Below are 72,089 nucleotides of genomic sequence, written 5' to 3' on the forward strand. Positions count from 1 at the left end.
GGCTCCTTATGAGTAAAAGTTTCCAGGCACTAGGGTGTAGCATTAAAAAGAGCCAAACTGAATTAGGAACTGACCGACCACTCTATTAGCCTCCCCACACACCCTGGGATGCAGAGATGGTCAAGTCTAATGCTCTGCCATTTCACAACTTCCTTCAGCGCTCTTTCTGTACTCTGAAGCCGTAACTCATTGTGCAACTGTATGAGATTGAAGACTGGAGCTGGACAGAAGGGACTGTCAGCTGCCCGCAGAGGCACGGGGGAGTTAGAATTCTCACCACTTCTGTCTGGTGGGGCAAAGGGCAGACATACTTGCAAAATGCATTCTGTTGTTATTTTGCATTACAGTAATGTGTTTGCAGTATTGTTGGGCCCTAGACTACGTAGTTAAAAATAAGACACTAATCCACAATACACAAACTAGATGTAAAATACACTATATTAAAAAAGGATTTATTTTTATGCATATGGTTGTTTTGCCTGCATGGCTGTGTACTACTTGAATGCAACATTCAGTGCCTTTGAAAAGCAGAAGAGGGGGGTCCACATCCTGGAACTGGAGCTAAAGACAGTTGTGAGCTGCCATGTTAGAGCTGGAAATTGAACCTGGGTCTCTGGAAGAAAGAGCAGCCAGAGCTCTTAATCATGGAGCCTTCTCTCTAGTCTAAATACATTTTATTTCTTAGTTGTACAGGAATATTAACTCTCTCACCCAATAAAACAAACAGATCTTACAGCCATCATTTAACTGAATCTATCTACTTTCTAGCCTCTATTATTGAAGATGCATTCAGTGCCTCCCAAATGATCAGTTTTTAACTGACATTAAATTTGTTTGTAATTATGGAGTATCAACTCATGTTTTGAATCATGTACACATTGTATAATGTTCAGATTGGGTGAGCATATCTGATTCCTTAAGCATTTAACATTTTTGAAGTTAAACTGTTTAAAACCCCCTCTTTGCACTCGTTGGAATATATAGTCTATTATCTTTGCCTGTTGCGACTGTGTGGGGCAGCAGCACCCCAGGGCTCATTTCTCCTTTCCAACTAATGCTCAGTACCGGTTCACCAGCCCTTTCTCACTTTCTGCTGAAACCCTCAAGACAAAGGTGAATATTGCCTCACCGAGAATTATAGAGTCAGTAAAACTGGTGCTGGACACAATATTATCTTTATTTATTGGAGTCCTAGCTAATAGGTGGGATGAAAAAAAAAGGTTACAGTTTAAAGTCTTTTTCAGCAGTTTAGGTCGGATGGAGGTCTGTGGAAAGACTGGTTTGCAAACATATTCACTGGCCCTGAGAACACTGTGTGCCAGTGGTGAGGCCCTGAGAGCCAATGGAAGAACAGGTGTGTTCTCAGCAGGCCAGGGACTGCAGATGAGCTTTTGGCCCTTGGTGGTATTGCAGGGAGACGCAGAGGCCATGTATTCAAGTGCAGACAAGCTTTGCAGCTGGGAAGAATGTGTAGAAGAAGGTTCAACATACGTTATCTCGCAATTGTTGAATCTAACTGGAATCTTCACTTCTGTTCCTTCTCCTGTTTTGGAGACAGGGTCCCACGGTGTAGCCCAGACTGATTCTGAATCCGTGTTCCTCGTGCCTCAGCCTCCCAAGGGCGGCTGGGATTGTGGATGACATGCTCCACCACACCTAGCCTTCTGTTGCTCTTGAATGAGGTAAGCTAACATAAATTGAATTAGTATTGTGAAAATGTGTCTGAACATGGATCTCTAGTCTTGCTAAGACTTTGAGTGTGTGTATGTCTTTGTCTGGGTTTGTGCGAATAAGTGCAGGTGCCTGTGGTGATCAGAAAAGGGTCTCTCAGAGCTGGAATTAGAGGTAGTTTTGAGGTGCTTGCTATGGGTGCTGGGAACCTAACTCAGGTCCTCTGCAAGAGCAGTACAGGTTTACTGAACCATCTCTTTTGTCCCTGGACCTTTAGTTTCTTTCTCAGTGCCCAGCTGCCTATAGAGTTGAGGCCAGACATTGAAAAGGTGGGAATAATGATGATATGGAACCAGCTTAACGTCCACCAACAGAGGAATGGATGAAGATAGCATAGCACATATACACAATATATACACTGAGTGTCATGGCAGCCACAGGACTGGGGAGAACAGATGGGTATATGGGAACAGGTGAGGGGAGAGAGGGTATATGGGGACTCTTTCCAAATGGAACCTTGATAAGTAGTGTCTTGACCTTCTTCCACTGTCTTGTAGTCCTTTCCAGGGGCTCCCAACTAGTCTTCGCCAGTACTTTTTGCCGACTGCTAAATTCCTTAGTGTGCTTACTATATCATCTTGCAGGCAGATGTCTCAAAACCTGAAAATACAAGTCCACACCATTCTAAAATCCAAGTCCCTCCCCCTTGGTTCCTTTTCTGGTTTCAGATCCACCCCCCCCCCCCACACACACACTGCTCAGTACCTCTCTACTCTCATGCTCTCCTTCCTCAGCACTCAGCTCTCAGCCTGCTGTGCTGCTGCCGTTTCACATTGAGAAATCTGGATAGCTGGGAGTCTATTAACATTCCCTAGTTCATTTTCCCTGAACTCCCTACAATGTAAACAGTACCTTCCAAAAAGATCTATTCTACAATAGCCCTAAATTCATACAAACACTGCAGAAATACATATAAGCATATACACTGTTCTTGTGTACCTGACATCAACCCTCCTTGCTCCCGTTTCCACACCTGAATCTTCCAATTTGTAAATAAGTTACAGACATCATGTCTCATATCAATATACACGTAGGTATTTACTTCCCAAGTATGGGGCACTTTTTGACATTACAATGGTAAAACGAGATTAGGCTTCACTACTACATGCTCCAAGTTATGTTGTTTTGATGATACCCTCCATTAGAGCGGGAACCAAATCCAAACCATGGACATGAGTCACATTTAGCTAGTGTCCACAAGCAGAAACAGCTTGACAGCTGTGGTGGTTTAAAAGAAAATGGCCCCCAAAAGGAGTTGCACTATTAGGAGGTGTGGCTTTGCTAGAGGAAGTGTGTCACTGTGGGGGTGGGCTTTGAGGTCTCCTTCCTTCAAGCTTTGTTCGGTGTGATACTCAGTCCACTTCCTGTTGCCTTTATATCAACATGCAGCAGCTCCTTCTCCAGCACCATGTCTGCCTGCACGCTGCCATGCTCCCCACCACAATGACGAACTAAACCTCTGAAACTGTAAGTCGCCACCTCAATTACATGTTTTCCTTTATAAGAGTTGCCATGGTCACAGTATCTCTTCACAGCGATTGAAACCCTAAGACAACAGCCTTCCTCTGTCTTTCACAGGGATGATGGGATTCCTAAAAATCCCCAAACCACTTGTTTTATAGACTGTCTCTGGTTTGGGTTCTCTGGGTGTTTCTTCATGATGGACACCTTTATGCCAGGAAGATGCCACATTATTGACACTACTTTCTCCTGGTGCAAACTAGGAAATACAACTGCTGTGTTCCTGTATCTTACTAGTCACAACATTCTGTCTTAGGCCAGTTTCAACTCTAAGTAAATTGATAAACACACTATATTCACCAAATAATAAATAATTTTCAGGGTGATTCTTTAAATAAGACTATGTAATTGCTCCTATTTATCACCAAACTAACTTTAATATCTGTTGACTGCTAAATTACTCTAGCAATTAAATGGGTGATTTTTCTGACTTCATCATTTCATTGGTTGGTTGGCATACTGTAGAACTGAATGTCCCCTCCTGTTTATTTTTCATTTATGGTGACTCTTGAACTATTATTTTACTCAGAGGATTGCAGATGATTACTACAGTCATTTAATATTCAAATTTTCTTGGACCTGGGACTCCTTTCAGCTAGCCCTGTGTCCTTCTGATATGCTCCTATCATTTTCTAAGCATTTTCTAGTGCAACCCAAATGTCCAGTTTTCCCTGTTATTCTTTTCCGTATTCATTTCTGCTGCCCCATTTTGCCCTTTGCTCCAACTTCAATCACCACCTCTGAAATCTGTACTGATGTGGCTTCTAACCTGAGCTCAAATGTTTAAGACACAAGTAATTTCTATCTCAGATTTAATGTGCTGGTAGTAACTGACATCTTTTGAATCAGGGTCCTGCCATGCAGCCCATGTTGACCTCAAATTCATAAATCCTCCTGCCTCAGCCTAAGACAGTAGGTAAGATAGTAATTCCTTTTAAAAAAGTCTTTCATTTCTTTCTACACACTTTAAGTCTTTTACACCCTTAAATGTGTTCATGGCACTTATGGTGGTTTAAAAATAGATCCATAACTATAAGCTGCCATAATAATTATCCTGGCAAGATATAGCCACTGGTGCAATAGTGGCCCAAATGCTATAGGAATAACCAACTACTGTCTGATTGGATTTAAGTCCCAATCCATCAAACAGAACCCATACCTGCCATTATTAATGGGGTCAAGAACCTACGGCTAGACATATCACTGCCCCTAGAGGAAGAATCTACCATTATTCTGCTAAATGGATGTAGCATTATATAAAGACTCCTAATGACTTAGTGCTATAGCCAAAATCTGTGCATCTTCCCACCCTCATCAGAGAATCTACTTCTTGCAGCAGATGGCAATAAACAGGAGACCCACAGCTCCTGTGCTGTGAACAAGAGGATAGGGACTACTCATTCCTAAATGGCATACCTATATCACGCCGTTCCCCACAAGGCTCAAGGATCTTCATGGAAGAGGGGGTAGAAAGATGTTAATAGTCATAATGGTGAATAGCTAAGAGGAAATGGCACTTTCCAGATACAACTGGGCAGATGAACATACGAACTATCACAGTGATTGTGACAGTATGCATTAGACCTACAAAAGCTCAAGCCAGACAAATCCCAGCATGGTTGAGTGGAGGTGGGAATGAAGTCCTACCCCTAAAACTATTATCGTGTTATTGTAACTGATAGCTGCTGGGAGAGGGAGTCAGTTGGTAGGTTGACCATGCTCCAGGGTAGGCCCCATAACCAAGAGTATCTGGATAACACACACTGGAGTTGATGGCTTTATAAACCAAAAACAAGCACAAAATCTAAAGTTGAATAGGTAGGGAGGTGGGTGGATCTAGGAAGAGTTGGGGGCGGGGAGTGAATATAATCAAATACTATGAAATTCTCAATTAATAAATACTGTTTAAATAAATAGGTCCACATAGTCTTCGTGTATTTCTCCCCTCACAGAGCTGACATTCATGACTGTGGACTTAGTGACTTACTTCTAACCAGAACATGGCAGAAGTCAGTGCTTGACCTCTGAGACACCATCACTTCCTTGTCGCTCCTTTCTGAGGCTACTAATGCTGGCTGGGGTGTGCAGGTTGCTGTGCCATGAGGACATTTGGGCTGTGCTACACAGCAGTCCACACAAAAAGGGCCCATGGCCTACTGCGACAACAGAAGAACCATGGCCTTCTACCTACATATATGCTGTGAACCTTGGCTTGGAGGAAGTGGATGTCTCTAGTCAACAACATTGCAAGTACAGAAGAACCTTTGAGCTCGGGACGGAGTGCTGAGCTGCACCTGGACAGTCTTTGTCATTCAGGCACGTCACATTAGGTAACTAATACTCAGCACCACAGCATCCACAGCCAGAGTCCAGGGAGTAGAGACGGCTAAAGCAACAGTGTGCTTTCTTCCCTCTCTAATCACACTTTAATTTTCTCCAGTGCAGAACACCATCATTCTCCCAGCATTATGAATGCTTGTAGGTAAGCTGTACCCGATGGACAGTGCTGACTTGTTACCAATTTCAGATCCTACCTTACAATATTCAACTTTTTCCTAGTGCATTCTGTAGAATAATGCTGACAAAAAGCCTTTTTTGGACACATACCTGATCACATTTTTTCTGTTAAACTTCACTATAGGTTTCCAAGTTGTGTGGGATAGGATCCCAGTGTCTAAACTAGGATTTGCTCAGTCATCTCCGTGTTCACAGCCTGGGCTCTGGCCACCTTTCACCTTTTCATATTCTACACCTTCCTTCTCTAACTCCTACCCATTTAAAAAAAACAAAAATAACCAGCTGAAGTTTTATTTCAGAAACTCCTTCCTTAATTATCAAGACTTGGTTATGTGCTATGTCTTTTTTTCTTTTTCCTTTTTATAGTGGTAGGGGTGGAACTCAGGGTCTCAGGTATGCTAGGCAAGCTCTCTACCACTGAGCAATACACCCCCAGCTCAAGATAGCTTTCAAGATGACTTTTTATCAGGACTATCATCACACAAATTCCTCTACTAGAATGTACACCTACAAGGAAAAGAAAAATCTGATTTGAGACAGGGTCTCATGTAGCCATTGATATCTATTCATTCCTGAATACAACACGTATCTACTGGTATTATTATTTAATGGTAAACAAATATGCTTCTGCCCCGCCTCCCAGAACTTGTTGTCTACTGTCAAGTAAACAATATTGTGAGGTCTGAATGTGACAAGAGGACAATAGCGACCTAGTGACATTTCATGACACAATGCTGTAGTCAAATTCTTGAACTTGTTTTCTAAGACGTTTACATAAATTATACTTTCACACAAAAGAATATGTGAGCCAGGTTTAGGTTCATAATATCCTAATATCTCCTTTTCTTCCTATGCATCTAGACAGAACCTTTGGTCACAGGCATGCTAGGTGAGTACTCTAATATTGAGGTATCCCCCAAGAAAAAAAACAATAAAAACGTTGCTACAGTTATTATCAATATCACTACCTTGCTTACAAATTCTTTATGCTAGAAATCAAGAACAAAAGACAACATCAAATATGTGTTTGTTAAGTACAGAGGAAAACCAGCTCTATGTGATCAGAACTGTTCCCAGGTTTGATAATTAAAAAATAATCACTGTAGACAGAGGAGGCCAAGGCAGTCTTCAACATTCAGACTGCAGCAAACACTGTCTAGCTTTGGAAAGAGCTAATTCCAAAGGGATCTCCTACCCCACATTCCCAGGCTGAATGCCAAATGAGTCAAAACTAAAATATTTCTGAATATGTGCATAAGTGACAAAGTTTATGGAGGAAAGTTAAGTCTTTTAAAAGGAGAGTAGCAGGCTAAGGAAATGATATCTTAAAATCCATAGAGTAGCTGGACATGGCGGCGCACACCTTTAATCCCAGCACTCAGGAGGCAGGGGCAGGTGATTTCTGTGTTATAGGACAGCCAGAGCTATGTACAGACTCTGTCTCAAACAAAACAAAACAACGAAACAAAGAATCCATATAGTAATATGTACTAATAATTTAGGCAATCCTCCTCAGAAAAATCAATTCAAAACAAAACTTGATAGAAGATAAAAATTTCAGCTTAAAATACTTTAGAGGATTTGAGTCTTTCTTTTCATTAAGAGAATTTTATTTTATGGGCATGAATGTTTTATCAAAATGTATGTATGTATACCACATACATGAAATGCCCACAGAGGCCAGAATAGGTCATCTGATCCTGTGGAACTGGAGTTATAGATGGCTGTGGGCAGCCATGTGATTGGGAATCAAATCTGGTCCTCTGCAATAGCCCTTTCTCTAGACCCCGATTTTTGGGTATAATTTCCATGGAACACACACAGACAGACACATGCACACATTGCCCCAAAACAACATGAAAATTGCCTTTGGACTACAATTCTGAGATTGCAAACACATTTCTGATACCTTTAGTGTTTATTAAAAAATAGGTAACAAAAAGTGAACAGGTCTGTCCCCTCACATCCAAACTGGCCAACCCACTGCTGATGCTGCTTTCTGAATGAATCAGGATAAATGAGAAAAATAAATAAGAAAATCCTAGGCTTAATGGCACCTTAGCCATGCCTGATGGAATGCTCCAGCTTTGTTCCCGGAATGCCTGCATGCTCATGTTGTCTTGGCTTTCGGCAGTGGTTCACCACACTCAGATGGAATTGGTGCAAAGTTGTAGAGGCACTGTCACTAAAGCTGTCACACCACAGAATGCTAGTGTTTTATAAAACACATGTGTGGTTGCCTAGCAGGAAAATATTCATTTGCCACTTTTCAGAAACAGGGATCTTCCTTGTTTTCACTTCTGGTGTCCACAATGGAATTTCAACAGGTTTTCAAACACATCAATAGTAGTGTTGATACTGACAAAAATGGGCCATGAAGAACGCACACAGCTATTTCTACAGTGGCCACGTTTAACCGTTTGGGCCAGTCTCATTAGACTAGCAATACAATCAAATTACTAACATAACACATGACACTTTCTAAAACACTAAGTGGTTTTCCTATCTGTGATCTTTAGAAAAGAGTACTATAAAAATATTTGTCTTTCTCCACGCAGAAGTGAGGAGGGACACTAACTTCTGCTGGCACTGCCCTTCCCACAGTCAGTAGGTTTCCAAGGCACTTTGTAAGAACTCCAGGATAGCAAGGGGAAACACTCTTTTTGCTAGCTGCTTTTTAGGGCTCGTTTCCCCTCAAAGTTGAATGTTAAACACTGGTACAAGTGGTTTTTCTGAACTTCATTTTCCATGGTCCAGTCCTTAGGTTATTTTCCTTTTATTCTGAGCCACTCCTTCATTTTCATCTTGCTGAACAGGCAGGCAACTGCTTTTGGTTTCCATGGAAACTGGATTCCTGTGGCTACGGAGAGGCATTCTTGTCCCACCAACCTAAGAGATAAATCAAGAGCCAAACAACTTAATACATTCACAACATGCCTGCACACAAACAACCCTGCATCATTTACACAGAGACTCTCAATCTGGGAACTATCTTTTGTAAAGTTTTAAGTCCCAGCCACGTGGCTATTTAAGAATTGAATCTGACCCAGTTTTAAAAGCATTAAACTTCTGGCAACAATGAGGACAGAAGCTGGAGCAGGGCTCAGCTGAAAACTGCTGTTACATTTACAAGATGCTGAAAGGGGGAATTAGAAAGTGAGGAAGACCAGACCTTTTGAGACAGTGTGCAATTCCGTGGCGAGCAGGAAGGAAGGAGAAAAGCAAGGACAGGGAGAGGACACATAAAGGGAGGACGGAGAGTAAGATGGAACAAGGCAAGAAGATCAGATGGTGAAAGAGAAGAGAGAAGAAGTCTAGAAAGGAAGAAATAAAAAAAGTGAAAGCAAAGAGGGGGAAAAGCAGAGGAGAAAGAGGAAACGGGGAAAGGAAGAGGAGGAGATGGGCACAGTTGAGAGGAATGCCAGCTCCTCTCACGCCTGCTCCAACTTGCATCCAGCTCCCAGAATCTCAGAGCAAGGGGAAAGGACTGCTAATCAGAGCCCTGGCTGGAGAGACTTTGGAAATGCTGTCACCTTCCTGGCCACTAAAGGCCTCACACAAGACCAAAGTTGTACAGCCTGCAACCATTTCCAAAAAGTGGCCTGTATCTGCCTTCAGTTCCCCTAGCCACCTCACTAAGGCAGTGTTTCTGTACATCCCATGCAGTCAATCCTGAAGATGGGAGGTAAGGGGCAGTGGTGATTCAAACGCACTGTCTCAGTCCAGCCCAACAAATGAAGTGCCAGCACTGTGGTTCCCTAAGAATGTACCAGAATCTAGTGTCTTTACTTTCTCTTCTAGAGCTTTCAGGGTTGGTTTGTAAATTACATGGCTAGGATGTCGGCAAACCAGAGCTTTAGTCAGCCAGTCTGTCGGTCTCTGATGCTCATGTCTTAAATGACCTTACAGTAAGTGCTGATTCCCAGGCACCTGTCACTTCCCCACTCAGCTGGGGTTTTTCCTGAAGGTATCCACTTATTGGGTTTTGAGAAAGGAAAACATTTTGAAAACTGTGAAAGTGTCCAGTAAATGCCTATTATGGAACCTATAGTGGTGAAGGGTAGCAGATGTTTGGTACAGTAGGAGGTGAAGCAGGTCTACTGGAGTGTGCTGGAGTCAGGGTTCAGGGCTGCAGGCCCTGTCCAGGGATGAGCACTTGGTTCAAGAGCACTAGGGATGGAAGATCATACCAAGACAAGGCTACATCAGAGATGCAGACAGCTATTTCATACAGGTTCTGACTTCCCAGTTTTCAGAAAGCTCTGATCTTTCTGCATATCTGCTAAGCCTAGAACCTGACAGGTGCTGAGCTTGGTTGGAATTATTGAAGTCCTATTTCCATGGCCTAGCTAGGAAGGCAGGGAGGTGACATCAGGGTGGAGAACTGCACAGCATTCACAATCCTATCCAATGTGAACAACAACAAAAATCAACAATTACACCTTTAATCCCAGCACTCGGGAGGCAGAGCCAGGTGGATCTCTGTGAGTTCGAGGCCAGCCTGGGCTACAGAGTGAGTTCCAGGAAAGGCGCAAAGCTACACAGAGAAACCCTATCTCGAAAAACCAAAAAAAAAAAAAAAAAAAAAAAAAAAAATCAACAATTAAAAACTCCTCAGCATTTGCAGGAAAAGCTATTTCTTAAAAGGGCTTTGGGACATTTACTGACTTAATTGGGCATAACAGAAAAAGGAAAAAAGAACAGAGTATCCAGGGAACACACACATACACACACACACACACACACACACACACACACACACACACACACACACACATACATCTACGACAGACTAGCTGAGGCAGGAGGAGTTCTGCTGAGTTTCAAAACACACCAAGGCAACATTAGTTATCAAATGTCTATGACCCCAGTGCTGGGCTATGCAACAGGCTGCTTCCAGATAAACCCAGAGCATTTGTCCCTGCACCAGACACTGTCCAGTGATACCCATGACTGAACTGTTAGAATGTATATTTATGTGTTCAAGTCCTGAGTACACAGAATTTCTCCTTGTCCAAATGAATTTTCTTGTTATACTACAGCACATTTAGACCACTCTCCTGAAAAAGTTAAATCTTCCAAGTATTTCTAAGGCATAAGCATTCAATGTTTGGAGTTAGTCTGACCGACAAAATGTAACAGTGTCACTCAATTCTTTTAAAAACACCCTGCATACAAGGGTGGAGGAGCTTGGTCTTGCCTCAACTTGATATACCATGCTTTTTTTGACTCCCATGAGAGGCCTTATCCTTTCCAAGGAGTGGATGGGGGTAGGGGAATAGGAAGGAGGTGCGGGGGAACTGGAAGAGAGAAGGGAGGGGAAACTGTGGTTGGTATGTAAAATAAAAAAATGTATTAAAAAATCCTGCATAAATATGTTTTCTTCAACTTAAAGTTGTTCAGGGACAAGGTATTAAACCATTCATTTTCACCAAAAAGGAATGAGACACCCCCATACAGAATTATATGTTATAGTTGACAGACTATAATTAGTGTTTCTAAATTAAAACTGTCCTCTTAGAATACAGATTTTCAAAAATATTTTCAATTATTTTTAAGTTACTAAAGACATTTCCTTAGATTATAAAAATCACTACTTAAAGAGTATTTAGAAACTAAAAATAGTCACCAAAACTGGAGATCAATACAGTTACTAACTTTCTCCATTTTTTCATTTTCTCAACTAGTTTGTCACATTTACACTTTCTCATCGAAGTCTACTAGGAATAGGTAAGGTGTTTCAGAGTGGAATGCCCGCTTAGCATGCACAAGGCCTGGCTTCAATCCCCAGCACCAAAAGACTGACAAACAAATAGAACAGTTTTCTCAATGGTGATATCAGGGTGAAGAACTGAACAGCATTACAATCCTAGCCAACGGGAACAATAAATCAACATCAATAATTAAAGTAGGAAAAGCTACTTTCTGAAAAGGATTTGGGGACATTTACAGACTACTCGGGTGTGACAGAGAAGGAAGAAAAAAGAGAGTGCTCACAGGACACACAGGTGCGTCTATAGGAGCTCCCAGGGAGCCATACAGAGACCAAAGAACTCAGTGATTTGACTCAAAGGTGTTGGCCACAGGGCAGGAAAATACACTGGACATTCAGGTTCGTTTGCAGACAGCAGAAGTCCTTCTACAACTAAGCTCAAACTGAAGCCGAGGACACGATCTGAAGACCGGGTGGCAGGGCAGAGACAGCAGAGAGAGCACCTGCAGCTGTGGCTTCAAATTCCAGGTTAAAATGCTGCTCAGCCAGGTGTGGTGTGCACACCTTCAACCCCAGCACTCGGGAGACAGAGGCAGGTGGATCTCTGTGAGTTCGAGGCCAGCCTGGTGTACAAAGCAAGTTCCAGGACAGCTAGGGCTACACAGAGAAACATGTCTTTAGGAACAAAAAAAAAAAAAAAAGAAAAAGAAAGAAAGAAAAAATGCTTGTCAACTGACATTTCCAGAAGGGTTTTATAATAACATTAATAGTAACTCAAAAAACCCTAAGTTATAAAATACTCAGCATAATTCAACTTAGCTCTTGATATTTTACTGTATTTTTAATAAGCCACTTCACTCACTAATTACTAATACTTGCTTTTAAATATTTCATCATATTACTAACAATTTTTACTTATACAATAATTTTATTATATGGACTTTTTTGCAAATTGTCTCAATTGTTTAATGGAAGAGGATATGCATAAATAAGAACTAAGAAAATACAAGTGTGCACTGGGCAGAAACTAAGGCACTGTACTTCATGGATGCCTCATGCATGTACACTTACAGCAAGATAGCACAGATTTCTTTAGCTGACTTATAAAACTTATAAGCAAGGAGGTCCTACATACAATATGGGCACAGGTTTTAGATGGTGAATGGTTACCGGGCAAATGCAGATATCTGTTGAAGGGAGTCAGAGAAACAGATTAGTAATCAATAACCAAATAGGATATTAATTGTAAAAAAGATCTTACCTTTGGTTGTGCTGCAGGGCGCAGTGATTTAGGCGGAAAAGTACAAGGTATTCGTCCATGATGGATGTGATATGGTAACAGGTAGCTGGGATCTAATGGAACCCAAGGAACCGAGAGACTGGAAGGTACACCAGGAAGGTCACAATGCGCCTTATGCAAATTATATGCTGTTCTAGTAACTTTTCCATCTGAGGTCTTGTAGATCAGGAGCGAAGAGTCTTCTGCTGCGTGAGATAGCAAGTAGGACCCATCCTGCAAGCTGCATCCAACATGGAGACTCAACTCATGGGCTTATAGTACCAATTTCACCATGTTCTTCCAACCCCACAGAGCAAGACTGAGCTACCACAGGCAGAGAATGCCACATCTAAGGTATTTCAGGACCCATAAAAGTAAAGATTTCAGAAGCCTTAAACTACTTTATAGCTTTCAGACAACCAATCTTAGCATTTTTATTCCAAAATTCAGAAATATGTGACCATTTTCTTTTGCTGTTTTATCCATTTGTAAAGTCAGTCATTTAATGGAAAAACAATCCATCTAACTCTCTAATCCATGATATACTCCAACCATATATTTCATCCATTCAACACTGTACTTAGTTCCTAATAAAGAAGAGAATAGAGACACAAAAGTAAATGTGACATGTCCAGGACTCTTAAAGTGTCAGAAACAGGTGAGGGACCATGTAGAAAAGATGTAGAAACAGCAGCAGGCTTATGTGTTTATAGTTAACTGCTGTTCTGCCCCACTACCCACCTTCATACTAAATCGTTCACACATGGTTTCAAGCTTAACTCCAAACTGGGCATAAATAAACATGAGAGATACACTAGGCAATTTTCTGCAGTTCTGTGCACAGTAGGGCTTCAATCAGACCTGGCTTTTTGGTTGCACACAGGTCAGAGCATCAATCACAATCTTCTATTAACACAATAATTGATGACGGCCAATCTGCTACATTTTTCATTGTTTATTGGAAAGCTTCAAGGAATTCAATGTATCACCATAAAGAACAAAATTCACATAGGCAGTGGACTGTGTTTTCTTGGGAATACACAGCCTCTAGGCCAAAGAAGCAAAGAGAACAGTTCTTTTCCACATAATTAAAATGAAGATAATCAGCTTTAGTTATATAGATCTATCTACAAACATAATAAGCTACATTTAAAACTGAAAGTAACTGGTGTTGACAAAGGAGATCCAGAGAATTACTGGCTTCTAGGGAGGTTTTCCCCTCTCTTAATCATATAAGGAGGCAAATGACTATTTGGTAGAAAGAATAAATAACATTTCAAATATTGAGCTTCTAGTCAATGAAACTCATGTATCTTAGAAGATTGACAGTTTGAGGTTAGACTGGGTAATTACAGTAAGGCTGTGTGTGTGTGTGTGTGTGTGTGTGTGTGTGTGTGTGTGTAAAAGAGAGAGGGAGAGAGAGAGGGAAGAGAGAGAAAGGGAGAGAGAAGAACAAAAAATACATTTGCAATTTTATTACAGCTAGACACTATCATGTTATCTTTCACTCATATTTTTTGGAATTTTAACTCAGATAAAATGCTTGTACACTTCTAGCTTTTCCATCTATCTCTAATAGCATATTGATAAAGTTTCTAATTTCCTAACTTCCAGCAAAGCAAATAAAAACATCTATGCAAAATACCCCAAAGTACTTACCTACACAATTTCTTTAGAATGTGTTGGAGAATGTTAAATAAACTTGAAATCCTATTAAACAGAAGAAACTGATGTGAAATTAAACTGAAACAAACCTAGAAAGCAAAGCCTCACTAATAAACGTGTGGTCTACTGCTCACAGCCAAAGGCAGCAGCAGGCAAATAATGCAGAACAAGGGCCAGCAAGTAGACTATGTTGGGGAGAGAGACTTAAATTCCTTCTTTTCATGTTCATGAAGTATTTGGCTCTGTGTTAGAGCAGTTATAATAATATAATTAAAAAATGCTCCCACAGTATGAAACTACAGACCAGCTGTAATCAGCTGCTGAGAAACCTGACTTCATGCATGTGCAATGCAGAGAAGCACGGGGGTTGGGGGTGGGGGTGGGGGTGGGGGTGGGGTGGGCAGATTGCCAAAGGGGAAAGCACAAGTATTACTCTAGGTGCTTCCTTGGTGCCTCGTTTACATAGAAACCTATTCCCATTATTATGTCTCTCTAAAAAAAGACTTTCATGAGAGAAGTGAGCAAAGGGTTAGGTAGTAATGCCATGACTTTTCTATGCACACATATAAGGCGGTTCTACAGAGTGGACACTAGTGTAAGCACAGTTCAAGTCCGATTGTTCCCTCACAGAGCTGTGCCAAGTGGAGCTTTGCAGCTAACAGTGGTGACTTTAGCACATTAACTATCAAGGTTGTGCTCCCAGCTCAGCCTGTGAGCACTCTCAGTCCCAGCTTCTTTGTCTATGAAATGGCCATGATGCTACCACAAGCCTTTCATGCCAAGTTGTGTGATAAAATGAGAAACTCTGCACAAGCTATTTTCTCTCACAACGAGGCACTCAGGGTTCTGAGGACCCAGTCAGTCACATAATCCGGATGCCTGAAAGTCTGTGGCTGTCTCATCCTTGTCTCATCTACACAGGGCTAAAATGTTTGCTTCCCTGCACTTTAACACATCACTCTCTGACTCTAGCCTCCTTTGTCTGAAGAGGGAAGACGAGTATTAGCAGTACATTTCTTTGCAAATGGAGACAAATAATGTAAATTGGGTTGGGGGCCCCTCAATTGAAATTGAATTGATCTTGAAAATAATCAAACATCATCATTATTTGTAGGTAAAGGAAAATCCGAGATCACATTACAGGAGTGAAGTCTTTTCAGTGCCCACCACAAAGCACTTCCTTACTTGAGTGCTGCAAGTTTTTCTTTTAATTCTTCTGAGGTAATTTCTTCTAGCATGAAAAGCTTTGAAGTAAATGCATCAATATGCCCTAAAAGAAAACATTGAACTTAAAGAAACTCAAGTTACTGTGGTTATAAAATAAAAAAAACCAAAAAGTTAACTAGTCTCTCTATATAAAGATGATTTTTACACATTTTTAACAACTATAAAGGACTTTGTATTTAAAAGGAGAAATATATCTCACTAGCTATCAAGTAAACCTGAATTTACAATGATATAAAATACAAATTATGGTATGTATTCATTTTTAAATATTTGCTGAATATAGAATAGTTTACATATGTCCACACTCCCCAAATAGGATGATTGCCTCTAAATCTTAATTTAAGAGCAAAAACTGCTCAGCCATTAGTGCCCATGGTTCCCACTAGAGCTGCATCTCCATGATGCTGAAAAGGGAAGCATGTGCTCACCATGTAAATAAGCAGTTAAAATCAAATCTGTGGACTGGTCATGCTCGATAAATCTCAAAGACACATTACTGTAAAACTTAGATTATAAAAATATAGATTATTTTTAATTAAAGCAATCATAAATGTTTCAGTGAGTAAAGCAATCTATTAAAGTCTTATTTTCTTACATGCCTGATATAAATCTATAATTCACAAAATCTCAAACATTATATTCTTAAAATGACATTTCTATTGTAGAAAGTAATGTGTACGTTTTAAAACAAAATAGACTGAGACATGCACTGAGGTGCTGTGATGTACCGAGTGACGGAGGAGCTGCTGAGGCAAATCAATACACGCGGGTCAATAGGAAGGCCATGCTACTACTGCTGCATGAAGGTTAAGACATCACAGTGTAAGAAACAACCACCAGTGCTGAAAATAATGGCTTACATTTATTTATATTTTTAACTCCTAATATTTTATCGTCAAAACAAATTACTTAGAAAGTAGGAATCAGTCATTGGGACTACAAAAATTGCACATAGTTTAATATCTCATTTCTATATCTAGCCTACTTTAATATCATTTGCTTTATTCTCAAAGAAGTTAATTAGAAACATTTTTTATCAGATGTCATCCCTTGAAGACAACATATCCATCTGTCCCCACAGCCACTTGTTATTTCTTATGCCAACTTCAGTTTCACCTCTCCATTTCTAGTGCTCACTATATATGACATTTCTAATAATAAAGACATTTTAATGGTTTAATAGGTATAAAAAGAGGATATTAAATGCAATAATGTATTTCTTGATGTTTAATAAATAAGCCTTTGAGACTACTAACAGCACTTACTTACCTTTTCTTAAAAAGGTCAACAATAAAAGTATGTAGTATAGTACCCAGCAAATGCAGTCTATCGAAGAACTAACTAGAGTCCTGCCCTAAGCGCTCTGAAAGTCTGCTTCCTCCAGGAGGGAACTCTCAATGCTGGAGCTGTCTAACCTGAGGGCTCAAGTGAGTTCTTTCAGTGCCTCAGAGACTTGTCACCTCAGCCCTTGGGGCACTTGAGCCAGATTTGAGGTGAAAGCTCTCGCCATTGTCCTTCAGCCATAAGCTTTTTTAGATCTCTTTTTTAGATCATTTTTAAGATGAGGTACAGTTGGGAGGCACTGCTTTAGACAGCAGAAATTAAGCCTTTATGTTCATACATCATTTATACATAATCCAGACAGAGGTAGTCCTAGCTTTACATGCAGTACAAGTTTGTAAAAACAATCATACAGGCTGAAATCCTGTATTTTAATAATAAATGGAAAATTTACAATTATTTCACTATTTTCATATGTTTTATCAAAACAAATTCTCCATTAATATAAGTATTTAGAGAAATAAAATAGAAAAAAAAATGCATTTAGTATACTGCAATTCAAGCATCAAAACCAGCATGCTCCCACCTTTTCCAAAAAGTTTTCGCAAGAGTACTGTGAGCAGTGCTCCCTGCCTTCTTCAACAGCTCCGACAGAGAAGCACTTCCCACTGTGGCAACTGCCACACTCTATCTAAGGTAGGAGCAACTTCTATGGTCTATCCAAGAATTCCTTTAATTAAAACCTTAGGCTGGCGTTTCTTCATCCTGATGTCACCACTGTTCTCCTCTATGTCACTAGGTTAATAATCACCAAGGTTCTCTGGCAGCGAGAGTCTCCTGAGAAGTGGCTGGGTCAACATTCCCAGGCAGCTATTTCTTCTACAGCTCCATTACAATTTCACTTCCAGCATTACCTTTGGTGGGTTTTCTGTTTCTGGGTTGTTTTTTTCTTTCCTTTATCTTAATCTTTGCTGGCCAATTCCTTGTTTTCATTCTCAAATGGCTGACCATGACACACATTTAATTTCAGTACATGAACTGCTAAGAGGTACACAGTGACCAATCAATACAGACTGAAATAAGAGACAAAGGCAGTCACTGCTCATTTATGTCTGCAATCTACTTCATAACTGTGCACTGAGGAGCTGGCAGTGAAGCTTATATACAATCTCTACTCTTAACATGCTGCCATAACAGAGGTCATGCTAGTAAGAACTGTAAAGGGAGGGCTGACTGAACGCCAGCTCGATGATGGCTTTGATAAATATCGTGGTACTGGACAGTAGAGAGAGAAGCTGTGATGAGACTACAGGTTTTCTTCAAGGAGTAACTCTTAAGGGTTTAGTGGGCAAGAGACACTGTAATCTTGAGGAGGAGGTGAGCAGATTTATATATAGCAAAGCAAGCAAGCAAACAACAAAAAAATCCAAATATGCTTATTGCACCTCAAGACTGAGGTATGGTGCTGGCCATATTATCTGAGATTGTGTTAGAAACATAAAGACCTAGGTCCCATTCTGGACTACTCAATCAGACACTCTAGAACTAGCACTAGCAATTTTCTTTCTCTTTTTTTTTTTTTCAAAGATTTATTTATTTATTATATATACAGTGCTCTGCCTACATATATGCTTGCAGGTCAGAAAAGGGCATGAGATCTCATTACAGGTGGTTGTGAGCCACCATGTGGGTGCTGGGAATTGAACTCAGGACCTCTTGAAGAACAGTCAGTGCTCACAACCACTGAGCCATCTCTCCAGCCCCGCACTAGCAATTTTCAATTTAACCAGCTCTTCAAGTAACTTCACTGAGCATTCTTCTTAAGAGTACTACAACACTTTTAAACTCCTAATACTGATGGATACTTTTTTTTGTGTGTGTGTGTGTGGTTTTTTGAGACAGGGTTTCTCTGTGTGACAGCCTTGGCTCTCCTGAAACTCACTTTGTAGACCAATTTGGCCTTGAACTCAGAGACCAGCCTGCCTCTGCCTCCCCAGTGCTGGGATTAAATGCGTGCACCACCATGCTCTGCCTGATGAATACTTTTAACACAGCATTTGAAAACCTGTTCCTAGGTTATGGGTGCAGCGCAGAGGTACAGTGCTTACCTACCATTTACAGGTCCTGGGGTCTGTCCCCAGCACTAAGACAACAAGAAAGGGGTGTGCCTGCTCACTCATATCCATGTATATCTATATCAAAACAAAACCCAAGTCCACAACAACTCATTTCCTTCAACAAATAGTGTCACAGGAACCATATGCATTATCCTGTCACACGAAAATGAAAGGTGTATCAACGAGAAGGTCTTTAGGCTAGTTAGACTCAAGGCAATAACTACTTAGGACCTGTAAAAAGTCCTTAGGTGAAGTAGTCATACAACTGATGGCAATTTCATCTGTTAAACAGTACATTAGAAAATGAGTCTGCATCATCTGTTAGGACTTTAAAAAGTTTATTGATAACTTAAAGAAAAATCTTTTCTTCAAGTGGATGTAACTGGCAATTCCTTTTAAACGCTTTACAAGGAGGCTGTGGTGTTAAGGCTTTGTAGGAACGTTAGAATCCTGATTACTGATGGAAGCTACTAAAACAAACATCTGAGTATGTGTCTGACAATGGAGGAGAGCCCTAAAAACATTAGCCAGGTGTGGCAGCACAGGACCAATTCTGGCACTTGGAAGGCTGAGGCAGGATTGTGAATTTGAGGCCATCCAGATGCCATATAAAAATTAAACACCACCACCCCCTTCAATATTGATTAATCAAAATGGGAGAAAATTTTCCAATAAATAACCACTGTTTCTAAATCAGTCAAGAAAAATACAGAGCACTCACTATACACAGAGCATCATGCTTATGCTTGTACTAGGAATACACAAGGCTCTACCAGGCTCCGACTTTAAACTACCTACTGCCTAGCAGGAAAAAGGGATGGATGGCCTAAGAAAGAACAATAATGTAGGAAGTAACAAACAAGTAAAGACAACACATTTAGAGAGCCAAAGAAGGAAGAGACTGGGAGAGATGGGAGCTGGTAGGGCAGACAGATCAATACTGTATTGAACTGTATTGGTGTAGAGTCCAAGACAAGGGATGACAGAGATGTTCAGCATGTAGCATTCCCATGTGAAAGAACAGCATAAACAATAAGAGCAAGAAACTTGTCACGTGAAGCATGTTAACTATTCAAGAACCCTGGCAACGTCATTCAAAGCCCTGCTAATTCCCTCCTGTTCAAAACTTCAAAACCAAAATAAATCAAACACTGTTTCAAGATGAGATTTCTAAGATAATGTCATTATAATTCTAAGAAAATTACAAAATATGTGTAGATCAATTTAATAGCTAACCAATACTCCCTGTCACTATTTAACTACAGAGTCAGCATAATCAGAGAATGGAAAACAAAAAAGGACAAAATGGAAGTATGAGCATACAGCTGAATTTAAAGGTATATATTTAAAGGGAATTACAAAGGGGAAGAGGACTCCTAGAGACTCACCAACATAAAACGAGCAGTTGGAATGCAATAAACTTTCAGTCCAGAAGCGACAGAGCTCGCTTTCAGTCAGAGCTTCAACTCCATAACAACCTTGATATTCTACTTTTGGTAGCACGTAAACTGGAAATTGCTGTAATGCAAAATTGCATTTTGTCAAAGCTCCAGATCTAATCTCCACACATACTCCATGGTACACAAGTGCCCACAGACCACACATATATACAATAAATCAAAACCCAAACAAAAACAAAATTTACTACTCATAGAAAATATATTTGCCTATATATCCAGCAGTTTTCAAATGCTTGCAGGGAATTTCATTTCATTTATTTTGTATAGTGTAGGATTTGGACAGGAAGATATGAATACATTTGCCTCTAAGGGGTAGATTCAGAAAACGGAGGATGGATAAGGGATCCCTCACTACTACCCTCATCTCCAACACAGACAGACAAACTCCCCACATACTGTAACATGTTTCCTCTCTGCCAGGGAATGTGATTCACAAGCAGACTCCTTGGGACTCCAGCACATGCAATTGCTCCTAGGTCAAGAGTTAAATGCTAGAAGGCAGTGACTAACACACACTAATACTTTTTAGAAGAAAAGAAAAAAGTTTTCTTCCTAAGAATGAACATTAATACGTGCTAGAACAACTGTGGATGTTACTATCTTCACAACGCAGAGGCTTAATTCCAAGCACTTAGCATGTGACACTGTATCCATTTAGCACTTACTGGTCAGGATATCAAGCAGGTGGAGCAAAATGACTACCCATCCCCGTTACTAGTCTAAGGGTGGATGTGCAAGCAAGTACCTACTTGTGGAATACTGTAGCAACACGTTATCGTCTGCCAGTGAAAACTCAATTCTTTCTGGTGGTGCTGGACTTTAAACCCAGGGTCACGTGCATGTTACACAAGTGCTCTACCACTGAGCTCTGATACATCCCCAGCCTAAAAATTCTACTCTCAACAGGATTCTCCATTCCCTGCTACAGAAGATACAAGGTTTACAGAACCTACTCAAATAACACGGCTAATTAGCACTTTAAAATTAAAATAAGGCACTGTCTTTCACAGGTTTAAAAACATTTTATCATTGTTTTTCAGTTTCTGGCTTTTCTAAAGTGGTTTAGTGGCTTTGGTATACTAGTGGTGCTAAGAACAATTCAAACACAGTATTTCAGTCAACAGCACATGGAATGGTGTGGTTTGTATGACTATTTCTGATTTCTGTAAGATGTTGGTTAACTCCTAAAGGTAATATTGCCTATAATGTAATGCATATAATAATCTGGTGACCCTGCTAAAATATAGACTCAAGTGGTGCCTAAGATTCTGCATTTTTAAGAGGCTGTGGTTGTATGACCACAAAGTGGCTTCTAATTAAAAAATAAATAAATAAATAAAAATTGTGAATGGATTAAAATCATTGTACCATATAACAGTTTCTTAGCAAATGATAATATGATTTAGCCTCTGAACTTTAAAGCAAATAGAAGCTGGAGACAAAATTTAAAGGTCTAGAGTGTTGAGAAATTTGGGCCAGTGAGATGGCTCAGCAGATAGACTGTTTGCTACAAAACCTGACAACCTGAATACATATAAAATATAGGAGAGAACAGATTCTAGCATGTTGTCCTCTGATCTGCACCCATGTTTCATGGCACATAAGTGCTCATATACCATTTACATATGCACAATAAATCAAAACCCAAACAAAAACCTTAAGCCTCATGTCAGAGAGCTAAGAAATATGTTCAGTGACATAGTTTATGGCAGAAATGGAAAAGAACAGGTGATGCAAGAGAAGATGAACATCTTTCTATCTTAAATGGATTACAGTGTTATAGATGCATGGAAAGTATACTCAAGACACAGATAATTTTGTTTTTTTAAGGGGAGTGTGCTTTTCTTTGATATAAAACTAAGTATTGAATTTGACTTGATTTCTGTATGTATTCTACTGCCATCTCCAGGAAGCCACGGGAAGGGCTTCAATGTTTTCTCTTTCCTTCATATCAACAATTGAAGTGTAAATCACAATCAAGATTTGTGATCTGGCCGGGCGTTGGTGGCGCACGCCTTTAATCCCAGCACTCGGGAGGCAGAGGCAGGCGGATCTCTGTGAGTTCGAGGCCAGCCTGGGCTACCAAGTGAGCTCCAGGAAAGGCGCAAAGCTACACAGAGAAACCCTGTCTCAAAAAACCAAAAAAAAAAAAAATTGTGATCTGAAAGTTTCTCATTTCCCTGGAAGGGTGGCTGTAGTCTGTGCTGCCCAAGTGAAAGCTTTTCTTTTTTTCTGTTTGCATAAACCTCTCAAACCCTTATGTACTTTCATAAACAGATAATTCATAGCTAGAATCTTCTCTTTAGTACCACTGAGTAACTTCTATTCTTCCTAATATATTGCACCTTTAAGCAGTTTTGTTGTTGTTGTTGTTGTTGTTTTGGTTTTTTTTTAAACACCTATAATACAAACATAAAATTTGAGCAACTGGATGTAAAACTGTTAACCATTGTAAAATGCTGCACTTGGGACAGTCAAGAGCTAGTAGCCATCCCGTGGTTAGCTGGCCTGAATTTCATAGTTCTGTACAGAACTGGTAAGCTCTTCACTTCTGTTCTCTCAAACTGGCTGCTGGTTTAAGTTCTCTTCTAACAGGCAGCTTTGTTGAATTTTTTTTTTTGGGGGGGGGATGGTAGTGGTGGTAGTAAGGGAGGTTTAGCCTTTTTGAGACAGGGCTTACTCTGTAACTCAGGCGGGCCTGGAACTTACTATGTAGAGCAGCTGGCCTCAACTTCTGACAATCCTCCTGTCACAGCCTCCCAAGTGCTGGATTATTAAGCTGAGTTTTGTTGAAGAAGTAAGATATTAATAACAACATAAAACTGAAGAGTTAAGGAAAAATCAGAGATGATATTCTTGAAAACCAGGAGTCAGACTTGCAAACCTGAAAACTTTGAACAAGTTGTTGGCTGTTAGGGAGGAAATATTGCAAGGATACATTCTGAAATGACAGTATTTTTCAAACTAGCGTGGATATTAACTTCCCTCTAAAGTTCCTTACAAAGATCCCTAGCCTCTCAACCCCTCAAATTTTCTCACCTATTTACTGAGTTTCTATGGTGCTAACACTTGAGGAAAAGAGAAAAATTGGGCATAAATCCAAGGGGCATACATTAAAGTATGGGAATTATACCATATGTACAAAACCACCACACATAACAACAGAAGCAAGGGACAAGCACTCCTTGAAAACTTTCAAGTTTTACTCTTGACAGTCAGAAATATAAGACTTCTATTTAGATGTTCTTTGGGGCTCAATTGTTTTGACATCTTGATGAATAATTTTCTCCTAGATGGTTATAGCTTGGTACTTATAAATTTCCCTTTTTGAGTGAATGACAATTTTCCTAACCAAGTTGTCTTGGTCAAGAATTAAACTGATGTCCAAAACTTCCCTGGGCTATTTTTACTTAAGAGATACTGACATCAACAACTGTTGAGTATATAAATGAAAAGAAAAAGACAAAGTGGTATGGGCACAGGGTGGAATGTGAAAGAAATGAAGCTGACTACAAAAAATGAGAGCACAAGTAAGTATAGAAATAAAACTCAAAAACAAAAACAAAACAAACAACAACAAAAAATGGGAATGGAGAGATGGATGGTTCAGTAGTTAAGAGCACTGGCTGCTGCTCTTCCAGAGCATCTGAGTTTGATTCCCAGCATCCACATGGTAGCTCACAAATGTCTATAACTCTAGTTCCAAGGGACCCAACTCCCTCTTTTGGCATCTGTGGGCACTAGGTACACAGATGTGGCACACAGACATACAAGCAGGGAAAACACTCGTGTACATAAAGAAAAGAACACAATTTAAGAGGTTCTCTTGGCCAGGCGAAATGGTTCTGTGGTTCAGGTGCTTCCCACCAAGCCCCATGACCTGAGCTCCGTCCTAGGAACCCACATAGTAGAAGAAAAGAACCAAAGAGGAGAGCTGTCATCTGACTTCTATACTTCTATGAACACATGTATGTGAACACATGTTTGTGAACACATGTTTGTGTGTGTGCATGTGCGCATACGCAAGTGTGTAACATACACATACACCCCCCCCCCCCCGTCAATAAATAGGAGTTTCAAAAAAAGAATCCTTTTAAGAAACAATAAAAGACAAGTCAGTACCTCTTCGCAATCAGCTAAAACAGAAGCTTCTCTTTATTTGCCAATCTCTAGAAGTCACATGAAAGAGTGCCAGGTCTTCTAAAAGAGAAGCTCAGTCGCAGAAAGGCCAGTGGGAAAACTGTAACAATCATTTGCTTCTTATGTCCCAAGAGGGGCCACAGGGGAAGACAGCAGAGCCTGGCACCCCAGCAGCCCTGAAACTCCAGGGCTCTTTTAAAGCTTCTGTTTCTAAAAGACGTTGAGGTTGAGAAATGTCTCAGGGTAAAGAGAGGGCTCAGAGGTGACAAGGAATTACAAAGTCACACATACACAGGCTAGACACAGTCTGGTCAAGTCTTGACAGTCTGGTCAAATCAATCTGCATGTTTTTCCCAGAGTTCATATGGACTAGTCAAAATGGTTACCAGTATTTATATGATGGTGTGTGTTTCTTATCAAAACTGATTTCAACATCTTACTAAAAGAAGTTTACCCAGAAAAACTATGGGAGTGATCAATAAGTTAAAGTCAAATTTCGTAAGAATGCCATGCCCAATATTTGGGATTATCCCTTACACTGCCACATCACAACTTCTCAGGTAACTTACTCTTCTGATCTTCTTCCGTTTTCTGGACCGTGGTCTTGTCTCTATCCTCTGGACACTGCACCGCACAAGTAACAGCAGGTCTTGCAGGCTGAACAACTTGTAGACAAAATTTCCTTCTTGAGGAGCTATATATTCTGATGTATCTTCAACATAGTCTTGGAGTTCATATGGCAATCCTTTAAAAACATTCCTCATTACCATTTAAAAATATGCTACCCCTTTATGTACTGTAATCTGGAATACAACAACTCAGTAACTCTCTTTGTAACTGTCAATTCTCCACCTTGGACCGAATTTACTTACTGACATTGCAGCAGAGAGCTGCAACCAGAGTTTTAAAGTTCTCTTACTTTTCACGAATATCTCCATGAGCACTATGCAAACCATGCATCACAGTGATAAGCAGCAAGAAGAAAGAACTTAAAAGGTCCTGATATTCCCAAGTCAGACAGACTGAGGAGCATTGGCACACTCAACCTGCAGTCTACTACAGAGGGTACAGAAGGTGTGGATAGGCTAATGTTTATAATCCCCTCCATCAGCGTAGTAGCCTTTCCATGTACATACTGGATAAACAGGGTATAGCACACATACAAAGATACAAAGAGGACACAGTGGGAGCAGAAATAGTGATTGACAGACTGAAATGTCAGTGACTAGGTAAAAATTACAAAATGGGTTATAATAGTATGAAAGAAGGGAGAAAAGCTAAGGAAAAGGAACAAACTAGTAAGTTCTTGATATTCACTTACGTCCTTTAGGCTTCTGAAATGCAGAAGTCCAACTAGATTTTGGCCAGCTTGAGGCATCTGAAGTAACGGAGGGTTGCTCAGAGGCAGATGGCTGTTTAGATTCTTCTAAATTAATCAAGGGCAACTCAGGCACTTTTCTGGAAACTGGCTTTAAAAGCTCATCCTGCATTTTTAGAATTTCTCCAACTGGATCAAATTTTTTATAGACTCTTTTGATAGGTTTCTTTAAAACACAAGATTCTTCAGAAACAGTAGTAGTGGTCTGGTTTCCCACAGAAGTCTGTGCTGAAGAATTTGGACTTGCTGGTTTAGACCCCACATCAGCTGTCTTTCCATCACTATTACTTTTACTCTCTGTATCAATGATTAAACAGTCCTCATCTGTATCACTCCCGCAGGAAATCCCTTTCCCAGTTTTAGCTGTTTCTGATGCAGTAGCTGTTTTGTTGGCATTGTCTGCGTTCCCCCGAACACCTGGTCCTTCATCATTGGTATACAGCATATCTACATCAATTTCCTTAGAGATCCCATCAGATGTTTTGTGGGGTTCATTATCTTGTGTCAAAGATTTTGCACTGCGAACCTCTTCACCACATGATTCAAGTACCTGATCATCTTTATTTTTAAACTCTTTAGGACCATTTTCCACACCAGAGAAGAGCTGTTTCTCCTTCTGTAATTGTTTCATCAGAATCTGACATAAGCTTCTAGAATCATCAGTAATGCTTGGTGTAGGTGGTGCCACAGGTGTAGGTGGTGCCACAGGTGCAGGTGGTGCCACAGGTGCAGGTGGTGCCACAGGTGCAGGTGGTGCCACAGGTGCAGGTGGTGCCACAGGTGCAGTTGCTACTTTGGAGGCTGTGTGGACATCTGTCAAGATGGGTACAGGGGAGTCACTTTCTGAACTTGGTGACCTGGATGGACTAGTGGTAGTTACTCCAAAGGTTTCAAGTTCTGTGACATCATCATCAAAATCCAGATCCAAATTTTCTAGAGTCTCAATTTTTCGGCACTCATTAGTTTCAGTGGATATCTTGGAAGAAAATATATTGGCAAATTATTAGGGAAAAGTGAAGGCCATAGTTACCTAACTCTTAGTGCTCTTATCCCTAAGATAGTTTTTTTTTGTTGTTGTTGTTGTTGTTTTGTTTTTGAGACAGGGTTTCTCTGTGTAGCTTTGGAGCCTTTCTTGGAACTCACTCTGTATACCAGGCTGGTCTTGAACTCATAGAGATCCTGCCTCTTCCTCCCAAGTGCTGAGATTAAAGGTGTGTGCCACCACCACCAGGCAGTTCATGTTTTTAAAAGTAGAAAGATGGAGCTAGGGAGATGGCTCAGTGAGTAAAGGATTTCTGTGAAAGCACACAACCTGAGTCTGGATCTCCAGCACCCAAGTAAAAGCCAGACATAGTGATGTGTACCAGCAATTCCAGTGTTATGGGAGGAGACAGGAGTACAGTGGAGGAAGATCCCAGGGACTTTCTAGCCAGCCAGTCTAGCTGAAAAAGTTAAGTCTCAGGGTCAGTGAGAGACTATACCTTAAAAACTAAGGTGGAGAGTGATAAAGAAAGACACTCGATGTTGACCTCTGGCCTCTACATGAGTACACATACACATACATGTCCCTCCTATCTCCATGTACGTGTTCACAGAAACACAGCAGAAAGAAAAGTCTCTAAAATGTACACAACTTACATGCAAGTATTTAATTGTAAGACGAATTGCTAAACGGTCATATTAATAAAAAACCCAGAGCCAGATATTGGGGTAAAAACTGAGAGATCAGGGAAGCAGGAAGAAGCCACCATGTTCTTACCACTAGAAATCCTCAGCCAAAAAGAACCACGTCTATATGCTTTCTGTCCCTGCCATCTCACTACTTCTTTCTGCCCAGCTACATCACTTCCTCTTTCTGCCCAGCTCTGTCACTTCCTGTCAGTCTGTACAGACCTCCAGACCTCTATGGTTAACTAGTGTTGGAATTTAAAGGTGTGTACCACCACGCCTGGCTCTGTTTCCAGTGTGGCCTTGAACTCACAGAGATTCAGATGAATCTCTGCCTCCCGAAAGCTAGGATTAAGGGTGTGTGCAACCACTACCTGACCTCTAAGTTTAATATAGTGGCTGGCTTTTTGCTCTGATAAGCTTTATTGATGTGCACAAATAAAATATCACCACATTTAATTTTGTATTCCCCTTGAAAATGTTCATATAGATACATGTGTCAAGGTACAACAGCACAGGAAACTGAACTGTAAAATGCCAGAACCAAAGAGGAATATTCACAAATGAGAAAACAGACAAGACCATCAAGAAGAGATGTAGGGTCCAACAGCAAAAGATGTTCATGCATACCTACTTCATAAACTCTGGGAGAGAACCTTGAACTTAGCTGACCAGGAGGACAGTTTCTTTACTGATGTAAGGCTAGGGTTTCCCTAATATCAATCAGTGACACTTTATATATCCACTCAGGGTTAACATACTAGAAGGCTGGCCTGGAACTCAGAGATTAGCCTGCCTCTGCCCCCCAAGCACTAGGATTAAAGCATGTGCCACCACCTCCCAGCTGCCTTATCTTATTAGGGCTTCTTCCTTCCCCCACAACCATGCTCCCCACCACAAATGCTAGTAAGAAATAAGTTTTGATATTTTGTCCAGCAATAATTTTTAGGTGTCATCAGTAATGGAAAGGTCCACCATTATCAAAGTCATTCCGTGACTTTTCATCCTTCTTAACCTACTGTGTTTCTCTGTGGCACTTCTCATCTCCTGATAGGAACCTGTCACCAGTACACATTCCAAAATTAATGTAAAAGAATAAAACATCAAACAAGCTGGAAATGCTTTGTGATACATTATAAAAATATCAAAGTTCAAATGGCAAACAAAAAAAAATAAACATAAAAATAAAAACAATAATGGCCTCAAAACGGTGAAAATTAAGGGTAGGAGAATATTTTTATATCTTATTGAAAACTGTTTGATTCTTTACTTGACTAAAACTCTCTGACAATAAATATTTAGTATGCTCAGGCCTTTTTAGTCCTGGATATAAAATGGCCCCATTCCTGTCCATTTCTCCATTTCTTAACGTATTCTGTTTTTCTCCATATTTATCGGTACCTGCTACTTCTGCTGTGCACTCAGTATGCATCATCTACTACAATGTAAGTGCTGAGAGAAGTCCAGCTGCATTCTTATTTACCCATCCTCAGCACTCACAACAGAATCTAAACAGTAAATATTTGTAGAATGGATAATTTTCTATAAATAAAATGTTTCACTTTAATAATCATAAAAAATTACCTTTAAGTATATATCATTAAAACCAATATTTATACCATGCCTGTCATTCTAATGCTTTGTATGTTATAAACTTAAACTCAAACCACTAATAAGTTAATGTGATACCCACCTTACAGATGGCCTCTAATGAGAACTCATTCTCTGCTCAGTTTTGAATTACACGGTACTGTTAACTATCAGAGCCTTCTTGTGTTACAGAACCACACTAATCTCACTTCTCATTGTGACTCTGTACCTGTTAACTCATCTCTTTCCAGCCTTCCCCACTGTTTTCCTTGGCTTCTGTGCCCACTGCTCTGCTGTCCACTTCTATGAGCATCTTTTAGATGTCACATTATAAAGTGAAATCACATGGTCTTTGTGTGACTGGCTTATTAACCATTTAACATTGTGGTCTTCAGGTACCACCCACACTGTTGCTAATGACAAGATTTTCCTCTCTTTAAAGGTTTACCAGTATCCCAATGTATTTATATATCTCATTTTCTTGATCCAGCTGCTCACTAATGGACAGCGAGGCTGATTCCATATCTGGCTCCTGTGCATAGTGCTTCAATCGATATAAAGGTCTGAGGGTCTAAGTGCTTTGGCTTGCTGTTCTCTTTGACATCTATGTTTACTGGGCAGTCGCTGGAACAAATGGCGGTCTTATTCTTAAGGAACTTCCCCATTGTTTTCTGTAGTGGTCGACTAATCTGCATTCTGAACAAGTGCTCCACACCCTCCTCAGTATTTGTCTTTTTGACAGGTCTCACAAGTCCTTCCTCAGCTTTCCAAGTCTTAGGGTTAGCAATAAGAGCCACATGGCTGGCTAACCTATGCCATTTATCCTTTTTGTTATTTCCAGTCTTACTAAAAGAAGATGATACCTTATTGTGGTATTGTGTGGCAGTCAAAGGCTGAGGCCAAACATCTTCTTCTCTGTTACTCTCTACCTTTTTTTTTGAGAGATGGAGACTTTCACTGAACCTAAATCTCACTGTTCAGCTAAGCTGGCTGGCCAATGAGCTCTAAAGATCTGTTCTCTCTATGGGCCTACAAACATGCCCAGATGTACCTGCTTTTTATGTGGGTGCTAGTGATCTTTGAACCCAGATTCTCATGCTTCTACAGCAAGCTCTTTATTGACCGAGCTACCTGTTTGGTTCTTTATGGTTTTAATTTGCATTTTCATGACCATTAATGATGGTGAACATACTTTCATATATTTGTCAACTATATACATTATGTTTCAGAAAATGGTGTACTCATATCACTGTCTTGATTTTTAAATTTTATTTTAGGTGAGGGGGTTAGAGAGATGACTCAGTGGTTAAGAGCCCTTGCTGCTCTTCCAGAGGACTCAGGTTCAGTTCCTAGCATCCATATCAGGTGGCTCATGACAGCCTGTAACTTGAGCTGCAGGGGATCTGATGTCTTCGGCCTCTGAGTACATCTGCACTCACAAGTACATATCCATATGCAGGCACACAAACCTACATATGGCTAAATATAAGTCTTTTAAAAAAATTTAAGTGATACATAAAAACTGGAATATTAATCACACATCAAGTAATGTTTCAACACAGGTATAGTAAAGACTATTTTAACTACAAAGTTTAGAGACTTGCAATATAAGTTTATGCTCCAAAAGGATAAACAAATATACCCTAAGCAAGGGAGGAAAAGATTTACATACGTCCATCTCAGAGGTGTACTCTTCAGGTTTGTCCATAAAGACTGCAGAGACTGGGACTGATGTGTTTTTTGATATCACATGTTTTAATGGTACTTCATGGAAGATTTGATTTCTTTCTCTCATTGTCATTTGCTTTCGGGGAAGTGGTGAATTAATATAAATTACTTTAACTGGTTTGGAACCTTAAAATAGAAACAAAAGCAAGTGGTGATTAGTATCTGGTAGTTTTATTTTAAAAAAAAAAGAAACCGAATGGATGTCAGAAGAATCACTAACCAGACAGGATAGGGCAGTGGTGCCACGGCTCCTGCACCTGCCCCTCTTGTCCATGTCTTTAAGCCCCTTAGTACTGATGGACAGGAGGATCCAGCCCCCAGGAGAAATGTGTTCCAACAATGTCTAAAGGTCTCTGGGCTTTAGAGCTGTACTGTTAGTTGTCTTTATTCCTTTGTTCTTTCAGGAGCTAGCAAAATACATTTATACTTTTACAAAAGACTACACTTAACTCTTAACCTGTAGTACCGTTTTATCTTTATAAATGAAGATTCAGTCTTTCATTTATATCTTTATGTTGAATATTATTCTGGAGGATAAAATGGTCAAATATGAACCAGACTAACAGAGCAACTAATGTGCAAATATTAATTTACTGGTGACAAACGCTGTCCTCTGTCAACATACTTTAATTCTGGTTCCCAATAACACACAACAAAGTCCTGGAAATTTGACCCCTGAAAACTGTCTAATAAAGTTATGCATTCCTTCATCCAAGTGACAAACAGAAGTTGCCCATCTGCCATATATATGGCTACCCCAAGTACGAATTTCTTCTCTATGTCTTATTCCTTAACATAACTGCAGGTACCACAGGTCTCAGCAGTCAGTTCTACTGCAACTTTAGAGCAGGAAAAGCTCTACTGAGTCTAAATGTTACATTCTCATTCTCCTTAAACAAAGATGGAGATCTGTGTGTGGCACACAGCCATCTATGTCTGCACAGCTGAAATGAGGTAATTCCAGCCCTTCTGAGTACATTATCTGGCATACCAAATCACAAACCTTCCACAGCTATCATCTGAACACACACTGGGATTTCCCACTGCTCCTTGTAGCTTGGTCCATGGTTATTGAGCAAGGTGAATAATGCTTGGCTAGTCAGAGCTATCTGCGGATGGTATCTTGAAACAAGCTTCTCTGCATTCGGGTCTTTACTAATATCCTGAAAAACAATTGTGTTCTGTATTGTGATTTATGCTTCATAAATAAACAGAACAATGCCCGTCTTATTATCTAGGTCACTCATAACATTTCTACCACAAAGTAATGAGGAGGAGGGAACATCACAGAAAGGATGTTAGAACAACCAGGCTGCACGTCTTTTGTGCAGTATAATTATTAGGATTATTTTAAGCTTTTAGGAAAGCCACTGTGACTTACATAGTGCAGAGCTTCAGCTTTCTGCTGTGGGGTCTCAATGGAAGACATGTCATCTTTTGAAAGCTGTAACTTCACAGGCATCGAGGGAAATGCTGTTTTTACAAACTTTGCACTGCCCTAAATAAGTGGAAAAATGAATGTTACTGTGAAAACCTTAATGTATTTTTCTTGCAACAGGAAACTTAACTGAAATTTCAAATGTCAATCTTAGAACCTCCTTAAGCAAAGACATTCATTCGTAGTTTTGACAACCACATGCAATGATTTTGTTACTGCTATCATTTCTAAAAAGGTCCAAAGGAGTCTCCTGGAATCTTCCCACCACTTTTGCAGTTTCACTTTTTTTAATGAAACATAAATTACAACACGGAAGAAAGGGGCGCTAAAATACCCTTTCCATATACTTATTTCTCAACTATTTGTGAATAATTTTTTTAAATGGAGTTCCCTGATTTATTTGAGAAGCATTAAGGAAAGTGGGGGGGAAAAAGTCAAGAAACAAAATTAGTAGCAGTATTTTAAAAACATACGGTATTGCACGTGCATCATGTATCCTAAAAATTTAAACAGTGTCTACATAAGACATAAAGGATGTTTCTAGCCAAAGCTCCCAGTTCCCCCTTCACATTCACAGAATAAGCCTTACCAAAACAAGAAGAGTCTTTTCTAACTTCAGTCCCATCTCTATTTTGAAAGGAAAGAATCCCATTAGGCTGGTGACTTCGTGGAGAGTATAAAATTCTGGGTACTTCTTCACTTGTTCAATACAAGCTCTTAGCATTTGCTGTGAAATAGAAAATAAGAACTACTCATTTGTATTATACTTCCCTAACAAATGTACATTGGTTACATATGGCTATAAATTTATTAATTTCAAAATTAGATCCATTTCACTCATCTTCTCTTCTAATAATCCACACATTTTGTGTATTTCCTATTTGATTTCTTAGTTTTCATAACACATTTTAACCTAATTTCCTGAAATAGTGATATTTAATAATACTAAAACTAGTGATCTTATTAAAATTTAAAATTACATAGAGAAGACAAGATATTTTCTATGCTTCTTAGGAAACTGAAAAAAGAAATGAAGCCACATGAAAATTTCTGCACGATGTATTACATACAGTAAAAGCAACACATGAAGCTGGGGCTGGCCGAATATGTGCATATCTATAATCCCAGTACTTGGAAGGGAGATACAGGAGGGCCAATAGTTCAAGGCCAGCCTAGGCTACATGACAACTTGCTCTGAAAAAAAAAATAGACTAAGTACTCAAGAAAAGTATGTATTTGTGATAACATGTAAGTAGCTCAGAGGAACAGGGCCATCACTGGGTAAAGTTTTGATAATTTTAAAAGCACTCTGTCATCTTTTGTCAATGGATGGTACCTAAACCTTTTAGGATATATTTTATTTTTCAGACAGGCTCTCACTGTATAGTTCTGTCTGGGCTGGAACTCACTATGTAGATCAGGCTGGACTGCAATTCAGAGATCAGAGAGCTGCCTGCTTCTGTCTCCCAAGTGCTGGGACTAAAGGCATGTACCATTACAACCAGCTAGGATGTATTTTAGATCACAGGAGCTCGAACTTTCTATTTATATTCCCTCCTTCTACATAGTTATAAAATGCTTCAAGTTAAAATTAGTAACTAGCTCAGCACATCTTTATTATTTAGTTGTGTGTGTGTGTGTGTGTGTGTGTGTGTGTGTGTGTGTGTGTGTGTGTGAAGGAGAGGGGAGAGGGGCAGGGGATAGGAGAGATATGTATGAAGGAGGCAGAGAGAGAGGCAGGGGATAAGAGAGATAACTGGGAGGAGTCAGCTCTCTCCTTCTACCATGTGGGTGGGTCCCTAGGATGGAAATCAGGTAGTCAGGCTTGGTGCAAATGCCTTCAGTGGCTGAGCCACATCTTGTAGTTCCTTTTCCTAGGACATGTGCCCCACTGTGTTTAACACTTTCTTCTTCTTCCATCTACATGCTATTAAGGATATCACTCCTAACCACTTCAGGTGTGGGCTAGAACAGAAAAGTTGCTTTACAATTCTCAGTAAACTATACCTTTATGGTACAGCCTCTTTCCTCCCTGTCTGTAGTTTAGTGAGCATACACCTCTGATGGTGCCGTTCTGTCATGGGCATTGTAGGAATTCAACAAACAAAGGGAACTAATATGTAAGCACCAAGTGGCAAGGTCCGTCCTGGTTATTTATCAGCAAATCTTGGTGAAACTGCGCCAGATGTTACAGTGCTTGCAACTGCATTCACTTAACTCAGCACTGCTCAAGAAAAGAAGAAAGGAAACCCCTGAAGCATTTACATGGCACCACAGAGCATTCTGCTGTCTGATGATGACAGTGCACCTTTACCTGTGGTTCAACTTTCAGTTTCTGTTCTCTGGTATCAAACAAAGAATGAAAAGACTGATGGAAAATTCCAGAAACAAAAAATTCCTAGGTTCTAAACAGTGAATAATTTCGAGTAGCACATTAAATTCCTGTAGTCTTGGGTCACCAGCTCGGTCCAAACAAATCGTTTCCTCAGCAGCAACCTCAGGTATGGACTGAAGTGCCTACCTCTATATTCCGAGCGGTCATGAGTTCTACTACTTCACACACTAAGTAGTGCAGTGGCCTCTGTGTAACTAACCTGCTAAAGCTGACAGTTCCCTAAGCTACAGAGTCTTCTTCACACATTTTAGAGATGCCACTATTATTTACTGCTCAGCAGTTTATGTAAATGTGATCTTTTACCTCTGTGAAGAGACGGGCCTCATCAGAGAGCATATTATAATCCTGTGCACATTTCTTTGCAGAATTCTGCAAAAACTTTAGGAATTCATTAACTTCTTCATTCACATGTTTTTTCATATCCTTAAAAAAAAAAGTACACATCTTTAAATAAAGTTTCACTAAAAATATCCATTCCTCAATAGTTGCCCTAATAATTTGAACTTCAAAGAATAAAACATCAAATCCAGAGCAGAAACCACAAAGAAAATAATTTAAAAATCACTAAATAATAATTATAAATTTGTTATTAAAAACGCTACAGAAGGTACTAAAGAAATGGCTCAGCGGTTAAGGGCATGGTCTACTCTTCTGAGGTCCTGAGTTCAATTCCCAGCACCCACATAGTGGCTCACAACCATCTGTAATGAAATCTGGTGCCCTCTTCTGGTGTCTGTAAAGACAGGTCACTCACATACACTAAATAACAAACAAACAAACAAAAACCCTCTAGGGAATAGTTTACTGGCACCTTGTGGGTTTAGTATTGTGACCTTAGTACTTTGGAAGTGGGGCAGGATTAGTTGTTTAGTCACCCTTGGCTACCAAAGACTGCAGACAACTTGGGACATATAAGTCACTGTTTCAAAACAAAACAGTAAGAAAAAAATAGAAAATAATCGTTTACAGATAGATACATGGAGATGTTTGTTTCATTGGTATTCAATATATTTATTTAGGTAAAATAAGAAATCATCAATTTCCTCATATGCAACAAAGGCCAAAAAAGAAAGAGCAATGTCTAATGTTGGTGAAGGTGCCTTCAAAACCTCTTATAGTGGTATAAACAAATAATTCAAACCTTTCGAAGAACAATTTATCCATTCATAACTATAGACCAAAGCTTTAAAAACACATGCAGCATTTGATCTTAAAATTTTATTTAAAAAACAAAAACTTTATTTAAAGACTCTATCTTAAAGAAACAATCACAGGGACAACCAAAGATTTTGTTAGAAAGACATTCAGCATACTGTCATTTCTGTAATAAGATTATGAATGCAATTGATTGAAACTGATCACAGCAAGCTTGTAAAGGTGCTCTTGCTAGGATGTAAGATGAACTGGAATAAGGCCGCTGCACAGCAGAGCAGATGCCAGAACTACGATAAAATCAACAGAAGGGTTCAAGTGCCAACACTGTCCCATTTCTGTGAATACGACTGTATCTAATAAGAGAAATAAGTAATAAATCAACAATGACAAAGAAAAATGAAAAGAAATATAAAGGAGAATTATTTCCTGATTCTTGGTATTTTTACTGAAGCTGATGAATACATACCAAATACTGCAGGAATTCATTTGTATTTGTTCCAACAGCTTTGGAACTTGAGGGGATCTTCGCATATTTAGCCAACAAATCCACGTAAGCCCTCTGCTCTCTCTGTGAGAACCGAGAGAAACGAGGATAAGGAACTCTTGGTTTTGGAAGGAGAATCATCCCAACTTTTTCCTTTGCTTGAGTTGCTGAACTAACTGCAGGCTCATTTTCTACAGAACTTGCTGAGACATTCAAATTTTCTCCTATACGTCTGGAAAAAAAAATACAATTTACAAATATGTGCTTTTCACATGAAGATTACTATCATGGAACTTATGATTCTCAATCAAAAGGGAGAATAATATGGCATGATTAACAGTAACTTCTGGATTATTATCTAACTCTGCCACCTGCATTTTGATGTTCAGTCATTTAGTGTAGATTAAGTATTCTACATGAAAAGACCTCATTGTAGGCTTACCTTCAGCCACCTGATACAGAGAGAGGCACACTTCAACCAGCTATTCTATTTGGAACTTTCCCCTTTTATTAAAAGGGAAATCATTCTTGTGAATTATACTAACATTTACTTATTGAAATGCTATTTGGTTTTTAATGCTTAATTTCTTCAGTAAGGTATATCAGTTAAAATGGTGAACAAAGGACATTAAGAACAGAATAAAATGAGGTCACACAATTTTCTGGTTTCCATTGGTTATTTTAGAACCTAAAAATAAAATTCCAATAACTGTTATATTTTATGGAAGCAGTAGTGATTTTAGAAAGACTGGACAATCTTCTATCTGTCATGTATATGGTTAAAGCCATGGAAATGTCTCTATGCTTTTTATGGATGTGAAAGAAAAATCACAGAATATCTATAAGGAGGTGTGTTCAAAGAGAAGGCAACCAGTAGTAGCAGCCAGAGAACCTGATATTAGACGTTTGTAAAATGACACCTCCAATTTAAAAAGTCACCTTACTATTCTAGTAGGACACACAACTATAGGTTATCTTGTTCATAAATTGTTTCTACCTTTGCCATTCAGTTTTCCTACAATTTCAGTAAGAGAATAGAAATCTACCAAAAAACTCCACTTCCCTTCGTCTCTACAACTCTGATTTCTACCACAATCATTGTTTCTTTAACTGGGCTACAAATTAAACAATGATAATTCATGGAGGAAAGAAAACTAATGAGAATGATGGGTATCTATTGACTCATTCACTAACAGTCATTAATAATTATACTTGCTAGTGTATGCTATGTCCAAGAGCTTTAACCAGCAGATTACAGTACACTCTTCAATTGTCAGGATCTTAAACCAGTTGTTTGACGAATGAATGAAAGAAAATCACATCCACACAAAAGAAGAAAACTATATACATACACATACACACACACACACACACACACACACACACACACACACACACACACACACACACACAATATTAGGTATCCAAAGTAAATTTACCAAATAGCTAGCTGAGAAGAGTGGTCTAGAGACCATGGATTAAGAGGGAAAGAGGGAAGGGAACAAAGGTCGCAATCATGACATACTACTTTCCTTATAGCATTCATTTCTTTAAGCCAATAGGAGCATCTAACTCATCACCAGAGGGAAAGGTTGGCCATAATCTGGAGGAATACTGGATGTTCAGAACATATGACACTGTTTCACACAACTTGTAAAGGTTCTTTTTCTCTGACATAAAAACAATTCTGATTTGCTATTACTTTGACACCACATTTATTTTTGTCTATGATCACTGCTTAGTATGTTTTATTCTGCTTCTCTTAAATACAGTCCTGTTCATTTTAAGATTTGGTGCTGAGAATTGAATCAAGGGCCTCTTATAGGCTGTACACATGCCATACCCATTGTAAATGGACCATCTTCCCAATCACTGCATTTTCTGTTGTAGGAATGTCTGTATACAGATGCACTACACAATACAGGGTAGGTATTGTTCTTTTTATTTCACATTATATATTTAGGACATCATGCTATTTTTAAAGGTTACGTTTCTGATAAACAGCTACCAATCTCATTTTGGGCTAATGAAGGAGGGACATTAGTTCTTAAAAATAGTTGCTATGAAAAAGTACAAAGGGCTGGACGGTGGTGCACACATTTAATCCCAGCACTCAGGAGGCAGACCCAGGCAGATCTCTGTGAGTTCGAGGCTAGCCTGGTCTACAGAGCAAGATCCAGGACAGGCACCAAAACTACATGGAGAAACTCTGTGTTGAAACAACCCCCCCCAAAAAAAAAAAAAAAAAGTTTGGGCCTTATTGATGAAGTTGGGAACTACTAATTTATAATACTATAGTAAATATGGTATAAATTCCAAAGTCTCAAAATAGTATTTTAGAAAAGAGTAAGAACCTTCCTCCCTCAAATAAAGCAAAATCATTTTAAAACACTCTCAGAGATAAACTATGAATGGAAAAACTCAACAAATAGCTAATTAGTTAATGGGAAGAGAATTTTGAAAATTAAAATTGGGATGTTTAGGCTGACTCCAGAAATACAGGCAAGAGAACACATATTTAGCTCAAAGTTTCTCTGCTAACTCTATAAAAATAAGCTCATTTTAGGTTAACAAAATGAATATTAACTGCTGATCTTGGTAGAAATGTATTACAGCAAATTGATTTCTCACTAGAATATGTCTTGAGAGCTATTCAAACCTAACAGTATTGTGTCCGCAACTCTTAACAATACTGCTTCACAGCTGTCTCTCTGAATATGAGAACATGTCTGTCCTCCTGGCACAAACTGGCAAATTTAATTAAGCTGCAGCAGCAACGAGATGCTGACTCAGATATGCCCAAGTAGGAATGTCAAGACATTCTAGCAGTTTAAATTGGCTACATGCAGCACAGAATGAAACGGCAGCACATCAAGATCATTTTCAAGTGCAGTGCTGTCAAAATCTTCATCAGGGGCTGCCACAAGTACCCAACAGCACTACCTACATACATTACACCACTGCATTTTATTTCAGTTGATAGTTTGAAATTTCCTCCTTCATTTTGTCAACTATCATTTTCCTTTTGACTTCAAGTTGCTACGAAATAAAGGAAATGTTCCAAACTGTTAGTTTGCTAGACTCTAAGTTGACTAATTTGGCAGTTTCTTTAAAAACCACATTTGGAAATATTTCTGGGCTTTATCTCAAAATCTACTTGAATCTTGGAGTTTAGTTTTCTTTTACATTAATCAGTTTACAGCAATTATTTCTCATTTTATTCAGAACTATTTAGTAACTTGGCTTAAACTTCAATTATAAAGACCTGTAACTAAAATGCTTAATTTTAAATAAAGGCAGGTGTTTATTTCTACATGAATAACTCTTTCCAAAAAAAAAAAAAAGCCATATTGACTTTCTACTTTATTCACACTAACTTTTGGTTGTGAGCCTAGCCTTTAACGGCTGAGCTATCCCTCCAGCCCTATTCACACTAACTTTTAACATCACATTATTCTGGTGGTACTTGCGTTTTATAAACATGTGTAGAGTACAACAGTCTAGTGAATGCTTTTTATACTGAAATTAAGAGCAAAATGACTTTTGGTGATGCGATGGGGTTGAATAAATATTTCACAGTTTTGAAATCAACACAATTCCAACATGCTAGAGAATACAAAAATTACTATATTATGGATAATAATGAAAAATGTTTTTTCCAACAAGCAAAGTTCTAAATAACTGAACCCCCAAATCAGTTTCTTGCTGTAACAAAAAAAATCTAGAAACACATATCAATGCTTTGTGCTTTTCTTTTACATTAAAATGTAAATTACACTAATAAACTGTGCTGTATTAAAAAGTCTAATGACAGGAAAGCATATTCTAAGAAAAAGATTATAGTTTTTTTTTTTTAAAGGCTAACTTCCAGAAAAATATCCTCTCCTTTATATAACTCATGCCCAAGAAATGCCAAGCAAAACTATACTTCCAAAGAACCATTAAAGTAAGAAGCGGTGGGAGAATGAAGACTAATATCAAAGCCAGGCATGGTAGCCACACCTGCAATCCTAGAATTCAAAGAGGCAGATGCAGAAAGATGAGGGTAGGTCTAAAGAGTGAGCTCTGGGCTAGCAGTTACATAAAGGAGACCTTGTCTCAAAAAGAAGAAAAAAAAAAAAGATAAAGTTAGAATTTTTATCCGAAATGATGAAGACTAGGACAAAAATCCCAAAGAAATTTTATGCAGCTGTTAAAAAAAATTAGAATATCTACAAGAAAATGGATGCAACTACAAATTATTCTGTTAAGCAAAATAAGCCAGACTAAGAAAAACAAATGATGGCCTTACATTGAAAATATATATTTGTGTTGAACTTAATTTGGAAGTGGAAAATCAAGAGAGTAACAGAGTGCATGAAGTAAGAAAACAAAGGGTTATTATCTGGGGGAGAAAGCTTAGGGAGTAGGGAGATAATGGGTAGAGGGAATGAATGAGAACACAGTATAATGGAATATGTGGATGAAGATGCCATGATGGAACCCATTATTTTTGTATGCTAAACTAAAACATGAACAAAAGAGGGGGCAAGCCCCCAAATCAAAACTCTTAAAGAGTGTAGGAAAGGTGCTGGGAGAGAAGAAGATCAGAGAGCTTTCAATAACCTCTCTCCTTACAAGACACATGCACTCCTTGCAGCTACTTGAGATCATTCCTGGAGGAAGGAAGAAGCTTCCAACAACTGGAATGAGAAAGCAGGATCCTGGGAGAGAGCATGCAGCAGACAGAGGCCTGTGTTCCTTGGAGCCTCCGCCATTGCCTAGTCTGCCATCATGAATCCTAAAAGGGACTGGTGAGATGGCTCACTGGTTAAGAGCACTAGCTCTCAGCAGAAGACCCAGGTTCAATTTCTAGCACTCACATAGACAGGTTCACAACTGTCTGTAACTCCAGTTCCAGGGGATCTGATATTCTCTTCTGGCATCCACTGGCACTGTACACACGTGGTACACAGACATGGCAAAACACCCACACACATTAAAAAAAAATCCTCAAAAGCCTTGGAGAGAGAACCTTAGGAAACTAACACGTCAATTCACATTTATGGGTCCAGTGATTTTGTAACTTTTCCTGATACCATAATGTATATAAATTGATATTAAACAAATAAATAGATGAAAAATGAAAAAAACAACACTATGCTACTTTAAGGGAAGGAGTACAAATGTTAGTTCACTTTGAAAGGCATCCAAACAAGGTGTAATGACACAGAATAGAGTTAAAGGTAGATGAACAGATAAGTGAATTTAATAAAATGTTCACAGAATCCAAGAATTGGGTATAATGGTAGTCCCCGCTGAAGTTCCAATTCTGCTGTGTTTGAATTTTTTCTCTCTACATCAATGTGCTCTTCCACAAGTTTTGTTATTTTTGAGTGAGTTTCTACCCAGCTTGTCCAGACTTAGCCTTGTTCAACTAAGAGTGAGGACTTGAACAAGGTAATTGGCAAGGTGCCCAATTCTTTCATACCCTGTTCCTCTGTGACTCAGGAACACAAGGGAACCACCACACTGAGCAGTCATCTACATGGTGCCTTAGCCGTGCCAGCATCAACAGGTAACTTTTCTCACAGTGTGACGGGCGGGACTTAGTGTAAACCCAGGCAGTGACACTGCTGGCTCTGGCTCCAAACAGGTGCTGATACGTGAGCTACCGAAATCGGATCGAAACCAACCACCTGTTAGCGTGATTGTGTGGGTATTTCCCAGATTCCCGGACAGTGCTTCGGCTGCTCTCAGGCACCACACAGTCCGTCTGTCCTAACCGGAGCACTTCTGTGTAGAGGTCTTCCTGAGACTCAGTTGGCTACTCAAACCTAAGTTAGTCTGTCAGGGATCCTTGTGTTGCTCACAGGTTTAAATAAATGACATTAAGGAGACTGGTGTCAATTCTATTTCAAGATTTTTGTTTCAGATTCTGGGCTGTGGAAATTTTTTTCTTCAGGAAAATAAAGCCAATGGTTGCATACATAATTGCTCCTGCTTTTCTCTATTAAGAGTACATCACACTTTGTCATGACTGGGTATTGTGTTCATTGTTAGGTATGGGGCAGTCATCTCAGGGCTGTGCCAGGTAGCACAGTCACTGCTAGATGTCAGGCTGAGTTATCATTTGTATTATTGCTGGGTCATGATTTAGTGTTCTGTTTAAGTAACTAACTGGTGGCTTACTGAATTATTGGGTATTTTTGTGGAGCCACTGTTGGAGATTTCTGTTGAGTCTCCATCTAGCAGCTTTGCTGAATTCTTACTGAACAATTTTGCTGAGTCATCTTTTGGAAATTTTGTTAAGCCACCTTTGGGCAATTTTCTCCAGATTCACTACCTGGAATTTCTGCTGAGTTGTCCCAGAGCACTTCTGTCAAGTCACCCTTGGGGTTTTACTGAGCCACCATTCAGCATTTTCTAAGCTATCTTATGTAGGGTTTCTATAGCTGTGATAAAACACCATGACCAAAGGCAGTTTGAGGAGGAAAGGATTTATTTCAAGCTTATAATTTCATATCACAGTTAATCACTGAGGCAATCAAAGCAGGAACTCAAAGAGGACAGGAACCTGAAGGTAGATGCTGACTCAGAGGCCATGAAGGACTGCTGTTATTGGCTTGCTCCTTATGGCTTGTTCAGCCTACCTTCTTATTGCACCTAGGATCACAATCCCAGGGTAGCACAGCCCACATCAATCATCAATCAAGAAAATGTACCACAGGTAGCCCATAGGCCAATCTGGTGGGGGCATTTTCTCAAGCGAGGTTTCCTTTTCCATAATGACTCTAACCTGTATCAAAATGACATTTAACTTGCCGGTACACTGAATTACTTGAGCTTTTGCTGGGCTATCTACTTGGTGTTTTTGCTGACCCATTGTTTGGAGGTTTTGCTGGGTCACCACTAAGCATTTCTGCTGAATCCTCAGGCATTTTTGTGGAGTCACTTGTGAATGTTCTGGCATATATCATTTCTGGGCACTGCACTGAGTCAGCACTTCCCTGCCTCCCTTGCCTGCCATCACTTGCCTGCTTCCCTTGAAATTTTGAACGCAATAACCTGGGTGTCAAGTTAGTTCAGGACCCTTGGCAATTCTCCAAGGCCATGGTTAAGCATATCACCATACCAACCCCAGACTATTTCTCCTTTGACCTTAAGAACATTTCAGATAAAAGGTAAAGGACGTTGATAAACATCATTTGGTTTAAATAATCAAAGGTACTGAATTATTGGAAAGTTTTATGAAATTAGTTATCTCCAGGAAATGATAAAAACTGAATAACAGTAACAATTTTTTTAAAAAAATCCATAAATGCATACTTATGAATCTTAACTTTCTAAAGCTTATACTACCAAAAACATTAATTAAGACTTATTTTAATCCTTTAAATAACAATCTGGCAATATCTATCCAAATAAAAGCACATATATGCTTTAACTAAGAATTTATCATCTAGATACATGTACAATAACACATACTATCATAACTCCTATTATACAAAAAGGAGAGTATTTTGATGTGTACAGTACAAGACACACAAACACACACATTCATTATAAACTAAGTCCACAGAAGCATTCTTGATTCTCAGTGGTTTGGATTCAACAGACTAGGTTGAGGGTACAAAATCAGTACTTCTTCAAAGCTTAAAAGCACATCTAATGATGAGGCACTGTGAGAGGCATGAAGATGAAGATGGCGAAGGAATCTGAGAACTACTACAGAGACCAGAAGACCGGGAAGAAAGCTGAGTGGGAGAGCTCCACAGTCAAAAGCTCACTGAGAATGCCAGAGGAAGTTTCAGAAAGCAACCTTTTCCTGTTTTGTAATTCAGCTGCTGATTTGCCTTTTCATCGAGAAGTCTTATCTACCTATACTTAAAATAATTATTGCTGTGAAGGACCATCACTGTTGTGTTGTTTCCTCTATGCCTGACATATTTTTCATCCCTCGCTTCATGTCAGCACATACACACCTCTAAAGTAGTGAAAGTCAGGTGAAAGAAGCAGGAACAGAAAGGACTGTGGAGAGGATTATTTAAAACAGAACTCACAGTATATTCAGATGTTGATCAAAATGACTGAAAGTAAGAGAAAATGAAGACAGAAGAGTCAGTAGGGTAACTGACGGAAAGAACATCGAGAAGGCAGAAAGAGATGGGCAAACGCAGTTCTTTCCCTTTGAAAGCTAACAGGGTTGCAGCAGAGCCAAACTCCTTTGGAGCAGCTCCCTACTCCACATCTCTGGTCTCCAGAGTTACCCATGGCACACGAGACCCAGTCAATCAACACAGAAAAAGAGCTGCTACAGGTGTGTGAGCAGGAAGAACTGAACATTATCGCTGAGCAGTCATTTATACCACAGAAGACAAACTTTCTTTTGACTATTTGATACCATCTATTAAAATATAAAATATACACATAGTCTGACTAAATTTGTATGACTTTACCATACAGAAGTAACTGCAGAATTAAAAAAAAAGTTTCCGCACAGGACTTGCTATAGGAATTTAAAGTACATATATAAAGAATAGGCAATTAATAATTAAGATTAAAGGAAAATATTATATGTGTGCATGGAAATAAATACAAAACACTGATTTTTTAATGATAAAAGTAAATTATGAAGTTTTATGGTGTTCTGAGGTAATTACAGCTATGAACTCATTTTGTGTAAATAAATACACAGCCATATAAGGAGAAAGGTAAATATCAAAATGTTATCAGTAGCTTTCTTCTATTTTCTATTTTTCACATTTTTATAATTTAAATGTTTACTAATATAGTCATAAAATTTCAACTATCAGAAAAACAGCAATGAAATGTGAAGATAAATAACCAATTGAACATTACCTGTTAGACAAAATATAGAGTTCTTTTAAGCTTGGAGCCATGGAATGATCTTTGTAATTTTCTGGAGAGAAAAATGCCTTAAGGCCATTTTTGGGTGTAACATCCCTGTGAAATAAAGTAATTTACATGCATGTGACAATTCAAAATCTCATGTTAGACAAAGCAGCATAATGCTACAGCTATAATTTATGACCTCTACCCCAGCTTTTCCCAGACCATCACCCCTAGTCAGTTTAATTTCATGTGCCAGATCCTGTGTGTTTAGATATTCTATTTCTTGGATGGCTTTAAGGTTGGGGCAGTATGAGATTCTCCAGTGCCAACAGTCTGTTTCCCTATAGTATACAATTAAACTTCAGAAACTTGAACATTTAAGATGGAACAGAAAGAAGTATAATCAAGATGAGACAAGGCTCATCTCTGGCCATGAACTGTAATGGTAAAATATTTGATGACAAAAAAAATGTGGCTCAACTTGTTTTTGTTTCCTGTACTATGTTTCGTGCCAAATGAAAACACTGGCTATCCTTTTTATTGTTAACTTTATCTGATTTTGCTAAATGGAGTAAATGATGGGTGTTTGCTAAAACCACCTCTAAAGTGATGAGTTTCATAACATCAAAATTAGTTTGAGACTAATATAGTCAATGCTGGTTAGATCAAAGAAAAAAATAGAAAATACTGAGATTAATCTAGAGAGGACACTGACCAGCAGGACTCTGTGGGAAGAAAGAGCCTCAAGGCCTTTAACACTGTAAAATTCATTGTGGTTTCACAGTGCCAGAGGTGTGCAGGAATATCTGCACAGCAAGTGGACCACATGTTATAGTACTAGGAAGGATCTTAAATGATGCAGTACAGGCTGGGCATGATGAAACACACCTTTAATCCAGCACTCAGGATGCAGAGGCAGGTAGATCTCTCTGAGTGAGCTCCGGGTGAGCTAAGGTTACTTACACAGAGAGACGCCATCTCAATCCCCACCCCCTCCAAAAAAGCCCATTATAATTGACAATGACATGTTATGGTCAATGCTGCTTTAGTGAAGGAATTAAAAAACTTACAATGCTGAGAACAATTTCAGCACTTCTCCCCCAAAAGAAAACAATAATCATAAGATGAAATTATAACTAAGAATCTGGGTGCTGAGTTATTATTTTAAGAGTCGAAATTGGTCAGCTATAACTCAAAAGGCTTGGAATATGAATAGGGTAAATTCTGAGACCCTGAAAATTTATTTATTTTTCTTTCTTTCCTTTTTTTTTTTTTTTTTTTTAAAAAAAAAAAAAACCTCTCAAGCCAGAAATCTTCCCTTCCTATGATACCCACCGTCCCTGCCTTGCTCCTCCAGAGTGGATTAGGAAGAGGTCCAACTCACCAGTTCAGTCTCGGTTCACTCATGGTTATGCTAGAGCTCATCTTCCTAGATTTCTCCTTCACTCTAGCTCACAATATTTCAGCCTGGCAGGGAAGGCTCCGAGAGAATGAGGATCGGATCCTTCCTAGAGTCTACATTCAACTGAAGAAAAACAAAAGGTCAAGATCAAGCCGAGATTATTAACTCGGGCGGGAAAGAACCTTAGCTTTAACATCTACCCTCGACTGACTAAAACCAACAGCAGAACGTGGCCGCCGATTCTTTGTGGTGAAGCCGACACAGGAGGGGTCATTTCCCTTGAACTGGAGCAAGGAGTGTTAACTGGGGACATCAGCTGAGTCAGGAAGAAACCCAGACCAGAAGGGTGTTCTCGCTTTGTTCACACCACGGCAGACCGATGCCTTAGCTCTACCTGGCTCCCTCGCTACCGTTTTAAATCTTGTTTCCATTCCCTTCCAGTCAGACACTGTCGTGGGGGGCAGATCCTGACACCATGCACACAGAAAAGGCGCTCTGGCTCCCAGGGACCTTGCATCTTTCAAAGGCCACTTTGCATGTATGAGAGCTCAGGAGGGGCTGGCCACTCAAGAGAAAGAACCATTCACGGGCACCCTCAGAGGTACCAACAGACACACAGGGAAAGCTGGAGCTTGATGTCCCCACGCTGGGTGCCGTGTCCTGTCGCCCCGTGCGGGCTGGATAGAGTTAAGACTCAAAGACTGGCTTTCTGGGCGCCTGTGGGGGTCTCATGGGCTTCCTTCCCAACCTACCGACCCCACGTTTCCCCTTTGAGTGGGGCTGAGGGGGAGGGGAGGGGGGCGGTGAACGCCAAGGGACCTGAGGGGAGGCAAAGAGAAGAGAAAGTATCGGGAAAGGCACGAGTGGGGAAAGCCGCTCAGGGCCTGTGAGGGAAGAAGGCCTGTGAGGCAAGCCCGCTGAGGCGCTACCTCAGACCCGGGCCGCCATGCTCCCTCTCCCGCCCCTTCGCGTCCCCGGCGAGCCCGAGGGAGTCCGCGCGCAGCCGCCGCCGCCGCCGCCGCCCTTCCGCCCACCTCAGGGTCCCAAGCGGCTCTGGCCCGGGGAAAAGCCGACCGTTCTACACACGCTTTGCCGAACTCACTGCGGCGCGCCTGGGAAGGCCTCATTTAAAGGCCCCCGAGGGCGCCTGCACGGCCGCGCGTGATGACGTCACGCGAGCGCCGCGGGCGGGGCTTGTGTGCGAGTCCCCAGAGAGGAGGGACGGACGGACGGACGGACCAGCCGCAGGGAGGGTGGTGTCCAGAGACCCACACAGACAGAGCGGGCTGTGACCTCAGGCTTCCCTAACCCTGAGCCTGACTCTTAGTTTTTAATGTGTGTTTTGTTTCAGAGATGGGGGTCTCAAGTAGGCCAGGCTGACCTTAAACACCGTAAGTAACACAGCCAAGGATGATCTTGAGTTTCTCATCCTCCTGCCTCCACATCCTGAGTGTGGGGATTACAGACGTACACCACCACACCTCATGTATATGGTGTTGGGAAGGGAACCTAGTCCTTCAGGATGCCAGGCAAGCACTCTCCCAAGTTACATATTCAGCCCTTTTCATCAATTCTTAATACGTACACGGGGAGTTTGGAAAGGTCTACATAAGACAAAGCTTGAAGCTGTGTTTAGCATACTACTCAACACATGTTAGGCCCTCATTACACCCAGATTCTCCATTCCACTCACTGACCCATTTTAGATAGATGCCAATGTCTGTTAATGGGCTCACGTGTTTCTCACACTTGTCTTGCTGCAATTCATAAAGAAAAGATGTACTGAACACGTATACTTCGTGTTTGATGTTGAGTTCACAAAGGACCAAGACTAAATACTGTTATTTTTTTTCCAAGAACTTTTGATCTTGGGGACTCTAAAGCCTCCTTGATTAAATGAAACAAAAAAGAAAGTGGTGAGCTACTTAAGAAATGTGTTACTGGGGCTGGAGAGAGGAGGGCTCAGTAGTTCAGAGTATTTGTTGCTACTGTTCCAGAAGACTCAAGTTCAGTTCCCAGCCCCCACATCAGGTGACTCACACCCATTTCTAATCCAGCTCCAGGGCATTTGGCACCCCCTGCTGGCCTCTGTGGGTACCCACACACATGTGGCATGCACACAGAGGCACTTAAATAAAAATAAACCTTCTAAGATAAGGTGTTATGAATTGGATTATAAATATCTCCTGAAGATTATATGCTAAGGGCTTGGTCACCAAGCCTGTGGAGTTACCAGGATATGGTGGGTTCTTTAAGACACAGGTTCTACTTGAATTTAGGTCATTGAGCAACATATACTTTATGTTTGGAGTTGAGTGCATGAGGGACCAAGTCTGCATACTGAGTTTTCCAGAACTTTTGACTATTGGGAGTCAGTGACAGAGATACTGTTAGCCCTTCTTGCCCTCTTTTTGATTCTTGGTTACCAGGAGGTGCAGAATTGTGGACTGCCGTGTGCTTTTGGACACTGTGTTCTGTTTCACCGTCGGCCCAGAAACGAGTCAAATGGCCACAGACTGAAAGCAGGAGGTAAATACAGACTCCCCTCTATTATATCAGTGACAGGATCAACACAATGGTGCAAGCAAGACATTTTGTGAGTTCGGAGGAGGGAAATGGCTAGTGTGAGGGACCGAGAGTGTCTTTGAAGAAAGACGTGTATTTGCTGTTACGGGATGGGGCAGTTTTCCTTTCTCCACAGTTGATCTTTCACCTCACAGACCAAAGAGCAAGGGATCAAACTGATCTTGAACAGAAACCTCAAAAATAGGAAAGTCTTCCCCCTTTTAGGTTGTTTGGGTCTGGTATGTTGTCATAGTGATGAAAGTAACTTAACATGTGCTGTTGTTAAGAATCCAGATTATTGTTAGCATTATGCACTGGCCTCGTGTATCTGAGTCCTAGTAAGGGCAAGACGGTATATAGAATGACACTTTTTTAGAATCAGAAATCACCTTGGATATTGTTTCGGATAACCCTTCTGTGCCCAGGCAGTCAACTCACCTTTTACCATCCCATGACCAGTGAACTAAAACTAAAAATATCGTCTCATGACTTCAGACATCTGTTAGGCACTGAATGTTTACCGCCCTACCCATTCATATGTTGAAGTCTTAACCTGCAGTGCAATGGTTCTTTGCAGTGAGAACTTTGGGAAGGAATTCAGTATAGCTGGGTAATTATGGATAGCTTGTAAGAAAAAGAAGAGAGACAAGATATCCATCACCATGTAACAACATAGCAAGAATGTAGCCATTTGCAAACCAAGATCCTACTTGGCCAGTAGCTGGGCCTAGAATTCCTAGACTTCTGGGGAAAAGTTATGTATCATATATATATATATATATATATATATATATATATATATATATATATATATATATAGTCTATCCATGTAGTCCAGGCTAAGTGGAGCTTGTGTTTCTCCTGCCTCAGCTACCCGAGTACCAGGATCATAGGCCTCTACTGCTGATACTCCCCACTCCATTATCCTTCCTTGTACCAAACATCATTACTTATCATTGGCCTTTTCATTCTATATATTTTCCAGAGATGTGTCCACTTTTTCCTACATTTTCCAATTTGCTAACATAGTTATAAAAATGCTTTTTGATGTTACTTTGTACTTTTATGATATCAGCTGCAATATGTGCTCTCCCTTTCAATTTTACTCATCTGCATCTTCCTCTCTTTTATTTGCTTGAACCATCTTTCTATCTCTTCCTTTTTGTTGTTTGTCTTTCCTGGTGTTGGGAGTTTCTCATGGGCAGCAGATGCTGGTGGCTTTTGTTTCTTTTGCTGTTGTTTTGGTTTTTTCTTTTTTTTTTTTTCCATTTTGTTGTTTTGAGACAGAGTCTCCCTATGTAGCCTTAAACTCACTATGTAGCCAGGATAGCCCTGAACTCACAATCCTCTCAAGCACTAGGATTATAGGCATAGGCATACATTACCATGCTCCAATAGCCTGTATGCTTTAATTGAAGAATTTAGTTTACTTGTGTTCAGAGATTTTTTACTGAAAGATGCGGGTTATGGTTGCCATGCTGTTGATTTTCCTCTAGCTGTTTTGAGAACTTTTTGTTTCTCTCTTACTCGCTCATTTTTGTGACAAAAAAGGGGAAATGTGGTGGTATTGTGTTCCCCAAAATATTGTGCACTCTAATAAACTTATCTGGGGTCAGAGAACATAACAGCCTAGATACAAAGGCTAGAAAATGGTGGCACTCACACCTTTAATCCTAGCACTCCAGAGGTTGAAATCCCTCTGGATCTGTATGAGTTCAAGGGCACATTGGAAACGGCCAGGCATGGTGACACACGCCTTTAATCCCAGGGAGTAGTTAGTACTAAAAAGCAGAAAGGTATATAAGGCGTGAGGGCCAGAAATTAGAAGCATTTGGCTGGTTAAGCATTTGGCTGGTTAAGCTTTCAGGCTTTCGAGCAGCACAGTTCAGCTGAGAGCCATTGGGATGAGGACACAGAGGCTTCCAGTCTGAGGAAACAAGATCAGCTGAGAAGTCAGCCAGGTGAGGTTAGCTGTGGCTTATTCTGCTTCTCTGATCTTCCAGTGTTCACCCCAATACCTGGCTCAGGTTTGATTTTATTAATAAGAACTTTTAGGATTCCTGCTACAGACGGTTTATTGTGGGACATAAAGACAATGTCAGATTCTAGATCTCTCTTGTGTGTCTTCTATTCTGTGTACCTTCTTCCTTTCACTTCTGAATCCCCCATGAAGTAGCCGTTGTAAGGCTGGTTTGGTAGCTCTGAAGTTCCTCAGTTTTTGCTTATCTTGGGAGATCTTTCTTTCCCTTCCACTTCTGAAGGATAGCTCTGCTGAGTGTAGTAATCTTGATTGGCAGTTGTTTGCTTTTCCGACTTGAAATATGTCATTCTGTGCTCTCTTTGCCGGCGGGCTTTTCCTGAGAAATCTCCTCTTAACCTAATGGGGCTGCTATTAAATGTGATTTAGCACTTTGGAGACTTTATAGTTCTTTTTTGTTATGTACTTGGCTGTTTATTGATTTCTTATTGCTGTTGTCCTGAGGATTTAACCCAGGGTCTTATGTATGCTAGCCAGGCACTCTAGCCCTGCGCTATCACCCGAGTGCTGGCATATCCTTCAGACAGTGTGGTTGTGTAATGGTGAAGATCCTTTCCTGTCATGTCTTTTTGGGGGTTCAGAAGTCTTCTGTACATGGATGTCCATGCTTTTCTGAGACTAGGGAAGTTTTCTGTTAGCATTTCACTTAATGAGTTTCCTCTACCCTTAATCTTTATTCTCTTGACTTGTGTATGGCAATAATGGAAATGTTCGTTTATTCAATGGTATCCAAATTTTGAATGCTCCCCTTTTTCTTTCTTCTTTGGCTGAATTTGGTATTCTGAAAGGTCTGTCTTTAAGTTCTCATAGTCTTCTCCCACTTGATGTGTTCTGTAGGTGAGGCTTTCAAATGAATTTTCTAGAAGACATTTATTTTTAAAATTTTTGTTTTAGGTTTCTTTGTTTTATTTTAAGTTTATAAATGTTTTGCATGCATGTATGTCTGTGCACCACGTGTGTGCAGGGCCTGTGGGGTTAGGAATGGTTGAGTACCACCATGTACATGCAGGAACAAGTGCTCTGAACTGCTGAGCCATCTCTCCAGGCATTATTTATTTTTATTTTATTTTATATGTATGTGTGTGTGCATGAATGTATGTGTGTGTTCTATGTACATTTGCAGTGTCTTCAGAATGCCAGAAGAGGGGGTTGGATCCCCTGAAAGTGGAGTTACAGGTGGGTTTGAGCCACCACATGAGTGCTCAGAACTGAACTCAGGTCCTCTGCAAGAGCAGCCAGTGGGTGCTCTTAACCACTGAGCCATCTATAAACCTCAATTGAACTTTTTTTTTTAAAAATTAGACTCATTCCTCATTTTCAGTATTTCTGTTTGGTTCGTGTTAAGAACCTGTTTTCACTGATTTTTCTCCTTCATATTTCACACTGCCTTCTAGTTCCACTCAATGGTTTAATCTGTGTTCTCTTGGACTTCTTTGAGCTTTTCAAGACTATTCTTTTTGCTGTCCTTTCAAAAGCATGTGATCAGTCAAGGTCAGGGACAGCTGCTACTGTGGGTGTGGCTAGGAGCAGGATGTCAAATCCTACCTACCAGTGCATGCATGGGCACTCAGTTCACCTCTCTCTCTCTCTCTCTCTCTCTCTCTCTCTCTCTCTCTCTCTTTCCTTTTTTATTTATTTTTTCAAACAAGGTCTTAGTTTATAGCCTCCTCGATAGACTGATATTCAGTTTAAAGCTCAAGCTGGCCTCAAATTTGCAATCCTCCTGCCTCAGCCTTCAAAATGTTGGGATTATGGGTAGGCTTCAACATACTGAACAGTCTCTTCAGTGATTTCAGTTGTAGTGAGCCAATGGAGTGTGGCCAAAGTTCCTTCTCAGGCAGTGAGTGTATGCAGGGTCTCTGACAGTGAGGTCCCTGCTGTTGTCCTGGCTGCTTAGCCCACTCCTTTGGGCCTTGGGACTACTGACTTCTTCTTCTTCTTCTTCTTCTTCTTCTTCTTCTCCTCCTCCTCCTCCTCCTCCTCCTCCTCCTCCTCCTCCTCCTCCTCCACCTCGTCCTCCTCCTCCTCCTCCTCCTCCTCCTCCTCCTTCTTTGTTTTTTCGAGACAGGGTTTCTCTGTGTAGTTTTGCGCCTTTCCTGCAACTCACTTTGTAGACCAGGCTGGCCTGGAACTCACAGAGATCCTCCTACCTCTGCCTCCCGAGTGCTGGGCACCGCCCAGCTGGGGCTACAGACTTCTATCCCTGTCCTTTATGTGGCAGGTTGGTGAAAGGGAGCTAGGGGTGCTGACAACTGTGTAGCTAAATGCTTTCAGACCCAACACTGCTGTGAAACCTCCTGAGACCGGCTACACTGCTGGCCTTCAAGACGAGATCCTGGATGTCCATTCTTTTGGGTGTCCACCAACCAATGGCAACAGTAATCCTGCAGAGAGCAGCTGTTTCCTCTACAGTGACATGATGATTGCCATCTTGAAGCAGAGCATCTGTGATCACCAGCAGACTCTAGATTGGGCCTACTGACTTCCTCAGGTGTATGCGTGGGCCAGTGAGAGGGGGGTGGAGCCTGGGGGCGGAGACTTCTGTTGCCCCGCCTCTCCCAAGATTATCCCTGACAAGAGGAAGTTCTGTGGAGTGGCTGTTCCCCCCCCCCCCCCCCCGTGATCCACCTGCCTTTGTCACCCAGTCCTGTAAGTCCCACCAATGAACTCGGGTCCACAAGCAGTAGCTGGATGGGATCCCTTCTTTGGTTTTTCTGTGTCTATTAAAAATAGCCTCCCTAGGAAAAGTCCCACAAGAACCATGCTAGGGGGTTGTGACAGTCACTTGGTCACTTCAAGATTGGTTTGTGAGGCACCTACCTGCTGATCCAGTGCAGGGGAATATCTGGGGGTGGGGAGCGGCTTCAGAGATGGGAATACATGAGGATTTTTGACCCCCAAAGTAGTCCAAATTTAGACAATATGTACCATCTCAAGATGGCTTCTAGCTACAGCCTCGGGAGGGCTTTTGAAGAAGTCCTTGTCCAGAGTCAGATCCCTGAACCAATTCAGGTCTCTCACTGGTCAACCTGCAAGCCTGTAGAGCCCAGGAGACTCCTAGCTAGGAGTACCATGATCATTGCTGGTTGAGTCTGCTGTGACTCTGTCTTCCATTCTCTCTCTGTGAGGGGATGCTCCCACCCCAGCTCTGGAATGGCAAAGGCCAGGGTATTTTGTTTCTCTATCGGTGGCTCTTACAGAGTCCCCTTTCCTCCTGGTGATTTCCTGTAGCCCCTCCCTGTTGCTCATCTCACTGTGCGGCAGGAACACCTGCGGCTTTGGTGCCGCCCCTGTGGAGCAGCAGGTGAGTGCTGGGGCCTCCATTAGGCTGTCCTGCTCCTACCTTCTTGAAGGAGGAGGATAGAAGGTGTTTCAGCTGTGTAAAAGCCCGGAGCAGTGGGAAACAGCACTGGATTTTGGGGAGGAAGGAAAAGTGGTGCCTTATGGAGGGGCATGGGGAGGAGAGCACTGCAGTGGGAAGGGATGTGGAGCAAGGTTCATCTTTAAGATGCTAGAGAGAGTTGGACTTTATTTGGGTTATGGCGAACAACTGTGTGCAACAACTGATTCTTGAGCTGAAATCTACGTATCTTAATTCCTTCACTTTAACTGTAACCATTAAGGGACTTTAGTGACTGTATAGGGCTTTGCACCCACCACCACTACCTGGTTTTAGGACAGCTTCATTACCCCTGACTGGTTCTTCTTGTGTCCAATAGCGGTCAATGCTTTCTATCCCTAGCCCCATGACAACCATGAATTCCATCTTTGCATATTTGCCCTGCCTGGACATTTCATATAAACAGAATCGTACGGCATGTGATCCTCTGTGTGTACACTCTTAGCTGGGGTTTTTAGACTTTGTCCATGCTGCTATGTTAGTAGTTCATTCCTTTTTGTAGGTGCATAGTAGTTCACTTACAGACATCCAGCCTCCAATGACTGTTTAGGGGTGCTTTCCTCTTTGGTGAGATTATGAATGATGTAGTTATGGACTTTGAGACATGGTTCTTGTGAAGCCTTTGTGTTTTTGTTTTGCTTGAATAAATGCCTAGGAGTGGAATTGCCTACTAGTATTGAGAAATTATCTAAGTAACTCTCTAAGGATTTGTTAGAGCATTTCCCAAGTTAATTGTTCTGTTGTTTTCTCTGGATTTTTAAGCAGAGAAACCTTTGGTTTTCTATTTCTGCAAAACTGTGAGACAGACTCCTAAGTTGAATGAGCCGATTTAACTTTGGAATAATTGTCAAGTCTGTATTTGTTTTGAGTTTGTGCAATGTTTTATTGTCCAGAATTTTGATGGCAGTTGTTACTAGGTATGTATCTTCTGCAGATCAAGACAGACATATCCGAGACCCTTTCCCCTTGACCTCATCAGTTCTCAGGCATTTCCCCAACCCTTCAGCTAATGAGCTTCCTTCCTTTGCTGATATGGAGTGAACTTGGCCTTGGGAATTTATAGTTTGATAACCCTTAACTCAGTGAATTACCTCCCGAGTCACTAGTCATCCAGAAGGTGCTCTGCATGTGAGAATCCAGAAGTAGCTCTTAAGCAAAGATGTTTGGTTTAGAAATATGAGGAAAATTTGCTAGTAGCAGTTTTCTTATGTCTGGATTTTCAGTAATGGTGGTCTTTTAAGTGGAGGGGGAGGGAGTTGTTATCCACCATGAAACTCAGCATAGTACTATGGCTTAAGACATGCAGCATCAGAAAACGGGCCCAAAGCCTGCAGATTTTCCCACACAGTGGTTAATGTTTTCTCTAGCATGTTTCACTATGTTCTATATTAATGGGCCTTGGGCTGAACAAAAGAGACCCCTAGATAACTCCTCATTTGAATGATCTTTTCTGGGAATACCTAAATCTCTCAGAGAAGTTGATTGCAACAGATAATTTCAAGTAGAGAGTCTTTGTCTTTGGAATTCTGTGTGTATTTTACTAGAGGAATAAGGAGAGCACGGTAGAAGTTGCAGATATGGGGCTAGTTCACAATCGTAATTAATTTGGTGTGAGGCCAGTAGTAAAAATAATTTTGTCTTCTAAGTAAAAAACAACTGATGAAGCAACTTCCCCCTAAAGGGAGAGTTATGTCGGGTTAGCAACACATGGTTCCTGATAAGTGACTTGTGTTTCATTGGAATCAATTATTTTATCTTCCAAGGAAAGAAAAAGAAAATTCAGAATAGAATTAAATTCAGAGACATGAATTTAACTGTTTCTAACATCAGAATCATTGACACCAGAACAAGGGAAAGTTCTCAGCCCACAGCTGGTGCAAATCTCTGAGCATGGGGCCTCTGCACTTGGGAGTGGGGCGTGGGAGTGGGCTGGCAGAGGGAGGCTTTGGTGTGATTCTTCAGGGGTTCAGGAGAAACCTCACGACAAAATGCCCTCCTTTTACAGTTGTAGTAGGCACAAAATAAGCAGCCGTGCTTATGGACTACACAGTGTGACACTTGGCTATAAGTGTGTTAGCATCCAGTCAAATCATGAGCGTCTCCATCATTTTCAGATGTGCTCGTTTGTGTGGGAAATAGTCAAAATCCTCTTTTCTTTCTTTTGAAATGCTTAGTGTGTAGTGTTGTTGTCCTACTACGTGCTGCAGCATTAACACGTCAGCACTTCATCTTCTATCTAACTGCATTTTGGGACCCATTACTAATCATTTTGTGTGTGTGTGTGTGTGTGTGTGTTGGGGGGTTCCAAGACAGGGTTTCTCTGTAACGGCTCTGGCTGTCCCAGAACTCACTTTGTAAACCAGGCTGGCCTCGAATTCTCAGAGATTTGCCTGCCTCTGCCTCTTGAGCACTAGGATTAAGGGCATGGGCCAGTAGGCCCAGCTTTCCTTTCTACTCTTTCAAGACAGCGTTTCTCCGTGTAGTTTTGGTGCCTGTCCTGGAACTCGCTCTGTAGCCCAGGCTGGCCTCAAACTCACAGAGATCCGCCTGGCTCTGCCTCCCGAGGGCCAGGATTAAAGGCGTGGGCCACTGTGGCCGGCTCCTCTCTACTCCTATTGTTCGTTGTTTTACTGGTGTACCATGGACCTTAACGGCCCTTTTTGGACTGTGGCTTTGACACCAGTCTCCAGTCTTGTGTTCATGAAGAGAAGGCGCCAAAGTGCTGAGCTGCACTGACCGCAACAGGGGCTTCCCTGGCACCAGGGACTCAGCCTGACTTTTTTACAGGTCTGTTGGGAGAAACTGAGACCTCTGTCCCTGCCCACTTGGTCTGTATGCACATTAGATTTCTATGTTGTGAGGCTTCTCAGCTTCATTTTGTCTCAAGAAGAAAGCTTGGTAATTCCAATCAGAAACTAAAACACTGTTGTGAGCAGGGCCTATGTAAGAGCTGGTTGTGGCAGCTGCTTTTGCTTTCTTTCCTAGAGTCTGTGACTGACCTGACATTTGCTCTCCTTTCTAACTTTCCTATGTGATCATTATGATGAGAATTCTAAGAAAGTCTTTTTATAGTCCCATCTAAGTGCTCTCATGGACACTGAGCAAGCAAGATCAAGAGGCAGAAGTGACTAGAATTATTGTTTTAAGCAGAAGGAATTGTTGAGGTATGGATTTGGACAAGGCCTAGAGGTGATGTGACAGACTACAGATTTTGAACTCTTTTTTTCATTATCTCTCAATTTCCCGAGATACTAGAAGTGAGCAGTTGTAGCTGTACTGGGTGGGTAGTGTTTTATGACAGCGTCATATGCATGGCCTTTTCCTCTCCCTTAAGTACTTGGGAATAAAAAGATGGGGAGTGATTTCCTTACATGAAGTAAACTTTCAGACCAATTATGATACTTATGGAATACCCCTCGCTTATAAAGATGCTTAGGCAGTGCGTGCACAGAGCCTAACACCAAGACAATTGCTTTTATTCTGACTTCAGAATATTTTAAAATATGGTCAGATGTGGCAGTGCACATGTGTAGCCACAGCCGAAGCAGGAGGATTGCAGTGAGCCCAGAACTAGTCTGGGACATAGAATGTGTCAAAAACCAACCAAACAAAAAACCCCAAAACACCAAATGAACAAACTTATAAGGGGGCCTAGGGAGATAGTAAAGTGCTTACCTCTTCAGCATAAGGGCCCGAGTCTGATCCCTAATATCAACATAAAATTCCAGATGTGGTGGCACACATTTGTTATTCCATTGCTGGGGAGGCAGGGACAGAGAATCCCTGGGGCTCTCTGGCCAGTCAGCCTAGACTACTTCAAAAGTCCTAGATGCCAATGAGAGATCATCTCCATAAAACTAGATGTAACAACTCCTGAGGAACATGTACATACACTCACCCACTCGGGCTCCCTAAAAGTTCTTGGTATGACTTTAAAAATAGTTCACAGTAACTTTGCTGCACCATTAAAATGGTGTGATACTCATCACATGTTCCATCCATGGTTCACCCTAAAGTAAGTTATCTACTGAAGGGAAGGAAGCCTGGGTAGGGCAGTGACAGTGCAGGTCTTCAGGCTTTACATCTTTGGCATCTTTTTAGCCATTCCATCTCAATGGCTTCTGAAGCAAAGATGAAAGTATGATGAACATTCAGGACGGCTTCCCTACACTCAGGGTTGCTATCCTTAGTCAGACCTGGGTACTTCTTCCAAGCAGGAGGCCTCAACCCTTCTTTCCAACAGCTACTACTAATCCCTAAGCCATTGCTTGCAAGTTAATACTTCTTCATTGGCTGTGGGGGTTTGAATGAGAACGGCCCCCATAGGCTCGTATACTTGCATGCTCAGTCCCCAGTTGATGAACTGTTTGGGAAGGATTAGGAGGTGTGGCCTTGTTGGAGTAGATGTGTCCATGTTGGAGGAGGTTTGTTCCTGGGGGTGGGCTTTGGGTTTCAAAAGCCCACAGCAGGCCCAGTGTCTGTCTCTGCCTGCTGCCTGTGGGTCAGGATGTAAAGCTTTTGGCTGTTTTTCCAGTGCCATGTGCCATGCCTTTATGCATCTTCTCATGATAATAATGAGCTAGCCCTATGAAATGCTTTCTTTCATAAGAGTTGCCTTGGTCCTGGTGCCACTTCACAGTGACTAAGACATGTCCCCTTGTCCCCCTGGCTAAGAGGGTAGCTTGCACTGCTGTACTACCTGTTTTTTCCTCCGTGCAGAATGGAAGTGAATGCACATCTTCTTCTTCTTCTTCTTTTTTAATGACATCACCAACCACCTGGAGCTTTTGAAAATGCAGATTCTGATTTACTACGACTTAGGTTGAGTTTGGGGCTTACATTTTTTTTTTTTTTACAATTTATTTTTATTTTATGTGTATTAGTGCATGCTTGAATACATGTGTACCACATACATGTTTGGTGTTCATGGAGACCAGAATAGGGATGTTCTGGAACTGGAGTTGTAGACAATTCTAAGCTACCATATGGGTTCTGGGAACTGAATCTAGACCCTTTTCTAGAGCAGCTAATGCTCTTAGCCACTGAGCTATCTGTAACAGTCCAGGTGGTGCCAATGTTACTGATCTGTGGGTCTTACTGATTATCAAGGTTCACTAGACCATTCACAAGAAGGGGGATATAATTAGAAATGTATACAGTGTCACTCAGGAAGGAAGAAATGCAAGACAAATGTTCCATTAGAAGCTGAAGTTTTATTATAGGATAAGAGCACACAAAGCACATCTAAAATTGATGTGTTCAATGCACTTTTAATAAAGGTACTGTAATGTTAAAGGTACAGTTGCTAAGTACAATATAACAACATCCATATTAGAATGAAAATTGGAGTATTTAAAAGACAACATTAAATCTCTCTTTTTTTTTACATCTTGTATTTACAAAATGAATCAAAATATTTTTTTCTTTAAATTCAGGATTCAATAAAATAAACAGCTGGGAGTAAGGAATCTACTACTGTCGAGAGAGGACTGAAAAGAAAACCAATGTCAGTGAAAAGTGGGATGAGCCTCTAGTAAAGATCATTAGCAAAGTTTTAGGTCCATACTATGGTTTTTAAGAATCCCATAAATGGTTTGCATTTCTAGTGTGACAGAAAAAGAAGCTTGACATCCTGTACACAAAAGAGACAGCATCTTATTTATAGGTTCGGCATCGCTGCTTCCAGACTTTCACAACCACTTCCAGCAGGCCAGGCTTGCTACCTGTAGAGTTGTGTGACCTTTGTGTGCTTGATCCTGGAGACCCACACACAGTTAGACTCAGCATTTCATGTCCTCCAAAAGGACAGCGTGACTCGTAGACTTGGATATAGAATTGTTAACTGTATGACTTTGCAAGTGTCAGGTTTTGCCCAAACACTCAGGGTGGGGAGTGTTTTAATTGTGGGCACACTTGTCATTTTAAACAGTCATCAAATGCTGACATGTGCTGGCCATGTGCAAGTACAAAGAGATAAAATTTCTACCCTAGGGAAGCTTGGGATACTAAACTGTGCAAAAGTCAATCAATCAATCATCCAATCAAACAAACAAACAAACAAAAAATGTTTCAATTTCTCTTCAAGCTAGACAGTTAAGGAATGGCATGATTGCATTAAAAGAGATTTCTCCCTAAATTGTATCAAATTCACTTTAAAAGGTCAATTATTAGCATTAGCTTTCATTAACCACCTGATTACATTTATAATCAAGGGAACAGCAATAAAAATGGGAAATGTCCAGAATGGTGGCTAAGTATGTATTATGATGCGTGGGATCCACTAATTGTGACTTGAGAAGTTATCACCTTCAGTTACAAAAAGTGCAGTAAACAGAAACATTTGCTCTATATTTATAAATTGCTCAAAAATCTTTGCTAAAGATCTTACAAATTCAGTAATATTACAGAACAATTCTAATCAATATTTAAGAAGGCCAATTACATCCTTAGTTAGATATTTGCTGTACAACTCTAACAACGCCAATTGGTCTTGGGAAAGAGGTCAAAGTTAACAAAGGTCCTCCACTCAGTTCACAGAACTGGTTGCGGTCATAATAAAACATCATCCCTTGCTGAATTTGGAGTGTAGCCCAATGCATATGTCCATACATCTCATGACTGAGACGAGGAGAATGGCCTACAGTGCTATCAATCCTCTATAAATATTCTACATATTTTCTATACTAGGAATTAATAGATTTCAGTCAGGTGCCCATTATGGAGTTCCTCAGTAAGGCAAGAAAGGATTTCTCCACTAAATGAGATTGTTGCTTTGGGGTCAAGGCCTGTCAAATTATTTTTCAGCTCAGGAGATGTGATGTAAAGCTGAGCAACACACTTAAATAAATGGTAACAGTTTTTCATGTCCATATTTATGAACAAACTCACCCAGTATATGTCAAATATCCATACTAAGGATGTAATTTTATCCTAATTAAATACACTCTAGAATAATTTATATAATGATATTATGTATTTAAAGAGAAAAGCATGTCCCAAATCTAGCACTCTGATACAGTTGCCAGTTGGGTACAGGTAAATATATATATATATATGTATATATATACAAATATATAGTTATACTCAGTGAAATTAACAAGACCCAAAGGTGGTTTTGTCTAGGAATAAAAGGGATAATTTTTTTTGTTCACAAAAGTAACTTATCTAGCACCACACATCAGAAAAACACAAAAATAGCACACTCTAGTTCTAAACAGCTATGTCTAAAATAGATTATATCGTAAAACCAGTATTACACAGCATATTGTGGATTTGATAAACAGATAAATATTTGCACTGAGTAGGCTGTTTATAATATAACATCTTCTTATCTATACAGAACGAAAGCCAGAAAGTTAACTGTATAGAGGTGTGCAGAACAACATTAAATAGTAGGACTCAAAAGCAGGGTGAAGGTAAATTTGAAAGAAGAGTAGGAGAGAATGTGTACAGGCCATTACAAGTTCTTAAGTTAACAGTAAATAAGGAATCTGTTGCTTGAGTTGAAGAAAGCAGTAAACAAGAGATTGCATTTACATGCAGATGTCTAAAATTTGTAGTTTTTAAAGTCTATGCACAAAAGTCATTTGTTTTATTGCTTGACATTCAGTTATGGCTAGATTATTTAACCTATTATTTTTTTGTACTTTGGAAACAAGTATATTGTTAAAGGTGCCATAAAAATGGACAACATTGAAAACGGTTTGTAAATAAACCACCCAACACTGCAGTTCTTTACAGATTAAAAGCCTTGTCTGGGGTTTGTCGTAAGTTCAATATATTTAAACTGGGAAAATAGGTTGTAGCTTGAAGCCTCCCATTGGCCCAAACATCCAATACAAAAACACATCTCCACAAAAGGAGCAGGCAGACAGTACAGGTACATTTAAAGAAGCAGCCAGCTAATGTCCTACTGTTTAAAATGGTTGCCACTGTTGTAGATGAGATTTCAAACCACTGTGGAGAAGCAGAGAATTGAGGATTCGGGGAGATGTGTACAGTACATACGGATTGTGTGTGTGTGTGTGTGTGTGTGTGTGTGTGTGTGAAATCATATTCACTATATTGCTCAAGAAATTTCTGCATTTATGTATGCAATGTGTTCAGTGATCATCATCTTAGATGTAGTGACTCCTCCACACAAGTCATCATGAGAAAGGAATCGTACAGGAACACAGGAGAGAAGCCAGTTGTTCTGGAAGAACAACATAATGACATGCATAGCATATAAAGCTAACAGCAAGCTGTCATTAGCTTCTAGGAGGATCGAAGGAAAAGCACAGGACAGCTTATGTGGCAAAACACACTGCATATAAACAGAGAACACATTCTCTGGGTATCTCTTCCAAACATTCATCGCCACTCTCCACACGAGACCCCTGGGAAATGGTGGTTTCTATTTGGATCAAATATTCTGTCACCCATTTACAAGTAAAGAAGCGACTGAATAGTGTTTATTGCTCTAAGTTCTGAGGATGTGTGTGGTCGAACATGCTCTGCCTCCATTCATGGACATGGAGCCACCTTCCTGGTATGAAGCAGCCTTCCTGCTTGCTTGTTTAAAAACATTATTTTGATAGTGTCGTGAACTGATGAGACACATGCATGCATGGGCATAGGAAGAACACAGTTACCTTTGATGACATCGATAGTTGGCCTTATCAATCAGTTAAAAATCAACAGCAATGGGAAGTCCCTATTATCAAAGCTGGTAGAAGCATCTCATACATTAGTGTTCGGGGAATAGAATGAAGAGCAGCATGACAGAAAATAGCAGTTAATCAGCATTTGACTGTTGTGGCTGCATTTCTGGGCACATAACTGATCCATAGTACAAGGATGCCCTTGTGGGGTTCTGCATCACAACTTTGAGTAAGAGGTGGCCCTGTGATGGCATGTAAAAATGTCTCACATGTACACAGGTGCATTGATGGGGAGAAAAGGAGGGAGGTTTCTGCTTCCTTCTCCACTCCAAACAAGGTGAGAGGTGGTATTGTCACCTGATGGACAGGGACAGGTTTCCCATACCAAGTTCTCTTACAGCAATAAGAAGCTATGTGATTCTGCCAGGCATGTATGGAGGAGACTCAGAATCAGTAGCTACACTGAGCTGCTTTTATGGGAAGTGGTATATGGGAATGTGAGGCCAGAACTATGGTCAGAACTGTGAAACCCTTAAAGCTAGATTGAGTTGTGGTCTGTCATGAAGGAACTGATCTGTCTTTAAACGTCAGCTCTTATAAGAAAACAAACAAAAACCCCACAAACCAAAAAAGCTAGAGCTGTGGAGTAGGAACTGTTTTGCATAAAAGGAGTTTGGTTTGCTCCTGGAGGAGAATACAATGGAAAAACCCCAAAACTGTTGCTTTTTAGATCTGAAAGACTCTCTGTTGCTGCCTATTTCACTGATAGGTTTTACTGCTGGTTAAAAAACAAAAAACAAAAAACTTAATTCATAACACATAGAATTTGAAACTGTTTAAAATGTAAAGTTATTTCCCATGATCGTCTTAATTGTTAGGGAAATAGCAAACGGGCTGCGCTTCGCTCCTTGACTGGTCTATCACTTCTGAAGTCATCTTTCATACACACTGGCAGAACGTCACACTGCCTCAGGAGTTACAAAGTATTCTGAAACACAGGAATTTTGAACTCAACAAAATGAGACAGTGAAGAGTTCACACAGACACACAGACACACACATATACACACTTCTCTACAGTTCACTTGTGCCTTGGAGGGATAGCATTCATCATTCTTTTTAATAGTAAGAACACAATTTGTCCCAGTCCACTGGCCACCCTGTTTAAGAGTTTTAGAAGATCCCTGAGCACAGTGTTTCTGACTCTCAGCCCCAACTCCAGACAACAGGGCTGTCCTTGACACCAAGATGGATTGTCATTCACAGTAAGTCAATCATAAGGTGCTTTTTTTCCCCCTTTCGGTTTCCACCAGTCAGCACAAAGAACTGTCAGAAAATAGCTTTTTATTATTATTATTAATATTATTAATAATTGTTATTTGAAAATAATAGTACTGGAAAGACATGACTCAAACATGGTGTTGGAAACAGTGGCTTTAGGCGGATTATCTGGCTGCCTCTCAACATTGACAAGTGATTCGATCGACATTCCTTAGCCAAAAAACCAAAAGGAAAAATAAACCCCAAAACAAACAAAAAAACCAAAACAAACCCAACAACTGTACAAATATGTGTTTTTCCCTGAGGGATCAAAGTACACCCGCAAGTGCTCTATGTACAGATATTGCACTAGGTAGGAATTAAAGACGTGTGCAAAAAGAGCAACAAGGAGACGCTCGCATCCTACCGAAACCTCCTTCAAGGCTTCTTCTAAGTTGCTTTGCATTTTGGAATGTCGGAACACAAACAGCCATCCCTTAGTCTAAAACTAAAAACACGTACATCTACTATGGCACATTCAATGAAATAAAAAGTTTTTTTCCAAAGACAGATAGGCAAATTCCATCAAGAAAATAATACAAAGTTTGTTTGTTTGTATTTCTTTTTTTAGAAAATTACATTACTTTCTTTCTTTGTTTCACATTACAAAATCTTTTTTTTTTCTTTACACAAATCACATCTTATTGCAGGAATATTTCTAGTGCCATCAAATATTTATAGAAGGGTTAAAAAAATAGAAGTCTCTCTAGAGTGGTCCAGACAAGGCTTTGTATAGAATAAATCTTTTTTCTTTCCATCTTCTAGTTTTGATTTATGTATTTTGAATACATTTTCTTTCCCATTGACACTTAGTAGCCTAGAAGCGGTCTAACACACGCATATCATACACACAAAAGCAACACACACACACACACACACACACACACACACACACACACACACACACACAAAACCACTCTTTCCTCCCCTGATCCTCAGCCCACCCCCATCCACTCACAGAGATCTGGTATCCACTCACTAAAGAACAACCAAACTTGAAGCAGTGTCTTAGGTCATGGTTTCCTTAAGTTAGGAAGGGTGAATCAGGATGTGAAAGACTTTGGAAAAAAAAAATCCATGAATTTAACACAAATTAGAATGCTGAATGCTTAAAAAAAAAAATCCATAGCCTTAGCACAATTTGTGATCTGTCCAAAACGTGTTTTCAATTGCACTTTGGATTTTGCTGTGGCCAAGGCCAATTTCTCATGATGTTGCTGGATCACTTGAGTATCCCAGTAATAACATCCAGATTTTGTACAAAAGCCTCATTTACCTTCTGTAAAAAAGAGTTGTCTGATGGCCTTCTAGCAGCCAAGCATACAATACTGTTCAGTCCCCAGGAGACTGTTGAGCCTTTTAAGTTCGGGCAACTTCAATGACATGAACTAGTAAGCGTTATGGTTCTGTGTCAGCAACCACTTTGTGACACCACACAAGTGGTTCTCACCATAAGGAAGAAAAGAAAAATGCCAAAGGTTTTCCATCCTGTTCTGGACTTCCTGTGACTCTCAGCTTAGGTGCAAACCATAGTTGTCCCTCAGTTTCTTAGAGCATCTGTCTCTGTGGCTCCGGCCCAATAATGTCGGAGGAGTTGGCTCTGGAAGCCTACTTCCTGCTTTTCTTTCAGGAACACCCGGAAGCAGTACTCACACCACTCTCCTGCAGTATTGTCAAAGCAATGGCACCATGGTATGGTACTGAGATTGCAGTATCTTGTGTTTGTTTTTGCATTAGGTACATGCAGAATCCTTTCTGGGAAAACAAATTTCTCCGAAGTTCAATGTCACCTTCTCTCTCACCCTTCGAGAAGTTGGGTCAGCTCACCTTATTCACACATGGACACTGGAATTAGGTTTAGTTGCTCTTTAGCGCGCTAGCACCTGAGGCTGGTCATATGCAGAAAGCTTTGGTTAAAAAGAAGTTAATATATTTTACTAAAACGATCCCCAAATTTAGTGAATCTGAACTAAAAAAGACAGGAAAAATGAAAACCAAACCCAAACCTCACACCATTCCCTCACACAGGAGAAACAACAGGAAAAAAAGGGTAAATAAATAACAAAACTGTACTCTTTTCAGAATATAAATACTATTAATCTTTAAAGGAACTATGCTTAAATAAAATTTTGATTTACCCCTTCTTGCCCAATATAAATACTATATGCTGACAGCTAACCTCTCTATATAAACACATAAAATTTTCTATGCTTGTAAGAAATTTAAGTAAATATCGCTCTCCTGTTTATGGTTAAACCCTTAACTATGTTTTTGAAAAAAAAAAATCAGATGTTATTTAGGCTTCACCCACACATTTCTGTACAAATAATTCCTTCCTACTTTCCAAGTCCCTCAGTAAATAAGGCAGAAAGTCAGTGAAGTTAAAAATTGTGATGTGCTCTAGGAAGCTGGCCCTGGTAAACCCATCATATGGACATCAGCAGGAACAGAAATGCTGGCAAAAGATTCTAGAAGGACCCTAGTGGCAGAGGAGGCCATTAGATGTATAGGGTTTCGTAGAAGCACCCACCTTTGTACCATGGAAGATGTTTCCTTTTCCTTACAGATATGGTCTTTGATGCCAGACCAGTGTCTTATGACCAAAGTCATCTCCCAAATGTCTCCAAATTTCTCAAAAGGGCACTTGTTTTAAAGGATTTATTGATTTTTTTAAAATCTCTGTTTCTCTCACTGTGTGTGTGCTTGCTCACAGAGGAAACACTGGTCTCTTGGAGCTGGAGTTACCGGCTTTTTTGAGTGGCCTGATCTGATTGCTGGGTTTGTTCCTCTGATGCGCTCTGGAGAACTCAGTCATCACCTCTGTAGTCCCAGGGCACTTGCTTTTAAAATATGCACACCTGTGAACATAAGAATGTTCCTTCCTACTCCCACTGGGCATTATTTTTTTAAATGCAAAATTAATCAAGGATACCTCAATACTTCTTACCTGAACACAAAAGCCAAACTATCTTCTAAATATTTAAAAAAATAAATTACAGTCCACAGTTTTCTAGTGAAGATGAATACACGAGAAAATGTCTGCAGCTGGTATCGCCTTCACGCTGAAGGCTTATTTTAAATACAGGAACCAGGTTCGACACTGTCTCCCTCCATCTTCATCCATGGTCTACCCAACATGGAGAGGAGTGGTCTAGAACCTGGGACAGCTAGTCCAGGACCAGTTTTCTCTGAGATGAATTCTTAGGGCTCCTGATGCCAAGAACATAAGACATTCAATAAATGTGGGGAGTGTGTTTGCTCCACGTAGAGTCTTTGGGTCCTTCTTCTAAATAAGAGCTACAATTTAATCAATAAATTTAATCAATTCTGGTTACTAATTAGTCCTGAAAGCATCCGAATTCCAAGTTGATACTGTGTCCCTTTGACTACTGAATTGTGTCAAGTGAGTCTCTCCTCCTCCACTTCCCAAAGGTGGCATTTTAAAAACTTCAAAAGATGCACATACTCTTTGACTCTGTATGAAGCATAAACACACCCATTCTTAATTGCATGCAAAACAAAATATGATTTAGGGAGCAGTCCGTTAATTCCAAATTTATAGGTGGGAAAAAAAATTCAACATGTTGATTTCTGGATATGACCAGCCAGTCTTTTAAAAGTAATTGCTATTTTTTTTTTGTTTTTGTTTTTGTAAACAGCAGCATAAATACCTCCCGACGTACCTTCCAAGCCTTCTCAGCTAAACTTGTGTTTCTGGTGTACATGCGACACGGCGACAGTGAACACGCTAGCATTTAATTTAAAGGAAACAAAAGGTGCAAAACGGAAAGTGCCTTATCAATTCAACAGGAAAAGCTACGCCAGTCACTACAGTTTATATTAATTAAAACAATATATAAACAATATCTCTTTAGCTATATATAGTCTTCATGCCCATTTACCCTGTGTAATATATTATAATGCTATTGTTGCGAGCGCTATGGATCCCCTTTTCACGCCATCCCGCTGACCGGCAATAATCGGTGAGAAAAACAAAAATCTTCCTTCATGACACAGAAAAGCAAGCTGTGCAAAGTACCGCTGCGACCCCCCTCCCCCAACTACGCACACTGGGGTCACCGATTACTGCTGGACTCTGTTGTTACCCGTAAGAGTCTGTGGGCAGTGAGCTATAAGAAAAGGGACTCCTCTGACCGTAGTACCCTCCTCCTGTTATATGCAGAGGTCAACCGCTCTAGAAGTTGAGACAGAAAAAGGGTCCATATCTGTAGGCATAGTGGAAATCATATGCATGAGCAAAACAAGTTTAGCTTTTATTGGTTCTGATTGTTTTCCCTCTGCGTCTGAACCCCGATCACCATAAGATGTCTGTGCAGTGTGGTGGCGCTCCAGGGCTGTGCAGGGCCGTAGAAAGTGTCTCAGTTAATTTTGTCTTCGTTGTCATTGTTTTGTTTCCTTTGTTTTTTTTTTTTTCTTTTTTCTTTTCATGTTTGTACTTCAGATGTTCTAGAAGTGCTCGGGTACTACGTTTACCCATCGATTTGCATCGCTGGCTCAAATTCTGAAGTGAACAATTCCTTGTATAGTGGAGGAAAATGGAGTCGCACAATGTCTGGGTATATTGCTTTAAATGCCATTAGCTTTTCTGTATGTCGTCCACATAAGGCTCTTAACGTAGACACCTTGCATATTAGCTGTAAGCAGGAGAAAGGACAGGAAGTCAGGGGAGGGTGGTCACGAAAGGGAAAGTTCAAGGACTCAGGGGACCTCCGCAGCACTGCTCATCATGGCGAAGACGCACTTGATGCTGCGTAAGCCTCTCGTGAGGGGGCAGGGAGAGATGAGGGAGGTCCTGGGCTAGGACGCTTGGAATACCCCACATGCATTTTGAACATGAATAATTTAACTCAAGGAGGTATTCATAAGCAAGTTTGCCCCCTCCCCCCCTTCACTGCTAGAGTCTAGATGAGGTTCTGGGCTCCTCCCTAATGCGGGGTGCACCATCTGAAGCCCTGCTGGCTGCCTCAGTGGGGAAAAAAGAGGTCTTCTGATGGAGAAGTAGGTGAGTGGCAGTCCTGGTTAGCAAGGGCAACTACAGCCAGAGAGGGGCACCTATTTATTATACATCATATGCGGAATGAGTGTGGGTTGATCCTTTTGAGTTTTTAAAATTGCATTTATCTATCTCAGCTCTCTCTCTCTCTATGTAAGTATGTATATATGGTACATGTGTGTATGTAGGTCAGAGGACAACTTCTGGGAGTCAGTTCACTCCTTCCACCATGTGGGTCCTGGGGGGTCAAATTCAGATCATCTGGTTAGTGTCTTGAGTCTCTTAGCCATTCACTAGTATGAGTAAATGCTATGGGTGATTTTCTTCTAGAGAAAGATCTTTCTCTAGAAAGCCACTCAGGGTCTCAGCTAATGAAAGTCTAGCAGCTGAAGGTAACCGCAATGACCTGCAAAGTTGCCTGTAAACCCTACTGAACTACAGAAAGGCAAGGTGTCTCGTGGTTGCAGATCAGAGTCACTGTCTCTAGGAAAGGGCTTCACCAGATCCTGTCTGCGTCAGGCCCTCTAGGATAACAGCCCTCATGGTGGTCCCATGCTTGGGCAGTTGGGACCTCCCCTTTGCTTCTTGCTCACTGACCATGTACAAGATCAAAACCAATTTCTCCACCCTGACCTCCCCAAGCCATCAGGAAAACAGCAGGAGGAATCAGGGATGAAACCCAAGCACCAAACATTTCAAATCACCTTCTGTACACCACCACACAGTAACCGAGCAAAGGGTGGAAACGGATGCCTCCCTGACATCAGAAGCAGCAGCACTGCGAGGTCTGGCCTGTTTTAGCTGTCAAGGGTAATTAGCAAAAACGAAGGAAGACTCGTGCTTTTAATACAGCACAGAAGTAGGAAACAAAATACAAAAAGCGATTTCTTGATGATAACTAATGAATTCAAGAGAACCAATCTTTGAACACGTGCTTATCTTCTTTTAGTCCTTTCCTGCTTCCTCCTCCTAGATTCAAAGAGCCTCCTGCTTAAGTCAGTGCAGCATGCTGACCCTGCTCTATGCTTAAGTTTAAAGAACAGGAAGAGGTTCCTGAGAGGGTTCATTCTTTAAGGGGGGGGGGGGGAAAGAAGTCTTTCCTGGGGCTGGAGGAATGGTTCAGTGAGTGAGAACACACTGCTCTTACAGAGGCCCAGAGTTCAGTTCCCAGCTCACAAGTTTGCCAGCTTACACCTGCCCATAACTTCGGTCCCAGAGGATCTGACACCCTCTTCTGGTCTCTGTAGCACCGGCATGCACATGTCCCCCGCCCCATATATATATAATTAACATGTAATAAATGTCTTCCCAGATGGCTGTATTACTGCAGGAAACTTTGTGATCAATTATAATAAATAGAGTTTAACCTGAGTAGTGAGGTTTGGCCCAACAGAACTTTCTGAGTGAGTAGCCCATGCACGCTGATAACTTTCTGGGACTGGCCATGTGACTTATAAAGACACAGCAAACAAGATCTGTGCCAGAAGATAGGTCAGGCCGGGCCAGCTGGGCCCCTGTGAACCTTACCTTCGTTAGAATCCCATCTTCTCGGTGATTCTTCTGTAGGACGTGTTGAAGGGCTAGCTGAATTTTCTGTTGCAGCTTTTCTATTTTTACCTTTTCCTGCAGCCACGAGCGATCTAAATGTGAAAAAAGGAGACTCAGTGCCATTCCTTCAACACGGCATCAGACCCTTGTTCCTCCTGCCCAAAACATTGCTTTCTGTGTTATAGTGTGTGTTTACAGACTCGCAGGCCAGTAAGGCCAGCTCTGCAGCACGGAAAGACAACTTCTGACACAGCGTGCCAGGTTGTTAAATCTTCCCCCTGCCCCTGGTCCTGGGAGGTGGGGAGGCGGGTACTCTTCTACTTCCTCTGAAGGACAGCTACATTAGGGCCAATGACTGCACAGGAACCCACTGTGCCCCGCCCTCCCCAAGCTTTTTAGGTACTTCCTTTGCAGGCAGTATCCCGCCTGTCCCGCTGGCCTTCCTGGAAATGTAAAATTGCCTTTTAATCCGGGGCAACGCAAACTGTCAACAGAATTTCAAATGACTTAAGGGTTGTTCATTTAGGAACGTCTTTGTGTGAGAATTCCAAGTAGAGGATTGTTCCCCAAGAGGCAGACCCGCGGGAACTCCAAGTAGGTTGGAGGCAGGATAGATTTGTGGATGGCAGTGTTTACGAAGACTGGCGTCAAGAAGAGCAGCCCTATTCTCTGAAATCCTTTGTCTTGTTATGTGGAGTACTTCTTAAAATTGTTGTCTACATATCATGAGGTCTGTGTGTGTGTCCCGCCCCCAAGTGTGTTTGAGAGAGGAATGCATGTGTACACACGTTTGTAGAAGCCAGAGGAGGACATTAGGTGTCTTACCCCACACTCTCCAC

General features: G+C 40.6%; 2 protein-coding genes across 6 annotated transcripts in view; both read right to left on the bottom strand.

Annotated features, from left to right (window-relative positions):
* Window positions 1-7,668: 7,668 nt before the first annotated feature.
* Ice2 (interactor of little elongation complex ELL subunit 2) lies at window positions 7,669-47,888 on the bottom strand. Of its 3 annotated transcripts, XM_028865975.2 has the most exons (16): window positions 47,759-47,888; window positions 46,707-46,847; window positions 45,329-45,433; window positions 36,470-36,719; window positions 35,152-35,271; window positions 33,043-33,180; window positions 32,397-32,513; window positions 32,019-32,178; window positions 30,960-31,141; window positions 25,973-27,005; window positions 25,221-25,396; window positions 20,440-20,569; window positions 15,612-15,696; window positions 14,421-14,471; window positions 12,744-13,002; window positions 7,669-8,658 (listed from the first exon to the last, which is right to left on the bottom strand). In XM_028865975.2, the coding sequence occupies exons 2-16, from the start codon at window positions 46,745-46,747 to the stop codon at window positions 8,530-8,532; spliced, it is 2,976 nt and encodes a 991-aa protein (XP_028721808.1). In that variant the 5' UTR covers window positions 46,748-46,847; window positions 47,759-47,888; the 3' UTR covers window positions 7,669-8,529. The 3 variants fall into 3 exon arrangements, with proteins under 3 accessions (XP_028721808.1, XP_037063260.1, XP_037063261.1); XM_037207365.1 differs by lacking the exon at window positions 7,669-8,658 and having other exon boundaries at window positions 12,820-12,967; XM_037207366.1 differs by lacking the exons at window positions 7,669-8,658; window positions 12,744-13,002; window positions 14,421-14,471; window positions 20,440-20,569 and having other exon boundaries at window positions 15,638-15,696.
* Window positions 47,889-59,920: 12,032 nt separating this feature from the next.
* Rora (RAR related orphan receptor A) overlaps window positions 59,921-72,089 on the bottom strand; it is a 100,888-nt gene continuing 88,719 nt past the window's right edge. For all 3 annotated transcript variants that reach the window (XM_037208198.1, XM_028867418.2, XM_028867411.2), the window contains exons 9-10: window positions 71,230-71,342; window positions 59,921-69,343 (exon numbers count right to left, since the gene is read on the bottom strand). In XM_037208198.1, the coding sequence (XP_037064093.1) occupies window positions 69,179-69,343; window positions 71,230-71,342 (278 nt within the window). In that variant the 3' untranslated portion in view covers window positions 59,921-69,178. The remainder of the gene's footprint in view (window positions 69,344-71,229; window positions 71,343-72,089) is intronic.

This window comes from Peromyscus leucopus, chromosome 7, assembly GCF_004664715.2.
Source record: "Peromyscus leucopus breed LL Stock chromosome 7, UCI_PerLeu_2.1, whole genome shotgun sequence".
NCBI lineage: Eukaryota > Metazoa > Chordata > Mammalia > Rodentia > Cricetidae > Peromyscus > Peromyscus leucopus.

What these genes read in the sequence shown, in the direction of transcription:
- Ice2 (XM_028865975.2), bottom strand. Translation starts at nt 46,747, where the DNA reads ATGAGCTCTAGCATAACCATGAGTGAACCGAGACTGAACTG. An exon ending in CTCTATATTTTGTCTAACAG is followed by an intron (nt 36,720 to 45,328) that starts GTAATGTTCAAT and finishes TTTTTTTTCCAG; the next exon opens with ACGTATAGGAGAAAATTTGA. An exon ending in AGTACACCTCTGAGATGGAC is followed by an intron (nt 27,006 to 30,959) that starts GTATGTAAATCT and finishes TTTTCTTCCAAG; the next exon opens with ATATCCACTGAAACTAATGA.